Genomic DNA, 66,196 nt, shown 5'->3' with positions numbered 1-66,196 from the left:
ATCGCAAACTTTTTCAAGTATGATACTCAAAATGTAAAAAGGGTTCGAAAATTCCTTCATGGTGGCTCTATATCTAGTATACATTTGTTGAAAAAAATGACTAACAATTAGGGTAAATTCAACAATACTTCAAATATTGGGTTGTCGGAAAACTCATGACATTTTTTTCTTCAAATATTGGGTTATCAGAAAAGTCATGACGTATTTTTTCTATGTTTTTTGTTGCAAAAATGCGTCATGACTTTTCCGACAACCCAATACATTGTTTAGTCATGCCATCCATATATGTATAACAATCACATCATCCATATGTGTATAAAATACCAATATGCATACTTGTAAACCACATATAATCTATTTAGCCTTTAAAAAAACTCCAATTTTTTTATGGATTCTTAGACTCTGCAAAAACTTGGAGTTCCCCAATTTCATTCCCCCTCAATAATGCCATGACTAAAACCAAGAGGTTGAAAAATATTGGCTTAGAGAGATGATCAGCCCTTTAGGATTTTACAGCATATTTGGACAATACGATATAGATATGAGAAAGCTATCAGCAGTAAATTAAAGTATAGTAGCTTAGGCAGCAAATAAGTGGTATAAATAATAAGAGCAGTAGGATTTACAAGTAGACCATCATGGGCTGGCATGTGTGAGAGATTTTACAGAAAAGATTGGGACAGGACCTGAGGCTTGAAGTATAAACAAGCATTGGCTAGTCAGAAAGGAGACATGAGGGTCTTCCTAGTAGGAAGCCCAAACCTTGGGATAGTAATGAGCATCATACCAGTGGGAACTATGAGGAGATGAGTATAGCTGGAAAGAAAGGATGCTGCTAAGATTGCTTTGGGTTATTGGTAAGCATTATTGAAAAGGTAATTTGAAATCAGAGTATTGTTAGTAATTGACCAAAAGTGAGTTTCTTGTGCAAAATCACCAGGAGGAAAGCAGTGGCATTAAAATGGAAGACTATTAATCTGGAATTTCCCTGAGATGTGACATTCAAAAGCATGGGAACTCTTCATGTCTTCTTGGTCATGACCACTGCTGCACCGTAATGGAAAATCTAGTGTCTGCATCCTGAGGGGTGGAGAGATGAGGAGAAATCTCAGGAACTCTCTAAAGTAATGCTAGATATTCTTATACTTAATTCTAATTTTATTATTTGTGAGTTTTCCATGAAGGCAGTAAGTTCAACTTTGAAAGAAAAATGGTTTCTATTAAACTTCGAAGGACAACCAGTTTAGAGAGCTCTGAAGAGATGACAACGTATGTCCCAGTAATATGTGATGGGTGACGGAATGGGATGCAGGGACATGAACAAGTAGTAGAAGGTGTGACCTGCAGTGGAAAATAGGCTGAGTTTGAAACACTGGGAGCTGGTCTAGGTCAGAGAAATGTGCCTCTTGTTTAATTGGCAGGAAAGTTCCTGCACTGTCTAATTGTGCCTGTAAATGAAGATTGAATTAAGGTTTGAAGAGCAATGAAAGCTTTTGAGCAAGCAAGTATGGTGACAAAAGCAGGAATTTAAGATGACAATTCAGGTGGAAGGGTGCAGGCATAAGAAAAATGCCAGGAGCAGGTAGAACACATATGCAATTTTTGCCAAGGGTCTGGATGTCTGGAGATGAGCAGGATTTTGGAAATGATAGGAATGAAGGAAACGAAGGGATGAACTCCAGAGATAAGTCACTGGGAGACTGGTAGGACTCGGTCACTCTCTTTCCGGTGATACAAAGGTGATGGAGGAATAAAGGATTATTTGGAAGTCTGGAGCTTGGAGTGCAGAGGCTATGACGACATCACTAACATCAGAGAAGAGGGTAAGATGAGCAGATCAGGATATGGGGGAGAAAGATAAGCTTGCGTTCAGATGTTTCCCATTTAAGGAAAACAGCAGAAATACAATAGGGAATTCCTGCAGGATAGTCAGACATTAAACAGTGGGCCAGGAAGGGAGGAGCGGGTGGATTTTTAAGACTTTCTTTTTCACTCTGGAGATAAATTTTTTTCCAGGGTAGAGTAGATTATAAAGGAGAAATTAGACAGGAGATGGGAACACTGAGGTGCTTCATTCAAAATTATGAAACATGATTTTCTATTTGATACTATTCTCTTTCATTTATTCGTTCAACAGATGACAAAGTTCAATGACAATTGTTGTTGATTTTTATTTTTGTTTTTTTTGAAGTTCATCCATCCTAACTGGAACCAGGTCAAAAGACTCCCTGAAGAAAGAGACCCACTTGGGGGGAATCAATGGCATCTACAGAAAGAACAAAGATATAGAAAATATGAAAAGCAATGGTCAAAAAGCAAGAAAGACACGAGAGCATAAAAATTTAAGGAAAAAAAAGAGGCATGGGAAACTAAAAGAATAGACACTGAGTTTCTCTATTGGCTCCAACAGGAAAACAAAAATGCTACATTTGCTTTTTGCTTTTAAATAAGTAAACATTTATTTATTATGCCAAGAAGACTCACAATGCACATTTTATGTATCTTGTATTTTTCCTACAAAGACAACACAGTGGAGCTAATAAGACTAGCCAAGTCTTACAGGGAATTGTGGGATGCCTATAGCATTTCTAGTACAAATGTTAATGAAAGCCAGTTATTTAATTATGGCATGATATAATGAAAAGCTTTCATAATCACTTGTTAAAACAGACCAAAAAACGTTTTCCCAAATATAGCTTGGGAGCAGTAGAATCATTTCTTGTAAGTGGATGCTTTTGCCAGGGTATAGAAACAGCTTTTCCTGTCACTAAAGGGACAAACTATAATCCATCTGCCATGTATAATTTGACAATCTGCAATGCTTCAACAGTAGGAGGGAAAAACTTGTCTCCCAAAATTCCCTCTGAAGGAGGAGGCTTTCAGCAGTTCCCAATTACTATCCAGGCTGAATGTCTTACTTTAAGCCATCTGCTCAGCAGTTAGACACGAGAACCTGACACCCAGGAGGCCAGAGGTGTGCCTCCCAATTATTGTTGGCTTTAGAGTGGCCAATTTTTAGAATAGGAGCCAATCACTAAGCTCCAGGTATGCAGCTGGGCAACCCTTGGTGGTGTGCCAGTATGTGTCCCCAGACCTAACTTTTGTGCACTTAAAACTTCTGAGATGATAATCTTGCTAAAGTTCAAGGTGAAAAAATACCCACTGTGAAGTGAGTCTGTGTTGAGTAATGAGCCAAAGATCTTAACACATTTCTACTGATAATAGAAGAATGAAAATCATATAATGCCATAGATCCATGTTTCCTGCAGATAAGGGCTGCTTTTTCAGGACCCACTTCAGTTCATTACACTTAGGAAACCTACTAAAAAATCTTTCCTGGCGCTAGTTCAGAATAACACAAAGACCTACTTCAGTTACCACGTGGATGACTTCCCAGGTAGGGATGATGCGAAGGGGCAAAGAAGAAAATGAAAAATTCCATTTTGCAGATTCAGGTTCACCTTCTGAAATCTTGAGAAAATTGGATGAGATCCAAGGTGGATGGACCCTTTATGAGGCGACAAAGAGCTAAGAGAGAAACATAACCGCATTGTTCATGGGCAAAGAGCCAGAGGAGGGCGTTCTCCACATGCAGCAATGGAATCATTTCAGATCTAGCACAGTCCACAAGTATCTATTTCAAACAGCCGAAAGACCTAATTAGGGAGAAGATGAAGGAAAACTTACAACCAAATGGAACGTGGAATCCTAGCTTGAATCCCCGAACAGAAAAAGGGCACTAGTGGTAAAACAGGTGAAAGGTGAACCAAGTCTGTAGTTCAGTCAATGGTACTGTACCAGGGTTCATGTCTTGATTTGGATAATTCTACTGTGGTCATACATGATGTTAATGCTAGAGGAAGCTGGATGCGGAGTATGTGGGAACTTTCTGTATTATCTTTGTAACGTGTGTAAGCCTAAAATTATTTCAAAATAAAGAGTATAAATGAAACAAAAACAACCAGTCTGGTTCAATAGAAAAGTCACCATGTTAAGCACTTTGTTAGCGTAAAGCCTCATCCATGTGTTAATAGTCCTTATTTTGAACCATTACAGAATTATAGGATTGTTATGGAGTGATAGAATTTCAACTATTATGGAAGAAATATTAATGTTGATTTAGCTTTTTAAAAAAAGTTTTATAAGTAAGGAAACCAAGGCAAGAGCTGTGAAGTCCCTACCCCAGGAGCCAATATTTAATTATATGCAGAGCTGGGAAAGGAGCCCAGGTTCTATGCCAATGTCGCAGACTCAGGCTCAGTGGCCTGATGCTTCTGGGCAATCAACAGCCAGTCCTTAGATGGGAAGCAGGCAGCTGATGTGTTCAAAGCACTTTGCTGGCTCTGGGAAGACACGGCTCGTTCTCCCTGTCCACGTCCATGTCGATGTTTGTAGCTACATCCTTTCAAAAGTACCAAAATATAGTTGAGGAGACATATGAATTGATAACTAAATGGTTAAGACCATTAGGCAGTAAATATTTTATGCTACATGAGCGATATTGACAATCGTAGGAGAATGTAGTTTATATATCAATTATTATATTACTAAGTTCTCCTCCTAAAAAATTAACCTTGTGGTGTCTCTCATGTGTCAGGTCTGGAACAGTGCAGAACCCTGACAAGTCAGGAAGGCAGAGAAAATATCGAGTCAGTTTGTGACCATCGGGTCCTGCTCGCTCAGTGCACTTAATGTAGAAGACTGTGCTGGTAATGAGAAGAGGGGCGTTCCGTCCTGCCGTTGGACAAGATCCATTTAACCCTTTTCTGTCTTTTTCCCGCCTAGACAATGCCACGTTAAGGGAAATCGAAGGACGTTGTTCACGACACAAAGTACAACACAAAAGCACAAGGCAAGTAGAAGACACTGTCTGCAAATGGAGCAAAAGGAATGGTGAAGAGCCCACACAGACGGAGAGATGGGCATGTTTCATATGTTTCTATGTTTTCCATTGTGGAAAATGTGAAAGGCACGAATTGAAGCAGCCTCATCGGCAGCTTTGCTCTTAGCAATTTGTATTCCTAAAAACAATCCTTCCTAAACAAGCTAGACCTGACAGCAGAATTGTAGAGCACATGCTTTCAAGTGCATAAACACGCTGATTTTCCAACTTTTGCCAACAGCAAATGCTTCTAATTTCTGCTTTTTTTCTTGACATTAAATCAAATGTGATAAGAAGGCCTTAATAGACAAACCCCAGCTCACCATCAAGTCTTTACTTTCTTCAGGCTCATCTTATGTTCATCCCAGGGTAGCAATTTAATAATACGCAGTATGAGTTGCTTGACAATCCTGGATTTTTTTTATTTGCTCACGTTTCCTTGACAGCTATAGAACGGTAGCCAGCCTGGTATTAGCTTCTGTAGTGATATGTCGATTTTTTCCCAAAAAGCAAATGTCAGTCTTATTATACCCCATGGAAAATCAAGTGGTCTTTGAGGGCAACGACTGTGTCTTCAATTGTTCTGCCCCACACAGTCCTTGACAAAATGTTTTCTCAACAGGTTTTTAATAAATCTTAGCTGACTGACACACACTGATGAAATGATTAGATGAATAAATGAGTGATCTGTTGAATGAGTTAAATAAACAGTTCCATATAAATCATTGTGCACAATGTCTAATACTTCTTTCCCAAGAGACAGACATCATGACTTAGAATCGTCCTATTCAATGAAAGTGACACATATTCATTCAGAGTTAGAAGGGGAAATGAAACCAGCTTCTGGCCAATTCAAGCTGCCCATTAACTTCAGCTAAATATATTTTCGGCTTGAAATGTACAAATAATACTCTCAATGTTCCAGACACTTAGTCTGAGCAAATAAACTAGACCAAATAATACCTGGTCTCAGGTTTCATGCTGGCATTCTTGTCTCACCTCCTGCTCTCCTCTCCCTACTTCCTCTGGGCTTTTGCTTCCTGGAATGTCTTTTCTCTACATGGTCAACCAGAAACTCCAGCCCACATTCCAAAGCCTAGAGCACACCCAACCTCTGCTCCCCCAATTATTCTTCGCCATATTGTTCTCCTTTGCCTTAGCCATGTACGAGTCTCTCAAGAGAAGAGTCAAACACATGTGGAAAATTGATATATTTTCGGTAGGTTGGTGTTTCTTCTCCTTACCTATGTTCGAATCCAGAAATTCCTGGCTATTCCCAAAGCATGCCCTATGTGCTCCTGCCTCAGTCTCTTGCTATTAGCTCTACTCTGAAAGCCCTTCTCTCACATAACCTCTGCTCAGGTATGACATTACTGGTGATGGCTTACCTGTCGACCCTACCTAAAAGCTCCATCTGAGGTATAGCCTTGTTTTTCTTACTGTGAATTCCCAGTGCCTGACATATACTGGGCACCCAATAAACAGTTTTTGAATAGATGGATTCATACAATATCACATTTTCTTACATTCATAAGGCATATTAACATATTAAGTAATCAAAGCAGTTTTTTTGAACTTACTTGACCATGCTAGAACACGCTTTGAGAAATACAGCTCTGAGTTATGTAGACTGTTCCCTCTACTGAATTCCTGGAGACTTTATCAGAGGTCACGTATAGTTTACCATAATGTCCTTTAATTAATTCAGTGGGTATTACATCCCTCTCCCCAAATCAGCTTTAAATTTCCTTGAGTTCAGAGACCATATAAATATTCTTTCTTATCACTCTGGTGCTTAACACAGTACAACATACACAATGAGCACTCAGGCGATTGCTGATGATAGCTCTTTCTCAGATGTGATAAAGCAGGATTTGAACAGGTAGATGAAAAAGCATATTCTCTTATTATAAGTAAGCATTGAACTTTAAAACTAAAATTGATACCGAATTAGCATTAATAAGAAATTTCTGAATGGAAATATTTACTTTCATTTGCAACCAAGTATGTGCTGTCTTATATCTAATTTGACTGAAGACACAGTTTCCTTGAAATTTAATTTTGTCAGTTTAATGGTGAGAAGAGAGATGTACCCTTAAAATAGCAAAAAAAAAATTTTTTTTTCATTATGTGGGCCGGCCGAGTGGTGTGTTGGTTAAGAGCTGGCTTGGGACGCCAGAGGGCCCCAGTTTGGATCCCACATATGAGGGCCAGTGACACTGCCCTACACAGCTAAGATGCTGAACAGCAGCTCAACCTGGAGCTGGGCTGCCCTGAGTTGCCAGTGATGGTGTAGGCTGCAGTCCCTGTGGCAGTGGGTTGCCATGGGCTACCGTGTGTAGCCAGCAGCCAGCGTGAGCGGCCAGCAGCCGCCGTGAGCAGCCGTCCAGAAGCCGGTGACTGATCTGCCTCGGCCGGGAAGAGCGCAATGATGGTGCCAACTTGGGCCAGTGAAGCAATGTCCTCCACAACTAGACTGAAGAACAAAAGGACAGCAACTTGTCTGTTCCCCTTCCCCCAATTCCCCAGTGCTGTTCCCATCCCCCAATTCCCCAATAAAAATCTTAAAAAAAAAAAAAAAGAAATTCATTAGGTGATTCTTACAATTGCTTTTTTGGAAAATGACCTTACTGATTGTTTTGGGTATGAAGACTGAACAAAATATCTACAATTGTACCTTGGAAAATAGAAAAAAAATCAAAGAATTATAATAAAACCTTATATTTCAAAACAGATATTACATCACTATGGTTTTAAGCAGGCATTTTTTTTTTCATATTTGAAGATACTAAAATGTTCTAGTTTCTATCAATTAGAAATGGGTGAGACAAGTATAAGAGTTCCTCTTTTTCTTAAGAAAAGCACTCATGAGAATGGCCTGGCCATAAACATTTAGTGAGCCAACCCTAGACTTTTAAGAGAATTCTGGTCTTCTCTTTCTTAGGGCAGTGACTCAACTAATTGCCCAAGGGACGCACAAAGTACAATATTTTTATGACAGAGTTTTTTTATTCTTTCGCAGTGGTCACTAAAGAGAAAATTGTTTCTTGGAAACAGACTCATAGAGTTATGTTTAAAAGACAAACTATGACTGATTTTTGTTTTTATTCTCATTTTAAAGTTTAAAAATAAAAATATCTTTCTGTCTTTGAAAATCATCAATATACTTTAAAAATATTTTTCAAGTTAGAATTATTATCATTCTTGAACTTGGCAATAGTGTCACTGTCACAAATGCAGACCAAATCCAAAGTTAAAAAAATATATATTTTTCAAGAAAGGGAGGGCATGAACAAATATGTATTAAGAATATTATAATAAAATTTTCTGTTTTTATTATTTTTAAATATGCTTGTGAAAACACTTAGGTAAGAGACATCTTAGCTATTAATAATCTGGGAAAAGTAAATTATAGAGCAAACATATTTGTAAGGCTTTTATCTTTCATGTCTCATTTTATTTTTCTACCACACGTTCCCCAAAATAGTAATGATCAAACTACTTCTGTAAGACTTTTAATAACAACTCCATCTGTATCTAAATACTCTATCCAAACAAGGAGATGCAACGTAGAGAAAAAGCTTCGTATTTTAAAGAACAGACAAATAGGAATTTTAATCTGTTTCAAGTGCTAGAGTGTTGCTTAATCTAGTATGGCCCGTATCGTGCTCTGGCTTGGAGGAGGGATGGGAGTGATGGCATTGGTCTGGGGTGACATGCACGAGTCAGGATGGGAACATCCTTACTCAAGAACATAGGTGAGGGGAGGCACACCCAAGTCCACGGGCATGGAGGCTCAGGTTGAAGTCATGGAGGTAAAAATCTAGAAATGATGAGAGAACGAGAGACACAGGGAAGGGTAGAGCAAGGGCTGGGGTGGTGCTCTCTACTTTTACGAGTTTGTCGTGGGGTGGGTAATGGATGGGTGAATTTCTGTGACTAGGGGGGATGCCGAAAGATGTGACTGTGGGCAGTTGCTGAACTCACTAGCCCCGTCACAAGGAATGAGTTCTGTGGCCCTCGGGGGATGTGAGAGCAGAATCACCTGGAATATTCTTAGGCTCTTCTCTCGTCTAATCTGCCCATATCCCCCACACACTATTCTCAGATTTCATCTATATCCTTGTCTTCTCTGGCACTTTATCTTTCTCTCTTTCACTCCCATCTGCTTTCCTCAGACTCACTAAAAACACTGGTAAGTAATGATCTCGTTAATACAGTTTACCTCATTCAGTCTTTATAATAATTCATTGAAATACTTCTTTCCCTGTTTTGCAGATGGGAAAGTGTGTGGTGTCTCCCTCCCCCAAAATCATAATCCACAAAGTAATTGGTGCTAGTTATGTTGTTAACTGTGTTGCAAAATTTAAAAAAAAGAATAAAAATTAAAATAACACATCTACCATGAACTTGCTACTTAGAAATGACCAGTGTTGCCATTTGGTGTGCAAATACATGTGTAATCCCAAATTGGGGTCACATTCTTGGACTCCCCCTGCCCAAGAATAACATATTATATGTCTTTTCTCATGTCAATTATTAGAGTTCTTTATTGTCATTTTGTACTGTGCTCATATTTTTCTTCCTTTCTTCACCCCACATGCCCCCTAAATTACCAAGTTAAGACTAACACCAACCGCTTGATTCTTCCTTACTTTTTACATGACAATCTTCACTCTTATCAAATGTGGCCTAAAAATAAAAAAAGCTCCCATGAACATATTCTAAGATAATAAATACTTTCCCCTGTTTAATTTTCTCTCTCATCTGTGTGAGCTCACAGATATTCATGGTTTGCAGTCTAAAGGGAAGAAGAATATTGGAAATTCATGTGGGTTATCAACACACAAAATACCATTGGAGAAAAGCAGAGAGTATGCTTCAGGCAAAAGTATGCTTCAGGCATTCTAATCGAAGGCCAACTTTGATCGTCTCCATGGACCTATGCCATGTGGTTTGTCTATATCTCCGCTAGCTTTACCCCTTGATTTGGTAAATCTAATTGGAGACGTATCAATCCAGCTCCATTTCTCAGTGCTGTCTTGAACAGTTGGCTCTGGCACACAAAATGACATTTGGAAAGAAAGTCTTCCTTTAACAACCCTGTTGACTTTTCAGCTTCTCTGTTGCCATAATCATCAGAGTCTAATTTACTCTTCGAGGGCCCTAATCATTCTATAGCCTCAGCTGGACAGAAAGAAAATAATTTGTTCACTTAAGAGAAAGAAAGTCTATACTCCTAAAACAAAACGAGTCCGACAGAGAACTTAGAATTAACAGGCCTTGTTGACGGACCCTTTTTTCTACTTTTCATCAGTCCGGTGACAGTGGACTCTAGACAGAGATAAATGAGAGGTCAAGCTGCCCTTCATTTTTCCAGAGGATTATTTCACCCACAGATAAGGCACAAAGAAGGAAGTAATAGTCAAGACCAGCCTGTAAGAAAACAAAACAAAACAAAAGGCTAACTAATAAAAGCTCATTCTCCTAGCAGTGCCCCTGCCCCCACTCCAGCTTGGTGGGTGCACCTACCAGCATGCATAGTTTGTTATTTTTTTCAGTGGGGGGAGGAAAAAAAAGCACAAAGCTAATATGTGGCAAAGATAATTGTGCCTCACATAACAGATGCTTGTGTTGCTTTCCTTAACTTTATAGCCCATATTGGAAAAAAAAAAAAAGAAAAGAAAAGAAAAGAAAAGAAAAACTCTGCACTCATTCTGTTTTATCATACAGAAAGCCAGGACCATACACCAAATGACGTATGCTAAACATATGCTGATTGATTGATTTTTAATGAAGAGAATACTGATAAGCCTGACAGGCTCTCATTGTGATTTGGGGAAGAAGAAAACTTTCTAAACGCTGTTATTATTCACATGGTATATTAAGAAAAGGGGAAGGGTTACCACTATAACAAGTCGAGAAAAACCAAAACAAAACACAAAGATATGCATGAGTGTTTCAGGGCTTTCTCTTTGTTGATGAAATTTGATTTGTGTAATTACTTCCTTTCTGAGTCTCTGTCGGACTTATTCTTCTATGGAAGGTAATTTTAGACTCTTTTTCCTCAGGCAAAATTTAATCCATAATAATATATAAAGGACTTTGAAAAGTTCTCCTTTTTACTTATTCAGTTATTTTAAACATGTGATTCAAAATAACAATGAGTCTCAGAATGACTTCCTAGAGACTTAACACTCCTTAATACATCAAATTAAACCCAACAATTAGGATTATTACTGACAAAATGACTTTTAAGGGCTGGCCGAGTGGCTCAGTTGGTTAAGAGTGCAAGCTCTGAGCAACAGGGTTGCCGGTTCGATTCCCACATGGGCCAGTGAGCTGCGCCTGAGCTGAGCTGCCAGTTGGTGGCAGGATGGCTCAGATGATGAGAGCATGTGCTCCTAACAACAAGGTTTCCGGTTTGACTCCCACATGGGATGATGGGCTATGCCCACCTGCAACTAAGATTGAACATGGCACTTTGAGCTGAGCTGCTGAGAGCTGCTGATGGGCAGTGGGATGGTGACTGGACTTGTTGCTGAACTAGCTGTGCCCTCCACAACTAAGACTGAAGGACAACAACTTGGCTGTTCCCTTCCCCAATTCCCCAACACTGTTCCCCTTCCCTAATCCCCCAATAATATCTTAAATAAACAAAATTGAACTGCTTTAAAAAAAATGACTTTTCAGTAGATGCATCAATTTATGTATTTTCTTTAAGATGTAGTTGTGAAAACAGAATGCACAAATGGCTTAAGTAAAATATGGAAGGATAAAACAGGTACAAGAAAATGAAGAGATTCAGAAGCTGATGACTTGTCTTTTATGTACATATTATAAACATCGTATATAAACGGGTCTCTGTTTTCCAAGGTGCCTTTATGATATTTCAAAAGTTTTTCTAACTAGGCTTTATGCCCATCTCTTATTTAGAGGTTCAAATAAAATAAAGGAAATGGGTTCCCTTTGTAGACTGCGAAGCACTATGAAAATGGTGGCCGAGCAGCTCTGGAAACAATGCTAACCATAACGTTGAGGCGAACTGATGCGCACTCGTGTCTGTCTGGTCAGGGACACTGATGGTTCTGATCATGCAGCTATGGCCTTTCCCCTAGCCAAGTCGTCTCCCTCCACAACCTCTCTCCGTCGTTCCCCGGATCTTTTCCCCACGGTTAACCCAACCTCTCCCACCTTCCAGCGCTTCCCTCCATGCTTTTTCCTGTAACTGCGTCTTGGCTGACTCCTGAAGGAAGCACTTCACCTCTCTCCACTGAAGGCTGCTCCTCCTACCTGCTGCCGGGTGAAGGGGGTGTCAGGTGCTCCTCACCACTCTATCCTAAGGCCGATCACGCAACCCTGTGAAAGCACTGCTCTCTCAGGGTCTTGCCATCCAGGCAGGGAATGAGTTTCCCTTTCTTATCACCGCCATCGACGGACCTTCGGGTCACTTCCGCTGTTGACTGCTCATGGACCCGGCTTGCTGCCTTCTTCCCTGCCCTGCATCTTTCTATCATGTTGGGTCACTGCGACCTTCCCTTCCCTCCTTCTCATTTCCGTGGCCTGATCATCTTTACTCACCTTTACTTCCACTCCATTTTCATACTTTGGAATGCGCCATTGCCTAGAACGGCACACCATGAAAATCAAATTCTAACATCCCACTGTTAGACCATTCCAGCTATTCCACTCAGCTATACCCAGTCACTGTGCCTATTCATGGGCTAAAAGACCTCCTGTACCTTACTGTCTCCATGCCCATCACTCATGCCTTCATTTTCTATCTAGGGTAGATTTTCATAGTCTATAATGTCAACCACCTTTTAGCCACTATCCTCCAATCCCTTACTCCATTGTTTACTGTAGCATTTTGCTGTCAAAACCCCCGCCCAAGATTAGCCTATCTGTTAACGTTCTTGTAATTCATCAGCAAAGATACCACACTTATTTAGGTTTTTACCACTGTAATATTATGGTCTCCTACTTCTTCGATTGGTACCTCAATATTGCCCTGAGAAAATTCTAGGTTTCCCTAATAATTTTTCTTAGGTATTCTATTGTGGCTAGTCTCACTTTTCTTAATTTTTCTGAAATTTCTGAAACTACAAGCTCACGACGTAACTAGCACATACACCATAAATATTTTTTTAATACATAAAGGTCAAATAAATACAGGTTTCCTTGGTTTCAGTCAAAGTAGCCTAAAATGTTCTTTATGATTGTAAAGACGTCTGCTCTCTCCAAATTTATTTATAAATTCAATGCATTCCCAATCAAAATCTTGGTACGTTTGTGTGTGTGTGTGTGTGTGTGTGTGTGTGTGTGTGTGTGTGTGTGTAAATGGAAAAGTAGATTTTATTTTGTGTTGAGTCAATTGGATATTCACATGCAAAAATTATTATCTGGAGCTGTACCTCACATCACACATACAAAATCAATACCAGGCGGATTAAAGGTATAAAGGTGGAGAGTACACAATCAAGCTTTTCAGAGGAAAACACCATTACCGTATGTCCCTAAAATAGAAAAAGACTTCCTAAATGTGAGAACCACTAAGACACCATTAAGAGCGTGAAAGGCAAACCATAGCATGGAGGGAATCTTCACAATGCATATGTCCAACACAGGACTCATATCTAAGATGTAAAAAGAATGTCTTCAAATAAGTAAGAAAAAAAGACAGTCAAATTAGAAAATGGTTACATCGTGAACTGAAATTTCACAAAAGAAGATTTCCAAATGTTTGATAAACATATGGAAAGAAGCTGAACTTCATTAGCAACCAGTGAAATGTAGATTAAACCCACAATGAGATATCACTACACACCAACCAGGATGGATACAATTAAAAAGATGGAAGATGCCAAATATAGGCCAGGATCTGGAACTTATATATCGCTAGCGAGTGGGTAAATGGGAAAAGCCAATTTGGAAAACCACTGCGATAGTATCTGCTAAAGCTGAACACTTGCATACCCTCTGACACTAATTCCACTCCATAATATCCCCCCAAAAGCCATGTGCTAGAATGTTCATAGATGCGATATTTGTAATAATTCAAAATGGGAACTCCTGAAATAGTGCAGCATGTTCACACCATAGAATACAATAAGGAAGGGCTGGTAGACTTTTTCGGTAAAGAGCCAGATGGCAAATACTTCAGGTTTAAAGGCCATTTAATCTATTGCAGCTGCTGAATTCTACCATGGTAGCATGGAAGCTTTATTGTGTTCCAATAAAGCTTTATTTATACAAATAGGCAGCTGGCTAGTGGATCACAATTTGCTGGTCCCCGCTATACATCAGTGCACAAATAAAATTTTGATATATTTACACACTGCAGCGATAAGAATAAATGACATACAACTATAGGTAGCAAAATGGGTGAATCTCACAAACTATAGAGTGAAAGAAGCCATGTGAAGTAGTACATATTCTTTGATTCCATTCATATATAGTGTAAAGGTGGGTAAAACTAACTTACGATGTTAGAAGCGCAGAAGGTCATTTGCCCTGGAGGGGAGGTGAGGAGAGGAACATGAGGAGAGCTTGGCTGTACGGTAACGCTCTACTTCTTGAGATTGGTACTGTTACCCAGGGGTGTTCAGTTTAGATAACTTCAGTACCTGGATGGATGAGAGATGTACACTTTTATGTATGTATATTATACTTCAGTTAAAGAATCCTCTGCTGTGTACTGTGGGGAATACTGGATTTTGTTTTGTTTTGTTTTGTTTTTTAAAGTGCTTTGAATGTTTGCCCTTGAATTGCTGCCTTGTTTGGTTTACTGAAAGCATATAATTGTCCAACATGGGGAAGCTCCTGTTTGCTGAACACTTTTGACACCAGCGAAAGTCCAGTACTTGGAGAGAATTAAATTCTACCTCTTTCAGTAAATAGTCTAGACGTTATGTCATTACACTTTGGACAAAGGGCACATTTCTATGAGGGTTGCACGTTGAGATATTTGACAGGATTGCCATAGTCTACCTTGAGGTGTTTGACTCTAGACTCCACACTGGTACCACTGTTAGATGGGGCCATTTGTAGAAAGATAGGGCCTCGTTTTCAAAAACAATAGGCCATGCACTGTAGACTAATTTTATTTCCTGGTTGCTAATTTCACTCAATAAACCATAGAGTTATGGCACCAAACTTATGAAACTTACTAGGAAAATGATGAATTTTGCTGCTGTTTGGAGCATGGGTTGGAAGGAGCTAAAGAGGAGACAGTTTAGGAGGCCATTGTGGGAACCCAGATGAGAGGTGATGGTTACCGGAACTCAGGTGATACGGAGGGAACTGAAAGAAGGCCATGCAAGCTATGTTTTGGGGATGGAGTTCACCGAATTTGCTGAAAGATTAGATGTGGGGGTAATGGTAACAGAGGCATCAGTGACAGCTTCTAGGTTCCTGACTTAAGGACTTGGGTGGGTGACAGCTTCATTTTCTGTGACGGGAACGATTTACGGGTAAGACAAATCTTGGGGAAAATTAAAAACTCCATTTGGACACATTAATTTTGAAAGTTTTGCGAGAGAGTCAAGCACAGATGTGAAATAGATGACTGAATATGCCTGCTCAGAACTAAGATAATTGATATAAATGCTGGAGACATAAATTTGGGAATCACAAGCATTACAATGCCATTTAAATCCATGGTTACTGTTGCTATCTGGGGAATGAGAAAGAGGGGGTGGGAGGCAGATGCCTGAGTTTCGGTAGCAGCTGGAATTCTAGAAAAGGAGAAGAAAGCAGCAAAAACTATTGAAAAACAGGTACAGGGTGGTCCGAGCACAAATGGGACCATGTTGCTAAATTGCTGCCATTCTTACCTTCGGCGTCTGGGGTCTTCCCTCTTTTCTCATTGCCAGCTTCGAAGAGTGTAAATTCTCCTTGGCATCTGTGCTTGTGCCTGTCAAAGAACAGATGGAAATTTAATGGGAAGCATTCCAGGACGGCAAGCAGTTCAGCCTTAGAGTGCAAGCCACTTCTTTCCAAAGTTTGTATCTCTAATAAGGTGAGATATAGACACACCTTGGTCACATTACCCCCCAAAGGGCCACAGAATAATAATAATCATAATAACTGCTATCATGTATAAAGTGCTCAATGTGTGCCAGGCACCAGTCTAAGTGCTTTCAATGTAGTAGCTTATTTGATGCTCACGACACTTGTGAGTGTGACACTATTACCCCCATTTACAGAGAAGGAAACTGAGTCAGGTCCACAGTGTCAGGGGAATCCCTAAATGGATCCCTGACAAATATTAGTAAATTGTATGTGTGCGTGCGCACTCGTGTGCACCATTAAAAAGAGAATAACTCCACAGGAAGTTTGTACATGCAACAGTATTTACTAATCACATTCTAAATCTGGGAGACAAGTTTTAGGGGTGGATATCCTGTGTTCACATTATATACACTGGCTTAATGCATTTCCTTCTTTTCACCTGAGTGAAAGCAGCCCAACTGAAGTACAGAAGGTTCCATGAGTGAGAGGGGCAAGGACGGTAATGGGGAGAGGCCTGGACAGAGCATCACGTAGGGCTCTCGTGTAATGCATGTGGAGCAGATAATTGTAGGAGGTATTCAGTGGTTTCAGTTAGAAATGTGTGAGTCAGATTGTTGACTTTTGCAATTACTGCTGTAAGGTACAAATATATGCTAATGTCTCACCTAGTTTTATTAATATACCTGCACAATGGCATGTCCATAAAAGATCTTCAACACAAAAAGAATAAGAGGAAAAGAGGAAAAAGAAAATTGATCTAAATTACTTTAATCACAACTTGTTAAACTTCTCCCAGAAAGGTAAAATATGGTAGTTCTGTTGAGAAAATGAAGTAATTGCTTCAAACCACTAACCAATCATTTAGTGACCATTTCAGTGTACGGGTATTACATTCATACTTTATCCCTGGAAGAAGTTTTGGTCACGAAGAGACTCCATTTAGTACAAAGTATACTCATTAGTATAATAGAGATGGAATTCCAAAGAATTACAATGCAAAGTGGAAATTAATTTGGCAACCTATATTACGGCATTAAGTATTATAATAAGAAATTTACTTACTCACGGTTAGAGAATATTCAATTAACCTTTTAAGTTTATATATTCATTGTAGGTGGCAGAGTAAAAACTTCACAGACAGAGAATCCATTTGATCTAAAGTATATATTATGCATAAACTCTGATGAATACCAGATTTTGCCTTTTGATGTAAACAGCCAGATGTTACCCTTATGGAGTTATCAAAAATTATTAAAATATGTCTATGGCCCATTTCATCAAATACATATATTCCTGATTTTAAAAAGACATGAGTTGAGACAAGAAAAAGGGGCAAGACATGAAGTTAAAACAAATTGAAAAAAAAAAAAAGATGCTATGCATCCCAAATGTTTCAAATGCTCCAATACATCAGAAATTCTTTACAGGTAAAACTAAGGAATGAGCATAGAAACAATGGGTAGCCAATAGTAGAGTGCTATTGGAATACTGGCAGTTTTATTTAACCCAGACTTCTAGAAGCAAATGTGATTTAACTATTTTATGGAAATGATGGTACAATTACCGATGATGATAGTGTTTAATGGTTTCTATGTGCTGAAAATGCACATCATTAAAAGGCCTCTGCCTTCCAGAAAAGAAAGCTTTCAGAAATGAACACCTAGGGCTATGTTCTTTCTTAACGGGCACCCTGAAGTGCCATCAGCGTAATGGGAATCTTGCAGAAGCATTAAGGAAAACATGCCCCCTTTGGGAGTCATTTCCAGTTTGGATCCATGGTAATATAGCATCTGGTATCTTCATGCAGAGGCTGGTGATAAATGACATGTTAAACAGTCATCCTCGTGAGATGAGGACTGAGTCCTTCGAGTTTTTGACGAGGTTAAAATCGAAAGCAAGCAACTATATAAACCAATAAACAGAGAGCTTAAGGCTAAGATAGTCATTGTATTTAAATCTCAGATTTTCAGTGGTACATGACAATGTAATGCAGAGAATGACCATAGGGACAAAAAAAAAAAAGTTTTGCATTCTTTTTCTGTAACAGCAAAGCATACATCTTTGACAATCACATAAATACTATTCATCTTCTCCTTTGGCCAACCAATATTAAAGTTGTATAATCAAGGTGCTAATTATTTCTTGCACTGCAGAAGTCAGTCAATGAACTGAAGAGTGTCTGCAGGAAATAGGGAAAAACATCTGAGTTCAGTTATCTGGGTTTCTGGATTTAGCTGCTTCTAAACTGTGCGTGTGTGTGTGCGTGTGCGTGCGTGTGTGTGTGTGTGTGTGTGTGTGTGTGTGTGTGTGTGATGGTTACATCTGTTCATCAGAATGACAGCTATGATGAATTTATGAATAAATGGTAAATTTTTTTTCTCTTGGCATATTTCCATGAGAACTGTCCTTGGAGTCAGTTTATGGAGCCATTAATTTGCATTGTGAAGCACATATTCACATAGTCCCCAAGTCAGATCAGTGATATCTAAACGCTCTTAGTCTGTCTCTTTTATCTTGATATATTTTATACATTACTGCATACCCATTAATCTCCAGGGTCTCAGTTCCTCTGCTATTAGGTTCTCTGGTGGTTTTTAGCAAAAGTTCTCCATGGATACGTGGCCACCATCTAACGTGTCAGGATATGACAGCAGTGATATGACAAAGGCAATTATTTTATGAATAACAGGGCTGTAAGGCTCACAGGTGGTGTACTTTTTAAAGAATTTCCTACTATCCTTATAATACCATCTACTGTCTCAAGGGCACAGTGATTTGCCTTGTTAGATGGAACAGAGGGTTTGAAGTTATACGGATGTCCTTGTGGAAGTAAGCATTCTTCTCAATATATCCTTGAGGGCGTGGTAGACACCGTTCCTTCTCATTGTGCTTCTGAGAAATAAGACTGAGAAATCTGGCTTCAAAAATGTCACAGTAACAAGATGAAGTGGTTTGACATTTAATCAGCAATCTATTACATTCTGTATAATCATCAGCAATAAAATGGTGATGGATTCTTTGAAAATGATGGTTCAGGTGCTCTAAGAATACCTCCAGAAGCTTCAAGTGCTTAATGCATCTGTCTGCTCCAATTGTCTCAGAAATAAGCCCGGAACCATGACAGAGAGAACAGAAGTGCACTTGCCTTCACTTGTGCAGTGGAAAATGATTTAAAAAAAAATAACAACTTTCCTTTATTGAGCACATCTCATTCTGGAGACTTTATACTATACGGCCTTTCAAATATTTCCAACATATATTTATGTTAGAATTATTATCTCTGTTTTCCAAATGAAATAACTGAGCTTTAGCTATAAATGGGTAAGCAGAGACGTCTTCTGTCTGGCTCTAAAGTCAAAGTGCTTTCTACTACACGATGCTGTTTTTCAAATCTCACTGAAGACTGAACCTCAACGGATGGACTAGATTCAATTACAGTGAACTGGGCTCGAGAACAGACAGTTGCTATGGGTGTCTTCCAATGGAGTGAGTCAGTCACATGGGCCTAATAAAAGGATGATGGTGATTCAAAATCCCTCTGGTAGCAATGAGGTAGCTAGGACATGTAAAGAAGCCACTGGTAATTTGAATGCTGAATTTGAATGTTATGCATTTCATAAAAGTGAAAAGTTTTACTAACTCCAATTCTTATTTAATACTAAATATGGAAACTACAACCAAAAAGAAGTTGGTATCCACAAAATACCTGCCAGGCAGTTGAGTTAGTCGTCTGTTACCACATCGGGGATAAAAATTAAGAATAAAAATCTCAATTAAAACTGAATGAGCCTATCTGCCTGGGCCTAAATGGATAAGTCTGCTGAACCATTCGACCCTAGTAAGCATTAAACTTATGATTACTAGTTTTAGGAATAAATTAAATTTCTTTAATGTTTTCAATATATTAAGGCTGCAGTGGTTTAGAAATATTTATTCATGCTTTTCTCACAGCAGATGAGAAAAACCTCAAGTGCATATAGATGATATTTACAGTCTTTCCCGAGTCCTTTATGAAATGCGCCTAACTTCAGTGCTTTCGTTACTACAAGCAAACTGCTCATTGATACCACTTGTCCTACAAATGGTATCTCAGTTAATCTCTGGTAAATGCAAAACAATGAAAATCTATTACCTTCTATCCCTTCTTGCTTTTCTTATATTTTTAATCTGGGATATTAATGTCTCATTCTCATTAACAACTCTACCACACATAGCCCTTGCTGATTTGACATCGAGCAAAACATTTATTTTTTACTCTAACGCTAAATAACATTGAAACTAAGTCTCTAATAGTTACACATGGGAAAAGAGGTCCTCAACTTCACAATGCTCCATTCATTATTTTAACCACGACTAGTGAGGGGCATTATTGTTTTCTAACTAAAGGGACATCCCATTGAGTCTTAATCCATATCAAAACCAGAAAAAGTCACCCAGACATTCATTTATCAACACACACATACTGACCGTCTACTCTGTGCCGAGTACTGCTTTTCTTATTAGGGATGAGACGGCTTGAACACAAAAGCCCCACTCTCATGGAGCTTGGGTTCTAGGGAAGAGATCGATAACAAACAAATGTATAGTGCCCGTTGGTGACAAGTGTCAGAAAGGGAAACAAAGCTGTGTCAGAGATCGAGAGTGACAATGGGATAGGGGCTTTCAGATCAGATGACCAGGAAAGCTTTATTTTGAGGAGGTGGCACAAGACAAGAACCTGAATTGTGAGGCAACGATATAGGTGAGTATCAGGACAGAGCGTTTCCCAGGCTCGGGGACGGACAAGTTTAGAAGTCCTAGGGCAAGAATGAGTTTGGCCTCTTCACGTGCAGCTGGAGTTGGGTAAGTGAAGAGGAGAATGGTAGGAGACTTTATCAGAGCGGTGAGCACCAGTTAGTCATGTTGGGCCTTCTTGGTTGTGGAAAGAATTTCGGATTTCTTTTGCAGTCTGATAGGAACCACTGGGAAAAAGAGAGATGTAAAAAGAGGACTTCCTGGGGCAGCAGGTTAGCTCAGTTGGTTAGAGCGCAGCACATAGAGTACAGGGCTCATAAGGTTGTCGGTTCGATCCCCACATGGGCCACTGAGCTGCGCCCTCCACAACTAGATTGAAACAACTACTTGACTTGGAGCTGATGGGTCCTGGAAAAACACACTGTTCCCCAATAAAGTTAAAAAAGAAAAAAGAGTACAGTAATACCTTGATTTGCAAGCATAATTCATTTCGGAAACCCCTCCCTCCCTCCTCCCTTCCTCCCTCCCTTCTTTCCTTCCTTCCACATTTGAGTGTTTTAAAGCATGTCTGCTTGCTGATAGAATTATGCAGTTGTGAGGAAAATTTAAGTGCTATAGAAGCAGATGAACATAATGGCGAGAGCAAAGTCCTGGAGTAGATGAGAGTGAGGCTGAGGACACAGGTGGGAGGTGAGGTAGGCTGGCCTCAGGCTGGAGCAGAGACAGGGCATTCCCTGGAAATAGAAGAAAGGCACCAAGGTAGCTCAGTAGGTTGGCGGTGAGGAGGGGTCATGTGGATAACTTTTATGATTACTTTTGCTTTCCACTGAAGTGCATCGTGGTGAGAAGTTGAAGGGATGATGGATGTATGAAGAGTGAAGGGAAGTGTATTAGATTCCTAGGGCTGCTGTAACCAAGTACCACAAACTGAGTGGCTTAAAACAGCAGAAATTTATTGCCTCCGAGTTCTGGAGGCTGAGGGGTCTGAGATTGAGGTGTCAGCAAGGCCATGCTCCCTCTGAAAATGGCGAGGGAGGTCTTCCTTTCCTCTTCCTAGCTTCTGGTGGTTTGCTAGCAATCCTTGGGGTTCCTTGGCTTATCCACTTTCACTCCATCCTCTGTCATCACATGGCGTCTTTCCTCTATGTGTCTCTCTCCCCTTTGTATAAGGACATCAGTCACATCATGGTGGCTAGGGGCTCACCCTACTCCAGTATGATCTCATCTTAACTAATCAGATTTGCAACATTTCCAAACAAGGTCATATTCTGAGGTACTGAGGGTCAGGACTTCAACATATCTTTCTGAGGGTGGATACAATTCAACCCATAGCAGAACAAATATTAAATAGTTAGGTTGGAGAGGAGAGTGATTCATAAGGTAAGGTTGCCTGATGCTCCAAGTGTGCACTTAAGGTTTGCATTCACAAAGTTTAAAAGTTCTTTTTCAGCTTGGTCGCCTCAGACCATGTTATGACAGATGCAGGTATGTTTTTGTCTTTTGCTTCTGTTTTTTTATTGGTTGATTTAGTTTTTATTTTAAAATAATCTTGATAACTCTGCTTTCCTGCCATAAGACAAAGAAGATCACCTTTCCAAGGGGAAGCAGTGCCTAGCCAAAGAGCATATATTTCTTTCTAAATGTTTTTTGCTACTAGTGCAAAAGAATAAAACACAAAGAAGCTATATAACATTTCAAATTTTCATATTCTTACAAACATGAAGAGAAGCTTTGATTGCGTAATACAAATAACACCTTTGCTGCTATTAAATCAGCTGTAGAGTAAATCCTTTTTAAACCAGATAGGTGGTTTCTATTTCACAACTATTCCAGCTTCTAAACAAAAAGAAAGATCCCCATATTAACCTCACTAAAATAGCTTTCCTTTATGGTGAGATGTTTAAAGGCAACACCTGTAAAAACATCCTTCTTTGACCTGTTTCTGAGGGTGCAGGGAGAGAATAGTCCTGTGCTTATTTTCTTGAGAACCAGCCTGCTCATTTCTAATTCAGGAGAGCTACGATGGTCCGGGTCGGGAGAGAGAAGAATACTAATCCAACAGTAACCTTCTTTACAGGTAGAGGGGTTGGGAATAGCTTGCCCTTGGTTACCGAGTTACCCAGCCACGGATGCAGGATTTGAACCCAGTTCTAGGTCATCCCAACTTCTGTGTCCTTCCTGCTTCACCCGCTGACAGTACATGCGCTTCCCTGGGCCACACGGTTCCTCTCTGTGCTTTTATGAATTATAATAATCTATGTATAGGTCTATCGTCTCTACCAACTAGGGTCTAATTAAGGGCAAGGCCTCTATGATGCTTACTTCTGAAACATTCATACTGTGTGTAGCAGGGTTAGGCTCAGACTAACAGGTGACAGAATTCGACTTCTCTTCCTCTCTCCCAGTTGATGTACCTCGGCTTAAGGAACCTTATGTATACATCTACTCCTTCGATCCACAGATATTTACCGCGTGCCTACGACATGTCAGATAGTGTACTGAATGCTTCACAATGATCTCTTCGCTTTGCCACAACTGCCAAGACCCTTCCTCTCGTGAAAAGAGTTTAGGCAAGGTCAGTGATTGAAATTCAGATATATACAAACATGGGAGGTGTGGTGGTTACTTTTATGTGTCAACTTGACTGGGCCATGGGATATGGGCCTATCTGGTTAACTGTTATTTCCTGGGTGCGTCTGGGAGGGTGTTTCTGGAAGAGATGAGCATTTAAATCAATGGACTGAGTGAAGCAGATGGGTCTCCTCAGTGTGGGTGGGTATCATCTGGTCCTTTGAGGGTCTAAATAGAATAAAAAGGAAGAGGAGGGGAGAATTTCTTCTTTCTCTGCCTGAGTCTAGAGCTGGAGTATCAGTCAGTCTTCTGCCCGCAGACTGGAACTTACCTCGTAGGCTTTCCTGGGTTTTCAGCTTCCCCAGGGCAGATCGTGAGACCTCTGAGCCTCCGTAATTGTGAGCCAAGTCCTTACAATAAATCTCTTGAGATAGATATACTATTAGTCCTGCTTCTTCTCTGTAGAGTAGCAAATAATACAGGAGAGTAGAGGTGAAAAAAAACAAACAAAGGAAGTTTGTGGGGCTTTAAGGAGAGAACCCAGCGAGGGAGAGCGTATGGGCTGGTGCGCTGTCTCAGCCAAGCTCCTGAGCAGTAGCTGGCAGACATGGCTCCTGGTGCCATCGGCAGCTGCCATACAAACCTGTCATCACCTAACTGCCCTGAGTTTGTGTGAGTCTTAAAGAACAGTTTGGGATAAGCAAAATGCTCCTCTCTGTCACAAAACCGTCTCATCTGACTTTTCCACCAATTCTGGGGACCTGAGGGCCAGAAGACAGCAGAGAAGGAAGACTGTGGGAGGGAACGGCGGGGCATTCAGAAGTCTCACATGCCATCTCGGGACCGTGGGACCCACACTATAGTCCCCTGTTCTAACAGGTGCCTGTGTGCCTCTGCCGTGTCAGGGGGTCTCCCAACCTTGGCTGTCCTCCCGAGGCTCCCCAAAGGGCCCGGGTTCAGATGCCATGATGCTGCTTTTTGAGAACTCCACACGTCCTGAGTGGGCTCCGGCCTGAGGACCAACCAGGCCGTTCTGCGAGGGGACCTGAAGACAGTCACCTGCCCTACACACCTTTGTGTCCCAGTACCTGGCCTTCGACCTGATATGTTATAGACACTCAGAATATACCCACTTGAGGACAGAATGAATGTTTAACATCAATGAAGGATGAATGTAGTGAAAATAAATTAAAATAAATTTTAAAAAAAGAAAAAAACGCAGTGGGGACCCTCTAAGGCAGCCTAACACCGAGAGAAAGGAGTCCTTATCCCCATCTCCATCCCCCAGTGGGACCAGGGTTACGAGGGATCATCAAGTCTGAGCGGCCGCTCGGGAGAGGGATGGGAAGTGGCCAGATCACTAAACATCAGATGACAGGTGAGGACAACAGTGACAGCAGCTGGGGTGAACGCTCAGAGCTACAAGGCGAATGCAAAGAGGAAGGGTCAGACGAGGCGGGAGCCTCGAGGTGACACAGGAGGACACTCCAGAGCAAATCTTAAACAGCCAGAGGGTGTAGGCTCGGTGGAGCTCACGTAACTAACACACTGACCTTCCAAGGCCAGGCCCTGTTCTAAGTACCACAGAAATGTTAACTTGTTTAATCCTCACCAAAGCCGGGGAAGGAGGTGCTGTTACTTCCTCATCAACAGATGAGGAGACAGAGGCATAGCAGGATTAAGTGAGTTGCACAAGGTCCCATGGCTAGTAGGTAGTAAGGTCAAATTCAAAGCCGAGCTTCTGGTTCTTGCGCTGTTAGCTTTGGAGTCATGTTGCCTGAGAAGTATGAATCTCTGGTCAGCAGATTCATGGAGCCATTTGATAAATATCTATTAAACTCTGGGCTAACCACTCTTCTTAATGATGGGAATAAAGCATTGAACAGATCCATGAGATTCTTGCTTACATAAAAGTGAGGACAAAAATTGGCGGAAAACAGTAACAAATAAGCAACAAAATATTAGAGCTGTGCCATCTAATAGGAGAGCCACTAGCAACACATGGCCAATGTGACTGGAAAACTGATTTTAACATTAAATTAAAATTAATTTATATTTACATTTTAAAACTGATACTCAATTCAGTTATTGGGGAAAATTTAAGTATCTTGGAACAACTTGGGTATGTCAATCTATTTTTTAAACTGTAGTTTTATAAGATCTGTATATAGATCAACCATTTCAGATGAGAAGTTAGTGTTTATATTGTGATATATTCTCAGTGTAAAATACACTCCAGATTTCAAAGACTTAGTAAGAAATAAAGTATGTAAATATCTCATTAATAATTTTTATATGGCTTATGTGTCAAAATGATAATTTTTGGATATACTGGGTTAAATAACAGATTATTAAAATTAATTTCACCTGTTTCTTTTGACTTTTTTTAAAGATGACTACTAGAAACTTTAAAATTACGTTCATGATTTGTATTGTATTTTTCTTAGAGAGTAGTAAGTGGCATGAAGAAAATAAAAGACAGTGATGGGTGATATAATGGAGGGTGCTGAATAGCTAATTTATTTTTTAATTTTAATTTTATGGTATTGTGGCAGGCACACTTAACATGAGATCTGCCTCCTCCTGTTTTTTAAGCGCACAGATTTTTAAGCACACAATACAGTATTGTCAACTGTGTTGTACAGCAGAGCTCCAGGATTTATTCATCTTGCATAACTGAAACTTTATACTCATCGATTAGCAAAGAAAGGCGTTCCCTGACCAGGAATTGAACCCAGGCCACAGCAGTGAGAGTGCTGAAACCTAACCACTAGACCACCAGGTTGCTAATTTAGATTGCGATATTGGGCTGAGATTAAAGGGATTTATTCAGATGAAGGAATTCCTGGGGAAAGATGTACTATAGGAGGGAATGATGAATGCAGGGAGCCTGAGGCAGTAATCAGGACCACCTGTGAGGGAAAGCCAGCAGGCCAGCCTTGGAGGGAAGCAGGCAAAGGGGCTGTGACAGGAGACAACAGATGGGAAGGCAGGGGCCAGATTACATAGGGCCTTGTAGGCTAGAACAAAGAGCTGTGAATCCTCTTTTAAATGTGATGGGAAGTCACTGGCAGGTCTCTGAATGGAGTAGTGTCATGATGTGACACATAGAGAAGGGACATTGCAATGCAGTAGGAGTTGCAGCAGTGCCAGCACAGGCTGGACAGCAATGAGGGTGCAGCCTAGTTCTGGAGGTTCTCTTGCAGAGTAAAGGGGCTGGGGGGGGGCCAGTAAAGGGGGACTGACATCTTGAAGTCGCCTGGGAGACCACTGTCTGAGTTACCTCAGTAGCACATCCTCCGTTGTGGCCACAGGTTAGTGGGGTGCTAGCATATTTGGGTTTCATGAAAATCTGGCATGTATTATTTATTCAATGGATGGTTACTGCATTAAAAATACTGATGGTAACACTGTGTCTTCCGAGAAGACCAGGCAGATTCTCATGTCCACGTTATCCCACTTTTCTTTCATCCTCTTCGGGGACATTTTAGCAGTGTCTTCCTCAATGTCATCAACCTTAAACCTTGGTGTGGGAATCCTGTGAATGGTCACAGTGGACCGAGGAGGTTGACGGGCAGGGACTGAATTCTCCCAGCTCTGGGCTTGTGGTGGATTTTCCTGAGAGCATGTGTGGTTACAGTAGGGCGTGAGAGCAAGTCATATGCTGTGAATCAGGGTACAGGGGATGATGCGGATGCGAGCTGACTGGGAACCACCGTAGGCTTTCCATTGCATGGGGACTAGCACATCTGCTTTGCCTCAGTAGGAGGCAGCGTGGTGCTCCCGGGAAAGAAAGCTGCCCTAGAGACCACACGAGCTGGCCTTGGTCAGTCTCCACAGTGTGATGTTGGGCAAACCACTAGCTTTCCTGGGTCTCAGGTGCTGTTGTGGATTGACTAGTTTTCTGTCTCCTCAAAACTATTTGATGCATTTTGCCCGCGTTGGTTGAGTGTGTGAATCCAAGACTCAGTGAGTATTACAGTGTCTAATTTTCTTCATCACTTTCTCCTTTGGACTATTGGCTTGCCACATAAACCGTGTCTGTCCGAAGTCTATTAGTTCTGGATGATTTACATCTTATTTGAACAAGATCTTTCCAATCCAACAGCAGAAATTAATCGCCAAAATTTCATAATTGCTGAAAAGTGGATTTAATGTTATGTCCTCACAGTAGGTACCAGGCTACGAGCACTGTAAACAGTCTTTGGTATGCAACCAAAATATTTACTTAGGATCAAGAAGGGTAAACGGATATTCCAGAGTCTAATTACCAGTAAGCTGGGAAGGGGTCACCCAATCAAACCACAACTTTATAAATCATACAGGCTAGTTAACTGTTGCAATTAAAGGTAGAAGGACAATGAATTTATTGGTGTGTTTGGTATACATTTATTTTTTTCTCACTGGTACTGCCTTCAAGTCAGATGACGATTTGAGAAATCAGATATTTTTTAAGCTTGTTAAAGTTTTAGAATCTAGTGTAGAGAAAGCGCCCCAAGGCTGTGTCAACTCTGATTTGGTATTGTACCCTGTCTAGGCTCTCACGAAGGGCTGTAAAAAATTTATGTGTAAAAATGGAATGTTATGTGTTTCATAGCCAAGGCTTGTCAGCTGAATTCTACAAAGAAGTGGCTTTAGCTACTTTCAACAGAAAATTAAAGAAGACTATATAAAGTGAAACTCCACCTAGGATCATTATGCTCTTTAGTTCAGAGTGCTATTTAGGGCAACCGCCAAAAGAATCATGTCCAAATCCTACCATGAAATTAAATCAGAATTGAGAACCCCCAGAACCTCAAAATTCTGGCTCTAATAGGTAAAAATGTAGAAAGAACTCTCTTTTAGAGAAATCTTTAGGATCTGTCTAGACCAGGGGTCTGCAAACTGCGGCTCGCAAGCCACATGCACCTCTTTGGGTACGTACATGTGGCTCTGAAGTAAAACTGAAAATGAAAATAAAACTGTCATAGTTTCACTTATAAAATTTTTAAAGGATATTATTCACATAATGGTTATTTCATTTGCTTTACAGCTCTCGAATAATTTTTAAATTGTTGTGAGGAACAGGATTGGCTCTTCCATCTCAAAAGCAGGCCGACCCCTGATCTAGAAAGATTAAAGTGACTAGAAAAAGGAAAATAAGATTTTCCATGTTCAAAATCCATCTTTTTTAAAAATAAAAATATTTGAAAAACTATATATTATTCCTTTTTTCCAACAAATATGTACTGAGCACTTATCACATGCCTGGAATTTTGCAAGATATTGGGCCCAGTTCTACGTGTTAGATATGCTGCAAGGCGTATAGCAGCCAATATACTGGGTTGTCGGAAAAGTCATGACGCATTTTTGCAACAAAAAACATAGAAAAAAATATGTCATGACTTTTCCGACAACCCCATAAATGGACCACATACATCTATGAGATTATATTAACTAATTGAGTGTCTATAACAGTGCCTACGGAATGCCCAGCATTTTCAAACAACTGTAGTAGGCTCAAGAATATATAAAATGTAGTGTGCTTTCATGCAGGCGACCTCTTGTCTAGCTGGGGAAGCAGGCTACATTTATATGAAAAATGATAGACTAATCCAAGAGAACAAACATATAAGCAAACGTGATAATACGGTACATTTCATAGTTCTCATATTTGGATGGCATTCAAAACTATTTTGTGATGGTGCTTGGTAGAAAGAGCTTCAGGAAATAAATAAATGGTGAGCTCTTGCTTGAAAGAAGTGGAGAGTGCAGGTGATAGGTAGAATATGGAAGGACATTCGTGGGTTTACTTTTTGGTAGGTGGCAAAGAGATGGATGGCTTTGAGGGACCCGGAGGAGGATGAATTCCTAGAACACAGCCATTCTATGGAAATTTACTAACAATCAACTTCTGCAGAGGAGGATCAAGTTTCTTTCTGTGTTTAAATGAGGACGTGGTGGCATAAAAACTTCAAACATATTTGCCAATTTTGCAAAGGTGATGGAGCCCTTGGGCACTGTCATGGTGGACCAAGGGCTATTCTCATGTGGCGGATTCTAAAAAAAAAGACTAAAAAATTATTTTTTGCTCTCTTTTTATGCTGATAAAGCATTCAGTATTTGCTTTCAGGTAAATAATTGCTATATTTATTCTTTTACTCTCAAAATATTTTCTCCAGTTATTTCCTTGTTCCTTCTTGTTAGCTATCTTCAAATTTATTACAGCAGCACGATCTGACTTTGAAGACCCTTAAAGCCATGATGAAAAATGATAGTGGATTTTATCCTTCCTGAGGGGAACATTCTGGTGGCTCTTCCTGCTGTCATAATAAAGGCAGCATTTCTCATATTATATAGGGTTGTTACTTAAAAACATCAGTAAGGGACCTAAGTCACACACATTACAATGCTAAGCATCCCAGAGTGAGTGCAACAAATTCTGTCTTCCAGGAGTGTACAACTTAGAACCAGCACTGAAACCGTTCAGATGACCATTAGCTCATCTCGATATTATTGTATAATTTCAACTGTTATACATTAGCAGCAAAAAAAATCAGTATTTTACAAGATGGTGTCCAGAACTATACACTGTGTCCTAGTCTCAACACACTTCATTGAAAGCTGACATCAGAACCACTCAACACATTTCGTCAAGTGATTACATTTAAAGCCCATTTTGAATTTTTCTTTCATGAAATATCTATATCTACAACTTTTCTTTGCCAGATGCATCAGCTTACATTTTTCTATCCTGATCTCACTTTATCTTCATCTGTAATCCTATCTTTTTTAAGTATATTTTTATAATGTTTTGATCCTTGTTGAAATACAACCTCTAATCAAGAATCATGAAAAGGCCTTATTAGTAGATTACCCAAGAATGTGTGCATTACATGGAAAGCGCACTTAAATTTTTTTTTTGAAGAAAAAAAATGTAGCCCTCACTTTAAGAATCTGCTTTACTGCTCTTTGAACCAAGATGCTAGCACTCTCAAATATTCACTGAAGTTAAAAAAACTGGTGATAGTTTCTAAAACTGCAGTCCAATGTCTCTGAGGAAACCTTCTATAGTTATTCAGCAATATTATTACAAAGCTGAAAATGACAAGATCGGGAATGATAGTCAGAGCTGTGTTTCGCATTTGCTGTATACACGAGAATAAGGGCGATATGTATAGAAGTGTATACACATATATGTTAATGTATGTGTAAATATCCATATGTTATATACATACATATACATCATCAGCCTTCTTACAAGAAAAGTGAGAAAAGCAAGAAGAGAGTGAGGAGAAAGAAAGGAAAAAAAGAATAAAAAAATAGGAGGGTTGAAGGTGCAGCAGTGACAGCTTTTAGAAACGGCAATAGGAGACTGAGACGTTGTAGTATTTGCAGGGTAGATAGCCAGTGACAAAGAGAAGACAGAAGGGCTCTCAGCATTTGGAAATGGAGATGGGTATGAAAGAACTGTCTGCACTTCCCCTGTTCTTGAAGTCACCATCCTAGGAAGAGGAAGCAGACCCACAAGAAGACAAACAAACCAAAAACACAGCCCACTAGGACCACAGCAGTCTTGAGACCCAGCTCTCAGCCATCTTAAACCTCAGGGGAGATATGATCCATGACCTGTTTCTTATCAATGTGCTTGCCTGCTGAAGGCACAAGCAGAAATACAAGATTGGAAGAAAAAAAAAAAAGCAAAGCAAGGAGGAATTGAAAAAGTGTTGAAGGAAGAACTGTAAATAGAAGAATGCTAGTGTGTACTATTTCCACGTGGGCATCCTTTAGCAGAGCACGTGACATATGCTAGACCCTCCTGCCTTATGGAAGCATCTGGGCAATTAGCAGAATGGCTGCATATCAATACCTATTACCAAGCCATGCTGAAATGAAAAGTAAAAGTGAACTTCGATTTATCTACTTTGGAGATTGCTTATTACGTATTCATCAATAAAATATGATAATTTTGTTTACTTGCAATACTTTACTCTCCCTGCATCATTTTGCTCCTTCTTTGGTAACCTTGTAATGGATAAAACTTAAACCTCTGCTTTGAGTTCCATCAATTTTCTTCAGCCTCCTTTCACTTCTACTTGGTAAATATGGTTTATTATTGCATCACCATCTCTTTTCTCACTCCCACTCCTATTTCTCAGATTCTGCCAGTTGCACTTTCACTGCGGAGCTGTCAGGACTGTTACATTCAGTTTTGTCACCATAAGCAAGTCTCCTAGGTGTTTTATGTATAGGTTGATTCTGAAAACTGAATATCCACAGTGTTTACATTATCATGAATATGTATATATTTTTCATTGCTTACTGAAGTAGTGTTATAAACCTTAAAAGAGAAAAATAAAAAGATTTATAGACGGAAAAGAAAAGGAAAATCTTGACTGATGATCAGTGTGATATTAGTTCAATTACCTTGTGTAAATATTAAAACTCAGAAAGAGCAGTCATTAAAATTCTTCACAGACCCCATGTCATTCAGCTAAAACTTTTGAAAAGATCTATACCCGTCACTCATCCACATTACAGCACCACAGTTTTATAGCGATGACTTTCAGAAATCTCAGGAAGAAGGGAATTTTGAAATGGCCATTTTACTTATTTTAAAAAGCAGAATATTTTGGTACCTAACTGCATTTATTTTCTGGAAAATAGATTTAGTGCTTCTAATTGAGATAAAAGACGCCGTAGGTTCTGAAAACTGCACAGAATAACCTGCAGTACATCAATGTGGCTTTTCCAGACAATGGATTTCTGAACACTGCTTCAGGCTGGAAGCTCTGGTTAGTCACTGAGCCTGCCTCCAGACAGTCATCAATGAAGAGGAGGAAGAGTTGCTGAGGGTAAGCAGAAGAGAGGCGGGCTTTCCTCCCGCGCCCTGGGCTCCAGGCTCCACTAAGACAAAGCCTTTGGTAACTGAATAGATTCATTATCTTTGCAAAATTATTGCGCCTTTGCTTTTTGTTTACAGGAAGTAAACTAGTGCATGCAGAAAGACTTCTCTTTCTCCCTTATTTTTTATCTTTTAATTGGTTGGAATTAAGGTACCCTAAAATGCTCAGGTTACCTGCGGTCACTCGTATAGCCATGTCTGAGGAAAGCCAATCACAAGGCCCTGCCAACCTGGCCACAGCTAATTGGATCATGGGTGGGGACCAACACCCACACAAGTGGAATCTTGGGTACAAGCAAGATAAATTGCTAACTTATCAAAAAAAGTGTGTTTGTTTTTTTGAGGTGGGGATAGATATTGGGAAGCTCATAGAATTTATAGGAAATTGAAGAAACTGTTCCTTGAAAACAGGAGTGTAGGGGCAGAAGGGAACACTGCCAGGAGGACATCTCAGGCACAGGCTACTTAAGATACCACTGTGCAGGCTACTGGGCTCTTGGCCACACGGTTACCATTGAAAATCACCTCCAACTGGCCCTGGAAATTTATGTCACTTCCTCCTGATATGAATATCAGGTGGAAGCACCCGGTTTTCTGAGCCTAGGTCATGGGCCCCTAATTTAAATCAAGGAACTAGGGGAAGAAATTTCTGGCTTGCTGTGGCTGCTTCTAAAGACACACACAATGGAAACGCTAAACAAACAGGAAGGAGGTTGGATTCAGGCAGCCAAAATTGGCAAAATCCCCTTACAATACTTGCCCTAAGGGCTGCCCATAAAGTGGTCTGGAAGGAACTCTCTGCCCAACAGGAATAACAATTACAATGGAAAACAATTAGACCTTCTCTCTTAAAAGGTTGAAATATGACTCACGCAGAGAGAGTCAGTAGTTTATTTGGGGTTCTTCCAGCTGTAAAGCACAAAATGAGGAGGCAATCAGCAAAAAAAAACACAAGACAGGAGAAGGTGTGCCTAAGCAGGGGTCAAGAAATAGGGCTGTAGAGAGAAGTTAGTGCCAGCAGAGACAGGATTCACTTTTATCAACATGAGTACAAAACTAAGAAAAGGGAGTATTGGAAGTCTTACACTGAGGAAAACCAAGATAATCTAGTTTCTAGAGCTATTTGTCTCATGAATGACCTTCCCATTCATGATCATTCATAACACATGGATATTCCTATATCCCTTCTTTTCTGTGTCTTCTTAACATAATCTCATTTTAATTAGGTAAAAAGCTGAACTTTTCTAACAAATGGATTGAAAAATAGAGTAGCTTACTAAAGATGGACATTTATACCTTGCTTTTGTACCAGTCCTGGGCAGGCAGGTGGGCTTTACTCTACAGAGTGGAGACATCTCTGCTAACTTTCACATGAGACTTCCAGGCTTGTTCTAGAAATTTCAATTTCAGTCAGGAATAAGGAAAGGGAAGAATGACTTTCATAAAAGCATTTTTTTTTTAAGGATCTAGAAGTTCCCTAATTAATTCTACTCACAACCCAGTGGTGAGAACATTTTAATTATATTAATTCTTCCTATCCATGAGCATGGTAGGTGTTTCCATTTATTTGCATCTTCTTTTATTTCTTTCTTCAAGAAAGAAATAAAAAGTGTCTTATAATTTTCTGAGTACAGGTCTTTTACTTCTTTGGTTAAATTTATTCCTAAGTATTTTATAGTTCTTGAAGCAATTGTTAATGGAACTGTTTTCTTAATTTCTACTTCTGATAGTTTATTATTGGTATATACAAATACCACTGATTTCTGAATATTGATTTTGTATCCTGCTACTTTACTGAATTTGTCTATCAGTTCCAATAGATTTTTGATGGAGTCTTTGGGGTTCTCTCTATATAGTATCATGTCATCTGCATATAATGACAATTTTACTTCCTCCTTACCGATTTGGATGCCTTTTATTTCTTTTTCTTGTCTGATTGCTGTAGCTAGAACTTCCAGAACTATGCTGAATAGAAGTGGTGAAAGTGGGCAGCCTTGTCTTGTTCCTAATCTTAAGGGGAATGGTTTTAACGTTTCCCCATTGAGTATGATGTTAGCTGTGGGTTTATCGTATATGGCCTTCATTACATTGAGATATGATCCCTCTATTCCCACTTTGCTAAGAGTTTTTATCATAAATGCCTGCTGGATTTTGTCAAATGCTTTTTCTGCATCTATTGATATGATCATATGATTTTTATTTTTCATTTTGTTGATGTGGTTTATCACATTAATTGATTTGCGGATGTTGAACCAACCTTGCGTACTAGAGATGAAACTCACTTGATCTTGGTGTATAATCTTCTTAATATAGTGCTGAATTCTGTTTGCTAATATTTTGTTGAGGATTTTTGCATCTATGTTCATCAGGGATGTCAGCCTGTAGTTTTCCTTTTTTGTACTGTCTTTGTCTGATTTTGGAATCAGTGTGATAGTGGCTTCATAGAAAGAGTTTGGGAGCCTTCCCTCCTTCTGGGTTTTTTGGAATAGTTTGAGAAGAATAGGTGATAATTCTTTTTTGAATGTTTGGTAAAATTCACTTGTGAAACCATCTGGTTCAGGGCTTTTGTTTGCTGGGAACTTGTTGATTACTGATTCAGTTTCCTTGGTAATAATCCGTCTACTCAGATTTTTCGTTTCTTCTTGAGTTAGCTTTGGAAGGTTGTATGCTTCTAGAAAATTATCCATTTCTTCGAGATTGTCAAATTTGTTGGCATATAGTTGCTTATAGTAATTTCTTAAAATTTTTTGTATTTCTGTGGTGTCTGTTGTCACTTCACCTCTTTCATTCCAGATTTTACTAATTTGAGTCCTCTCTCTCTCTCTTTTTTTTTTTTTTATGAGTCTGGCTTTTTCAATTTTGTTTATCTTCTCAAAAAACCATGAGCATGCCTACTTTTATTGCAAAGCTATATCTGATGCATGAACACCTTTAAGGAGAAAGCCAAAAGAGTTATTTTATAGATAGACAAATGTAGATATCATCCTGATGTAAAAAGATGAATACACGATAGTATTCTTATGATCATGCTATCCCATTTTCCAGGTCCTGCCTGAATGGTTCAATCTATAGAACGTATTTTTAATAAAAAATTATTTGGTGCCTGGCCCTGATATCCTTTTCAGGGCCTATGCGCCCATTCTCCACTTACAAGAATATCAACTGTTGAAGGCTCACAGCTCTACCTCACTGGGGATCACTCTGACTTGTAAGGAACTGTCTTGCTCAAGTTCATGTTCCATTCTCTTCTCCCCACCACAAGCCTGCCTATACAGCCAACGACATGGGACAACTCAGAGCTCAGCTGATGGGTGGAGGCGTCACTGCAACCACATTGTGAGTCAGCTTTTCCCTTTTGTCAGCCTGTATTTCTCACTTACTAACAAATATCTCTCCTGAGAATACTCTCCCAGTAAAACTTTTGCATGCAAATCTCTGTATCAGGGTCAATTTTCAAGGAACTCAAACTGAGACATGAAGTGATATGGAAGAGATTTTATGAATATTTGATTACTAACGAGTGAACTATATGATATTTTCAATTTGACAGAATAATTTGGTTATACCTTTTAGATATAATTTAAATCTTGCTTTAGGCTAGAATTCCCTTCAAAGTCAAATATTAAGAAGAGACTGTGAGAGGTCATCTGATTTCATTGTTACAAATTTCAAAAGCTTTGTCATCATAAATAGAAGCGTGTTACTCCAGGTATACTAGCAGGGATTCTTGGAAAAAATGTAGAATTCTTCATCCAACACTATGAAAAATAGTATTGCAAATGGGAGATATGCTAGGTATAAATCAACAAAGAGAAGTGTCTGTGTTTCATTAAGTATGCAGGAAAAAACCCAGAAAATGTTCCGAATGCTGCTGAATTGTCAAACAATAATAAAGGATCAAAAAATGGAGGGGGGGAAGAATCACTTGGGAGAAACATTCTTTGGTCATTTATTCCACAATGTATTTATGAAAATCAGCATTATTACACTAACCTTCTGAAATCTTTCCTTTACACTATCTTTATGAAAAGGAATAAGTAATAAAGATTTTTATGGAAGACCACATATATTCAAAATAAAGGTCTCTTATGTTTGAAATCTACATGGATTTATTTTTAAATATATATGAAATGGTAATTTTAATCTGAATAATATTCTATATTACACAATGTTAAATATTTCTATATCATATCTATTATGATAAATGAAATTCAGATTGCTTCTTTACTGTTCCTCAAGCTACCATGAGAAACTATCAATCTCCCAGCATTTAAAAAAGTATCTATCTGTTAATCAGATGTTCAATATTACTCTCAACCCATTAAACACATGTTTATTATATTTAGCAACCACATGTGCCATTCCAGTAGAAAATATTTCAAATAAAGAATATAAAATGCAACTAAAAATTTGGTAGCTAGTAATTAATACTAAAATCTAACAGTTTATGAATGATGTGAAATTGAAGGACATTACAAATCATTCTTACTCTCCAATGAGTTTTAATTTCCAATTGCCATTTCTGGACAATTTCCTTTAATCATTCACCATAGATTTTTGTTTTTTTGCTTTTTGTTTTGGAATACGAGGAATAACCCCCCCAAACTAGAAACAACAAAAATGAAAATCAGTCCAAGTGGTTTCTAAAATATAGTCATCTGGTTGCAAGTTCTCAAAGATTTCACTATTAAAAGTCACACTTTGTTCTGACTAAAATTTAGAGGGTTTATGTGATTTCTGGTCATTTTATCCGATAGATGCTTCTCTTATTTTAATGATCTGTGGTTACAAATTCCTTGCCTTCTCACACCTGCATATGCTTTTTTTTTTCCTTTGTAAGCAACTTTTAACTATTGCTTCCAGCCATTGCAATTTTCATCCTTTCACTCCTTTCAGATCTTAAATTTCCTTTCCTTAAACTAGAGAATTCCCAAGACAGGCCACAATGGCCCCATGCATCTTTGAATCTGACCCTGATAAGCATGCATTAAAAACATGTGGGTGTAATAATATTGTTGATGTTATTTTGCATGTATAAACGTATTGGTTTTGAGAAACAGGAGGAAAGGATTATGATGGACAGTGTTCCTTTTAATGTTAGCAAAAAGTAGCTATACAATCAAGGCAACTGATTCTTTGTGACCCAATTTTGAGCCATTCCCTGGGCCCTGCAGGAGGCTGCAAATTGTCACAGAAGAGGGATTCTGTAGTGAAGTGTAGGCCTGCTTTTCTTCATCTTTATCTATTCCTTAACAGACACATGGCTCTGACCTTGAAAGTAGGTGTCCTGTGTTTGTAGGCTTCCTGTCTTACTTTTCAATACGTCTTAGAGCTCACTGCTTTTAAATTTAATTCTGGCTTCATCTTGGGCCATTATTCTTCCCTTAGGACAGCTCTAATGAGTTTAGCCTGGGATGCCCAAGCACCATCATACCCTTGACACAGCTCAGTCAAGTGTCAACATTATCAAAAGACTCTCTAATCTCAGGGTCAGTGATTGGGGAAATCATAATAAAGATATCTCAGGGATGCAAACATTCCTGCCTTTTGTCAATGTAGCATCTCTTAGGAAAGCAACTGACCTAAAGGTGGCAACGCCTTCCTTTGCCACTAGATGGAAAGTTGGCTGAGGATGAATATATCAGAAGCTACCTGCGGTATAGGTATCTACATCCAGAGAGCTCTGGTTTCTTCATAGACTATGGTTTTCAGCAGTCTGCATCCAGACCTAAGCTGCTGTATACTCAGAACTGTTAGTAAACTTATCTGCAAAGCACAAGTCTGAAATTTGCCCTGGTTCATTGGCTATTTACTCTTGATAGCTGCCCTCTGATGGATAAAGACTAACGTCCCAGCTTCTGCTTCTAGAAATCAGGTAGGAGAGTGTGTGTTCACTGCCCATGCTCTGTGCTGGCATTTGATCTGGTGCAAGAATCACCTACTTCCATAGGATGATGTTTCTTCCCCCTGTGTTAAGGGGATGTCATCATAGTCTGAAATATAGTTCTAACTTTTCCTGTGGTATAACTCAACAGGGACAAGAGGAACAGCTAAAGCTTTCGATCCTAAAAATAAACAGGAAGTATTGTTTTTATGGAAGGATTAGAAATTGAGTAAATTAATCTAAGTCCCATCAGGGACTTACTGAAAGGGCTGAGAACAGATTTCATGTTTTATGACATCTGGTCTGGGTCTTAGACTCCTTGTCTACTGTCTTACTGTGTGTTCTTGGAAAAATCACTTCCCATACACTCATTTTATGGGAAAATTACATTGAATCGTCTTATAAATGTACTAAGGGAAATCTCAATCCCCTGAGGGCTGGGCTGGCGTCTGTTTTCACTTGCTTACACATGCATTGCTGCCTGTCATAATTGAGGGGGACATTCCTGATGACTTATTATCTGCGCACATTTCAAAAGACCAACCCAAGGCAAAGTCTTTTTCTCTTGGCATGCACAGAACTTTTCCAGGTCCTCCTTCATGGGGTCGGTTCTAGGGATCCTGGTGAAGGAATTCTGACAGTTACTTCCGCACATAACATGCTTCAGACTTCGCTTCTCTGTCTCTTCAAAAATGTTCACTTCCCCTTCAATTCTGACTTTTGATGCAAGAAAGACTCCATTACTTGTTAAGAGTCTTTCACACTTGCCAATCTGTTTATGTGACGGATTAGATTCCATAGGTCACTGCAAGCAATGCCTGTGGAGAGCAGGGGGGGGGACAGGTGGAGAGGGTGGAAGGGGCAGATGTGACTTTCCTGGGTCAGAGCATCTGGTGGCGTTACTTCCTGCCCTTGCTTCTCTGCTTTGACATGATGGCTTCCAAGTACTAAGTGCTAGTCCAGTCCAGGGAAAGAAATGAAGATTCCCATTTTGATACGATCATATAAGTGCTTCAGTGTGATAAGGGCCAGAAAGCTGTTGGGGTCATCAACTCAAACTCATGATAATCACTTGAGAGGAGTACAGGAGACACTTCTGAGTCTCCTGCCAGGCCCCGGGAGGGAGAGATGGTGATTCAAATCAATTTCCCTCACGGTTCTACCTGATGTTCTCAAATGGACCTACTCACAGAAATATTGCTAAGTCAGCCTTTGTCTCTATTTCACTGAGTTCTAGAGTTGAGGTGAGGTGGTGACAGAGAGGCTGAGGAAGTTGGGTTCCAGAGTCCCCGTTACCATTCAAACCATAAAAACCCCGACTTGACCAGGACTCATTGGGAAAAATAAGCATTCACACTAAGTTTTTCATTCAGGTTCTTATACACAGGGCAGAGTCACTGCATGTTTAAGTAGAATTTTCAACATAGCTGAAACAACTGGGAAACACACATGCACGTTCTACTTTTATACTTTCCTGTCTCAGTAGAATCACTGATGAGAATATGGTGCCAGGAGCAGGGCTATAGCCCCCTTGATGCTGTCATCAGGGACAGAAAGAGATGTTCCAATGAAGTACCACCAAAACCTGGACCACATCAAAAATGTGAGTCACTGAGTCCCGATACCTAATCAGACTGCTGAAACTAATGGTACCGATTACAGCATGCCTATAGTTTCTTTCAAATTCTTCCAAAAATGATATAGTGAGTGAAATATATAAGCTCTTAAAAATGAAGAGCAAGCAGGCAACTGCAAACTAAAATGCTAACATGCCACTCTAAGTGGGAACACATGGTTAACTGGAATACGGCCATGGAAAATAAATAGTAAGACAAGGGTTATGAGTATGAATGACATTACAGACGATTGGCTTTAGAGCCCTAATGAGAGTTGTTCTGCCCCTTGCCCAGTCTGTCCCATCACTCCATCACTTTTGGGCTATTTCCAGGTTCAGTGGGCTCCAGCAGAAGCAATATCACTGATAAAAAAATCATCGATATTGACAACATTTCTCAAATGATACTTACAGATTGACACATGGGGCTATGTCAAAGGCCAAAACTAGTTGGTATTATATTTCACTGATGGAGCACGAACTAGACTGATTTCTATCTCTGTTTTGGAGGTGGAGTTTTTCATGACCGATTAACTGATTTGATTTCTTGTATCCTGCAACAAAATGTGTACTCTGTTTCATTTTAAAATAAATGATGGGCCTTGAGAAATCTAGTTTTTCTTAATAACAATACTCAAAATATACAGTGTCCCAATAGGCAATAAGAGAAGATAGTGCTGAGGATATAATAAGTAATTCCACTGATATCTAAGGTTATTTTCACTCACATAAGAAGTGATCAAGTTTATTTACTCAGAATATATTTTTGAACTCCTTGGAATTCCTAGGCTCATTCTCATTTCCCGTTCTGATAGATTTGTCTTTTACCACTCTTTCCCTTCATGAGTACATACCAACTTTCCTGTCCTTCCTGGTCTTTGGGAAGGAAAGCTTATTTATGTCTTACATACCACCTTTGGCTTTTCTGCTGCCTGGGCAACATTTACCCTGATTTCTTTGGTTTGGTCTATTCTTTCATATCATGTCCTTAGACTTTTCCTGAACATTCCAGCAACAGTAGCCTCCCTGGCTCTCCAACTACTGGTATTGCCCTATTTTATTGTCTTCATAGCCCGTATCATTAACACACATTAATTTCGGATTGATTCTCTGCCTTGCTCCACTGAAGTGTATGCTCCATGAGACCATTTCTGCATGTCCAGCATCTAAAATAGTGTGTAACATATAGTAGATATTAAAAAAATGCGTTGAATACATGAATGAATTTACTGAGCCTTTACTATGTGCTAGATACTATAGGGTGTAAGAATACGGTGGTCGGGGGTGGCCAGTTAGCTCAGTTGATTAGAGCGAAGTGCTCATAACACCAAGGTTGCTGGTTTGATCCCAGCATGGGTCACTGAGCTGCACCCTCCACAACTAAATTGAAACAGCCACTTGACTTGGAGCTGATGGGTCCTCAAAAAACACACTGTTCCCCAATAAAAAAAAAAAGAATATGGTGGTCAGAAATATAGACATCTCCCACGTATTCATGGAACTTAGAGTTTAGTGGAACACATATAGAACAGAGAGACAAATACATATATCATTATAAACTTCAGGTGGACTTGACTTATTCAGCAGGTGGGGAAAGCATCCCTGAGGATTTATATTTGAGCTATTTAAGACCTGAGTTATGAAGGATGACTAAGAGTCAACTCGGCGATGGGGTGGGGACGGGGAAGAGGAGTTCCGGATTACAGGATGTGCTGGCCTGGAAGTGAGCAGCGTAAGGAAGCCTCAGAGGGACCACGGCTTGGCCCACAGGATGCCTGGCCTTCTTCTAGTTCCTCTGGGAATGAATTCAGGGAAGAGGCTCTAGTGACTGAAATCTTATGGAAAGTCAAAGAGTGGGAATTCTGGGATAGCTGCTTTTAAATTTTTCTTTTTTTCGTTTTCTCAGAAAGGTTGATTGCTTCTTTAGCTAAGAGAGGGAAGCAATAAAAAGGAAAGCCCTGTATGAGGACTTTCCATGTGTTTTCACGTTTATTTCTACACTGTTATAAATAAGGGAGGAAATAGAATCTCCCCTTCCTCCACTTTTTGAAGAAGAACACTGACCGAGGATTGTGTTTGGTACATTAAAACTGATAGAAAAAGAGAGAAAAGCCTAAATACTTCTTGTGGATGTGAATATTACATAACCATATACATATAAAGAATGCAAGAATAGAAATTTATTAATAATAATCTGAGTTTAAAATCTACCTAGATCTTAAAAACAAGACTGAAAAGTGGAATAGACATGAGTGGGAGTAAGGAAAAGTATATAACATCCTCAGCTCATATGGGACTGCCTGAAGGTATTATTTGTATAAAACTTGGACAATTAGAGAACTATACCTGAAGAATGTCTTTGAAAGATGTTAATCAGTAGTACTAATACAAATAGACTGAGTACTTTTAAATACACTAGAGAAGACCAAAGCTAAGAAAACATATTCCACAATACTTCACAGAGCAGAAAATAGAAAACAAAGACAGAAGTATAAAATAAATTGATAAAATGAGGCTGAAATAATCAGTTACGGATGTAAACATAAATTACTTTAAAACTCAATTTAAAAACAAAGGCTTTCAGATTGCGTAGCTAAACAAAATCCAGCTAAAAATAATGCATAGGTTATAAATCCAACAGAAAGTGATGCTAAATATTTAAAACAAATGGGCAGCAATAGCAGGAAAAAATACAAAGAAACAAAGAAAGCGAGGGAAGCATCAGTGCAATATTAATTGTAGGCAAAGAAAAAACATTAAATGAGAGGAGGGTCATTTGTAATAATAATAATAATAATAATAATAATAATAATAATAATAATAATGATGTTTGGGAAAAGCTTATCTTTACAACTGAAGATATAATTGCCATGAAACCACATTTGCTGACCAAACTAACATCAAACTATGTAAAACAAAAACTATATAAGTCCAAAGAAATCAATAGAAACAGAACTATGAAAAATTTAACTACCTCACTCAACCTTCAGATTTAAAGAATTAAAGCAGGCCAGAAAAATAAGAGAGTGAACCATTTATTATAAGGCATTTCTTTGAAATTAAATAATAGGTAATAATTTAAATTCAAGTGTTGTTTTTCTTATCTACTAGCTATGTGACTTCGTTTCTCCCTCTGTAAACTAATAATTATAACAATATCTACTCACAATATTATTATGAAGATTAAATGAGATGACATCTATAATTGCATAGCACAGTGACAGGTAAACTCTTAAAAATGCTATTATCATTATTGTTATTAGTAAGAAAAATCTTGTCTACTACAAATGGAAACTGCTCATTTATTCCCCATTTGAGTGGAATGTTTCTAAATATAGCTCCCATACTCTGTGACAAAGAAAGTCTGTAAAGAAAAATTGAGCCAACCAATTTCCAATAAAGTAAATAAATAAATAATAAAATTGATTTAAAGATAATGCAAACAGATGGAAATTTAAATCTATCATATCTAATACTTAGAAACTATCTAGGCATGATTATTAAAACCTCAGGATACAACCAAAGCAGTACATAAAATCTTTTGTCAGACTGTGAAAATAAGTTAAATATTTTACTAAAACTTTTAAAGTGGCAATAAAATTACATCAAGGAAGCAGGGAGAAACAAAAAATAAATGCAGAAAAATGACTGTAAAACATCAATAGTTTAATGGGTATTTTGGTATTATAGAATAACATGTTTCCCTGCCCCTCACAGATGTCCACAACTTAATTCCCAGGACTTGTAACTATGTTAATTCACCAGGCAAAGAGAAATTAAAATAGCAGATAGAATTAAGATTGTTAACTAGCTGGCTTTAAAATAGGAAGATTATCCTGGATGATTGGAGGGGCTTGGTGTAATCACAAGGGTCCTTAAGGTGGAAGGAGGGGACCGGATCAGTGGTAGATGTGACTGTAGGTCAGAAGGATGCAATGTAAGAAGAACTGGACCCATTGTTGCTGGCTTTGTAGGTGCAGAAATAGAACTACAAGACAGGGCATAGGGGTGGCCTCTAGAAGGCAGGCAAGGTAAGAAAATGGACTCACCCCTAGAACCTTCAGAAAGGAGCACAGTCCCACTGACACCTTCATTTTAGTCCATGGAGATCTGTGTCAGATCTGACCTACAGAACTGTGAAATTATAAATTTGTATTGTTTTAAGCCACCAAGTTTGTTGTAATTTGTTACAGCAGCAACAGGTAACTGCTACAGATATATTCAGGAACTTGTCATTTATTAAAATAACCAGACAAGTGAAACTTCTGGAAATACTTTCAAAGAGGACAAAAACTCAATAAAAAAATAAGAAATGTTTTAATGAGATTGGTAAAAGGGACAAAACGCGATTATGGTGCATATAATTCTATGATAATATATTTGAAAATCTTGGAGAAATGGCACATTTTATAGAGAAATATAAATTAGCAAAGCTGACTCACGAATAATTAGAGGCCCAAATTAACTGATAATCACAGAAGAAGTAGAGAAAATGTGCATAAAATAATATCATTCATAGAAGCTTCTTATTAGAGTGGGAATGAACTGTTTGTTTTTAAGTGACAAGATTTTTCTACTGTGTAAACTGTTCCAAGATTTAGAAGAATAAAGAAATCTCTCTGATTCATTTTGTGAAGTTGGCAGAACCCCAACACCAAAACTGTGGAAAGATAACTCAGCATGGTAAAGCAGGCAACTTTATTTATAAGCATAAAAATAAAAATTATTGAAATAGCGCGAGTTTGAGACATGACAAAGGTGGTATCACTAACAGTATGACAGAGGTACATAACAGAAGGGGGAATAATTACCTGCTACCATACACCAAAATATATTCCAGATAATTAAAGAGTTAAATATTACTGCCATTTAAAAAAAATCTAGAGTACATAGTATTATGATGAAGGGAACATCAAAAACCAATAATACGGATGGGATACATTACTTTTAAATGGCACAGAAAAATCTGGCTATTAGCATTTCAGTGGTAATCTTTTATACTTATTGCACTTTCCCATTGAAGTAAAGGCCAGGTAAATTAAAGTTAAATGATGGAGTGTTTTGCAAATGAAAAGGGTTGCTGTGTGACAGATAGGTCGCTCAGGGTCTGGACTTGTTCTTGCAGATGCTGAAGCACTCTGTTCTTCGAGATGCTGTGAAAATGCCACTGGAGAGGTCTTCCCTGATCATTTGAGCAAAAATATCCTCCTCTGGTCACCCTTGACCGCCACCTCTTATTTCATTCATTGCACTCCTTGCAGTCTATGAGTATCTTATTTATTTCTTGCTTTGCTTATGACCTGATAACCTTCTAGAATGCACGCTGCATGGGGTTAGGGACTTTATCTCATCTTTGTTGAATCTCCAGCCTCTAAACTGGTACATAGCAATCTCTCAGATAATATTTTTTCAGATGAATGAATGAATGAATGAATGAATGAATTCATTTTCTTGATACGTCTTAGATGCTATTTACATGAAATTCAGGGTATATTCTATTTTTATTGTTTATTCATAAATCATGTAATCCATTATACTTGGGATGGGAAGTAAATTTGCCCGGAATCAAGTAGACCAGGATAAATACCAATATCTCCCTCACCCATTGCTAAGAACGTAAGAAACCATTCTAGCATCCTATAATACATCCATCTGCAAACTTAAACCTGAACTAGAGCATACAGACAACAGAGGGAAAAGCTTTCACTGCTGCATGACGCTAAGAGAGAGTCTTACATCATACCACATCTTGATCATATAAAGTTAATTGCAATGTATTAGTTAACCAACCAACCAGTTGGTAGAGTTGAATACCAGTTACAATTTAATACAGTCCCTGTTTATCTTTTAAGGAAAATTCTCTCTGTATCTTCAGAAGTTGCTTCATAGGCATAGTTAAACTTTACAACACCAAGAGACCAGGGCGCTTCATCACCTGAGGCCTACCTCACCAGGAAAACAGAACTCACATGATGTGAGATGTCTGACAGAGGCTCAACTCAGCCATTGTGAAGAGACCCCTGTTTTTTATTTGCCTCCTTTCCAAATTTACTTCTACATAAACGGTACTTTCTCTACAACTTAATTCTCATTCCTTCCAACTTATCATTCCCAATATCTGGCTTATATAATAATTTTATTTGAGTTCTTAAATAAACCTTATGAAACCATAACCGACGTCTTGGCTATGGAGAAAAGTGATGTACACTACTTGATGTTTCAGGGTTGTTTAACGGCGCACATAGGAAATGTGAGGCTGTTAGTGTTTCTGGGAAGTGGGGCATCTATTTTCATCATACACTCTGGGCTGGAAATGATTTTCTTCCCCTCCTGAAAGTGCCTCCCATCAATAGAGCATGTGAAAAATACTGATCTTTCAGGGAACATTGATCCTATAGAGACTATACAGTGTTGCTAGGAAGAATGGTGCAGAGCACTCAGAGGAAGAGGAGAGGAGGGGAGAGGGGGGAGGGGAGGGCAGCGGAGAAGACGAGAGAGAGAGGCACAGAACATTGCTGGGCACATAACAGACTCTCAATAAATATTACATGATATACACCATATATATGTCATCCACTGTTATGTGCTATGGATAAAATTGCAGCAAGGTAGGGGGATAGAGAATGCTGTCAGTATGAAACTTATGTCTTATAGGATAATCAGGAAGTACTTCATGATTTATGGCATTAGAATGGATGCCTGAAGATAATAAAGGAGTGAAACATATCAATACCTAAGAAAAGCAGCAGCAGCAGCAGCAGCAAACGCAAAGGTGTGGAGCCAGGAGCAAACTGCTCAAGCTTCAGAAATATGTCTGGAGCACAGTGAGTGGGAGATGGTCAGCGGTCGAGAAAAATGAAGCTGGGGTCAGGGGTCATACCATTAAGTCCCTTGCCTGGCATTGTAAAGACATTGACTTTTTTTTTTTTGAGTGAGAAGGGAAATCATTGGACATTCAAGAGTTCCGAGCAGAGGAAACACACCATCGACCGTAAATAATAAGACTGCAAGGGACAATGGTGAAAAAGTGAGGGCAGAATGGAGGGTACTGCAAGAACCCAGGCAATAGCTTCTAGTGGTTTGGGTCAAAACGTTCATGGTAGAAGTGGTGCTACGGCCTAAGCCTGGATGTATTTTGAAGGTCGAGTCAGGAACATTGATGATGAATTGGGTGTATGATGTGAAGAAAATAAGTGGAGTCAAGATTACTCTAAAGATTTACTTAAGCAACTAGACCAATGAAATACTACTAGATGTCGCAATGAGATGTTGAGTGAACATTAGAAATGTGAATCTAGTGTTCATGGAAGATGGTAAGGGCTGAAGATACAAATTTGAGTATACAGATAGTATTTAAAGGCATTCACCTTTGTTAGATCGCCTATAATAAGAAGGGACAATTTTTGATCCCTGACACTAATGTTATTTAAGATTTAGAGGTGGAGGGAAAAAAAACAAATTAGCAAACAAGACTGAAAAGAAGCAAGTAGTGAGAAAAACTGAAAGAAACTGTTATTCCAGAAGCCAAGCTATAATAGTAAAGAGTTTTTATAAAAGGATGGTCTCATTGACTATGTCAAGTGTTTCTGGAAGGGCTGCGTAAGATAAAGGCTGAAAGTTGACTTGTTTTAGTGGGCCTGAGAATCCTCTTCCATACTGAGAAACACTCAGTGTTCTGGCCTGTTGAAGCCACTTCTACCCTCTTTGGCAGTGTCAGCACCAATGGGAACCACAGTTTCACCAGTTAAACCCAGCAGATAAAAGTTAGCAAAGCAAAGGGTCTGAAATTGAACTGCCCTTGAAACCACAAAAGGAGGCCAGGACCTGGTGCGAAATGTAAACAGGGTAACTGCTTGTTAAAAATAAAAGATGTAAATAAGTAAATATTTTATAGGGTGTCAGATGGTCACATATCTGGTTAGGGAGACCACTTCATGAATGGTGTAAAGGCCTGACCACTGCACTGTACATCTGAAGCTGACGTTGAATAATATTGTATGTCAACTATAATTTAATATATATATAGTAATGGGATGTATAGTGTGGGGAGTGAAATCAATGGAATTGTAATAGATATGTATGATATGATATCGGGGGGGAGTGGGGTGGTGGATTGGGGGAGGAGAGTTGTCACTTGGTGAGGGGTAAGAAGTATAACTGTTGCATTGTTTTGTACACCTGAAGCTAATAAAAAAAATGAATAGCAAGCAACTGACTTGGAGAAAATATTCACATTATGTATATATGATGATGACTTTTACCCAGATATTGAGAACTCTTACAACTCAATAAGAAGAAAACATCTGTTTTTTAAAAAATGGGAAAAGGAATTGAATAGACATTCAAAGAAGACAATGAATGATAAGCACATGAAAAGATGCTCATCATCACTAACATCATTGGTGTATCAGAAAATAAACGATCAACTAATTAAAACCATAATGAGACACCTCTAAAATGCATAATAATGGCTAAAATCAAAAGGATGATAACAAATGTTGGCAAGTATCTGAAGTCATCAGAATGCTCATAGATTGCTCGTGGAAATGCAAAAGTGAAACTAACCCATATCATATCACCAACAGTGACACCCAAGATAAATGAAAGCATATGACCATACAAATACTTGTACTTGGAAGTTCACAATCCTATTCTTAACTGCCCCAAACTAAAAACAATCTAAAATGATGTGATATGTGACATTGTGATTTGAAATACTATTCAGAAAAACAACAACAACAACAATACTGATACACAACAACATAGTATCAAAAATGTGCTGAGGGAAAAACCGAGACACAAAAGAGAACCCGCTATTTAAGTTCATTTAAATGAAACTATAGAAAAAAAAAAACCAGACCTAATCTATAGTGATCGAGAATAGATCTGTGGTTGTCTGGTGCCAGGTGGGTGGAGGCTGAGGGGACAAGGGGACTTTTTGTTATGGAAATGCTGATATCTTGATTGTGGTGGTGCATACATGGTTACATACATTTGTCAAAATTCTGCAAACCATACACAAAATGAGTGCACATTTATTGTATGTAAATTATACCTAAGTAATGTTTTAAAATGTACTTAGGGGAAAGCAAACTCTTCCAGAAAACAGAATACTCCTTAACTCATTTTATAAGATTAACATTATTTTGATACCAAAACTAGACATAGGCATTAAAGTTCTAAATACCTTGGGGAAAAAAAAAGATTTAAATAAGATTTAAGGTCTGCTAATAGAACAGACAAAATACAATCAAAGAATCTGTCATACCAGGAACCAAGATAATCAACCTGAATGAGACAAGATAACCAACAGCAAAGGTTAAGGTCCATACTGAGATAAATCAGATATTGGAATTACCTGGCAAAGAGATACCAAACCTAGCAGAATGGCTAAAATAAAAAATTGTGACAACACTAAATGTTGGCAATCATGAGCAGATACTCATACATTGCTAATGGGAAGGTAAGATGGAAGATTATTCTGAAAAAGTTGGAAAGATTTGTATACAATGAAATATTCCATTAGATTATCTATTGGGTTGTCAGAAAAGTCATGATGCATTTTTGCAATGGAAAACAGAAAAAATACGTCATGACTTTTCCATCAACTCAATATTATCCAGCAATCACACTGCTTGGCATTCATCCCCGAGAAACAAAAACATGTTCCCATAAACACCCGTGCACGGCTGTTCACACCAGTGTTATTCATAATAGCCCCAAACTGGAAATAGCCCAGTTGGTCTTCAGCAGGTGAACCGTTAAAGAAACTATGATACGCCCATAATGTCAAAAGGAACAAACTATTAACATGTGCAACAACTTGCTTGAAACTTCTGGGTGAAAAATAGCCAATCTCTAAAGTTTACATACTACAGGACTCCATTAATATAACATTTTAAAATGACAAAATTATCAACATGGAGAACAGATTTGTGGTGGTCAGGGATTAGGGACAGGGGTCAGGGAGAAGCGAGGGGTGGGGCAGGAGAGAGGTGGGTTTGGTTATAAAAAGGCAACACGAAGGTCCTTTCTGCTGATGGACTGTTTAACATCTTTGCCTGTGATGGAAGATACGCGAACCTACACATGTGACAGATTGCATATAACTACTTATACACACATGCACACTCACAAGTTTTAGTAAAACTGGACAAATGTGAATAAGATCAATGGATTGTATCAATGTTGACATACTGGTTGCAATGCAGCATTATACAATATTACTATCGGGGAACACTGGGTAAAGAATATACTTGCAGGGGGTGACCAGTTAGCTCAGTTGGTTACAACTTGATGCTGATAACACCAAGGTTGCTGGTTCAATCCCTGCATGGGCCACTTGTGAGCTGTGCCATCCCCAAAAAAGAATATACTCGTAGATGATTTTTCTATTATTTTTTACAATTGCATGTGAATCTAAAATTACCTTAACAAAAAAATACATGAGTGCTAATATCTAGATTTTATGAGCATCTTAGTCAAGGATGTTTTACAATTCAGTCAGGGAGTCATACAGCTCATGAGACAGTTCTTCATCTTTAAATAAATATTGGAGACCCTTCACCCATATATGAAGACTGTGTGAACTTTAAATGTTTATCAGTGTCAAAAATTTATCTCTCCCTCTCTTTGAATGTTAGCAGAAATAAATAGAAAAGAGGGAAACACTAGCTTCCAAAGGTTACTTTGACTGGTGAGAACCAGCATCCTACTTATTGATGGCTGGACTACAAAAACAACATAGGGCAGACGAGCGCTGTTACTTAATGAGCACCAGCCTGAAAGACTTGAACAAACACCCTCCATTTATTTCAAATGATCACCAAAACCAAGAAAGGAATAATGAGAGGATAAGCACACGGTATTAACTGAGTCACTGTCTCCCTTTCTTCCTGGGAAAGTGCAAAAATGTAAAACACACACACACTAGAAAGATATCCTGAAACCCCTTTAGAGATGCCTTTCATTTCATGGGGAGACAGGACATGACTTAAATAGATTTTATGGCATTCTTAAGAAATAAATTACCTGGAGTGATGAAATGATGTAAATCTTTAAATAGCGTGTGCTGTGAAAATGTCATGGTGAAGAGTTCTGTGGAGGCAGATCTTTTATCTAAAAATAAGCAAAGGAATAGCAGTTACTCACTGCCCTGCATACAGCACTGAGCAATTACAGTTGCATAGTTTTTTTTTTTTTTGAAATTCTGAAGTATTTAATACTTGGTTTGCACACCTTTCCCAGAGTGAACTCACTCCTTTCTACATGAATACAGCCATTCGTGCTTTCTTTAAGCCAGGCTTAAAGATAGACAAACTCTCACAATAGTCAGTCTCAATCACAAAGTCGTATGTCTATGAATCAGTCTTTTCTTTCTTTATATCCATTTAGCATCTTTGTCCTGTGAGAAATGAATTACTCACATTTATCTCTATTTCACTTTTATGGAGAGACCTGGCCTGTATCAATTATCTCTTTGTTTATCTTTTCTATGCAGATAGTTTGGTCAGATTTGGTATAATTTATCGTGTTCCTTTAAAAGATATTCTGCACTTCTCTAATCTGTTTTCTATGAATGCTTATAATCCATGTTCTTGAAATCTCAACTACTTTTCCAAGAAACATTTTCCTACGTCATCATGAAATATTCTTTTAATGCTGTATTAGTTTTGGGGCTGCTGGAGCAAAATACCACAACTGGACAGTTTAAAATGGCAGACATTTATTCTCTCACTGTTCTGCAGGCTAGAAGTCCAATACCGAGGTGTCGGCAGGGCCATGCTCCCACCCTGCAATAGTCCTTCTCTTTATTACTCAGCCTGTCTCATCTGGATTGAAATAGTCTTTGCCTCTTATCAATCCGTCTTCATTTACTGCACTAGGGAAATACCCCGTCCTTCCGTTACAGTGTTCACGAATGAGATGCAGGCAGCATCATCCCCACGGCTTTTCCCCTTGTCGTCCTTCACACCAAAGTAGATTCGTCATTTACTCATTTACTAGTAAGGATACTTGATTTCCATAACAAAAGGTGACTCTTATTTCTATTCTGTGTATTATTAAAATTTATCAATTTGCCAACAGTGAGCAACGTGGAATATTTATAAATCAGGTTCCATGCTGGAGAGCAATCCCACCTCGCTGCTGTTCTTGTAAACCCTCATGTTTCCTGTTTTGCTTTCTTCACTTAGAGACCTTTGAACCTCATGAGCAACTGGTGAAGACCTTCAGCTTGTAATAATATAACTGTAACTGTATTAAAAACCATAACCTCTTTTAACTTTGGATGTCTAAGCTGCTTCAAAATCTTTTAGAAAGCAATGGCATATAAAAATGCATTTTTTTTGGTATAGCACCCAGCAAAATATCTGGCACATATATTCAAAAAATGAGATGCTGATGATAAAAAATAAACTCTCTATTACTTTTCTCAAGGTAGGAGAGTCTTACCTAAATATAGAATATTGTTGAAATGATAAAATATAGCATAATTCCCCCCCCCAAAATAATAAATTCATTAAATAGCTACAGTACATACCTACTTTCTAGCTATAACATAAATGGATAATGTATTTATTTACAGTTAAAAGTGTTAGTATATGAAGCTCAAAGTAGATTTAATTATGGATTCACTATTCAAAATACAGCACAGGTTTTCTTTCCCTATCTTGTCCTTATAATAAGAAATGATGATTTATTTACCCTGTGGATTTATAAGAAAATATGGAGCTCCTCTACACAGAATATACTTGATGAGAATTAGAAGCATAGATGATTGTGGTCTTACAGGAGTTCAAATCTAGGGCACATGTTTCAACTTCCTGAGAACTGGAAGGGAAGGCTCACAAACCTTGCCTTTGATATGAAATTTCTGGTAGAGTGAGATTGGAGGCAAAGTTTTATGGGACCCTTTGTATTAAATTAGAAAGTTTTAAAATTCAACTGCCTTTGATTACATCAGACAAAGAAGAAAACTCTTTTAAACCCAGTATATTGGAGCAAACAACTAATATACATAATTTTATATAACAATTACATAGGATTGATGTAATAAAAGTCATGATTGGGTTTTGCTGAAATTTGGGAAAGCTTGGCATGATTTCATTAAAAGTAGAGAAGCAAATTTCAAGTTAATTAAAAATGGAAAACATCACTCAGTCTACCCCAGTGCTATTCTTAGTCTTGAAATAATTTAATTCATTATGAGTGACTATGTAGTATGCCAAGATTGTTCGGGCACTAGAATGAGTAATAAAGTGTGTTAATGTTCCAATATTCTAACTAGTTCCTTGGACTAAACCTTTTAGGTTGACTTAAAACACTTATTTTGCTATAGAAAATTTCTGCCCACACATCTAAAAGGTTCTTTTATATCCATTCTAGCCATCTAATTCTCTCCCCTACCCCACTCCTGAAAGATTGAGGTCAATTCCTAACCTTTCTTCACAGCTTTTTCTAACTTCCTCGGCCCACAAGACATTGCACCAAAGTATTCATTGTCTCATCAATAAATACTTGTTAGTTTCATATCAGTGACACAGCCAGCTTTCTTTTATGAGACTAAACATGTGAATCTCGTACTATGTGATAAATGGAAGTCAAGTAGAGGGGGAAATATAAATTCCTTCACTAAAAAGTTTCTATAATTCAATAACTATAGATCACTAAATAAAACATTAAGGGAAACTATTTCAACTTAGAAAGATGACATAATTATAAGTCAAACCTATCCAGTAGAGTTGACAGATTTAGCAAATAAAAATAGAAGTCACTCAGTTCAATTTGAGTTTCAGATAAATGCTGCATAATTTTTTCCTATACATAGGTTGTTGTTGATCGAAAATTCAAATTTCACCAGACTTCCTGTGCTTTATTTGGCGACCCTAATCTTGAGGTGTAGCTCTGCCCAGGTTCATTCTGAAGGCCAAGGTTGGGTGTGCTCATGGAGAAGTTAGTGGGCACACTGCCACTTTGTGGCAGCCAAAAGCAATGACATTACTGCTCTTGAGAGAGAAAGGTGCTAGTCCAGAGATCAGACATCCATTTTCATTGCACAGCACATATCAGATACCAAGATAAGCTAAAGTGCCCTTTAAAGAACGAGGTATGGAAATTGCCATGCTTATCTCACGTATTAGTTTTGGTTGACATGATGGCAAGATTTATCTACTTTCTGAAGGACTGATATTCCAACTTTTCTAGATAAGATTTTGAAAACTGGGAAGATGACTTTTTTACCAGTGAGTATTGCCAGGAACAATATATAAATGATTCTCATGTGACCGACAGTGATTATAAAGAATTGCTTACGAGAACATGTTTTGAACTGCCAACTTGATTTTGCTTTTATTTAGCAATATCAAACCAATGTTTACTTTTACAATACCTTCAAAGAAGGTGGTTTTTAACAGGAAAGAGAGGAAAGGATAAAATAATTTCCTAAAGTCTGCGTATCAGGTTAACAATAGAACTGGGAGAAGAGTGATAATTTCCTAACTTCTGACCCTGAAGTTTTTCATTAATCCAGAATCATTATTATTTTCTGAAATGAGCCTCTCAAAATATTGTTTCAGAAATACTAGCCATGCATGTGGAAGTGATAATCTTATGATAATTTAAGGCATCCTTGTGTAAACTAAAGAAGTGTCAAGTTAAATTTCTCAGCTATCTTCAGAATCTCCAAAGCAAACAGAACTTTCAAAAATTTATTTTCTCTTTTCCTTTTGTCTTCTAATTTACTTTCATAATTATATTTTCCTTTTCTTTGGGAAAAAAAATGAGTATTCTTGAGGGATAATGACTTTTTTCAATCCACACAAGAATATATTGAAAGTTAAGTGATAGTAAAGTACCAAACACTCATTTACTAACACTAGAAAGCCTAAACTTTGTGTGGCTACACTTAAATATTCAGAGAATAAAGAAAGATAGAAAGCAGAGGTTTGAATACATATCATTATTTGTATTCGTATTAGAAACTATTTCTAGGTATAATCTATATTGAAATATTTGAAGCTGTTTTTACTCATGAAGAGATTAAGCCCCGAGGCTATTAAAATAAAAAAAAATTAATCTTAAAAAAAAATCATAGTTTTACTAATTGTCAAGCAGAGGCAAACGCTGGTGGACTTTCTAGAACCACAGTTGGCTATAATACTTTATTAAGAGTGTTTCAGCTTAATCTTGATGGAAGACTACCCAATAAATCAAATCTTCAGTACTTTGTCTACAGACAGCCGACAATTAGAAAAATATGCATATGTCACATTATTTAGCTTAGCAAGCTGCCAAACATGCAGTGTAATCCTATGATTGAGGAAAAAGGGCAAGGTCACCATGGCCTTAACCACTTAATGGCAGAGCTGTTGACCTTATGCAACACTTAACAATGAATTGGGTGTTTCAGAAAATAAGTGGTTAGCACAGAGGAGAGAGAGAACATGAGACTGGGTGGGAAATGGCTGTGAAAAGAATCCATTACAGGAGCACAAGTTAATGTGACTTCGGTATAAGAAAAAATGACCTCTGCATTCAGACAAAAATCAGTACTCTGCCTGAGTACTTGATTAAAATATAGAGTTGTGTCACAAAATAAGTTGATAAGTTGGTGGTGGTATTGGAAAACGTTTCTAATTTAGAAGTAGCCGATCATGTTCTCTGGACTTCTTTTGCTGTCTTTCTCCAGAAAAACATACCAACTTTTAAAGCTCAGTCTTTATGTTTTTGTATACAAATACAAATGTGTTCCCATTTTTCTGTTATTCGTTTTGCCTACTGTTATTTCTCTTTTGTCATCTTTTTGAAATGTTCCCTCCACCTTTTCAGTGTCTCTGAACAGCCTCCAGTTTCATGCTGACCACTTTCTTCCCATTCTTAATGTGAATGATGTCATAAAAATAATATGTACATGAAGAGCAACTCCTGGAACTCATGCAACAAGCCACAGTAATTATCCCAACTTTGACAATGAAAAAAATCTTGACGTATGTGAACAATCTTAATAATTAGCAGACACCCAAGTCACTTTTTGAACTAGACATTATTTTGTAAAGATGCAGTCCTAAGAGATAGTACATGCACGCAAATGAAATTATTTAAATTTAGTTCTAGACAAAATGTAATCTAATAGAAGAAATTGAAGGCAAGACCATTCACTTAAAACGTATATACAGATTTCTGGGTTTAAAAGAAATAATAAAAATTCAAATTAGAGTGTTATTTTGATTACTAGTTCAATTTTGATAGATATGAACGATTATTTCCTTGGGAAGTGCTGGCACTTGAAAACAATACCATCATCTGAAAATCTGCCTCTTTTGACCAACTAATATCAATTACTAGTCAATAAGATGAACAGTCTGCCGAAAGTTCATTTCAGAAGTGAAATAATTAAACAACCATGGTGAAGAGGTTCATAGTTTTATGCTCTGAAAAACTGGCAATATTCCTGGACCTCTGCAAGGCCTTTAGAATTATTAATAATGTTTCAAAAGTGGTCCGAGAACAAAATAATTCAAATTCTCCACAGAAATACCAAACAGATCTTTTTGCTAATTCATCTTGCTTTTCATACCGTTTCATCTGATTCCAACTTTTATAGCATAAAGTCCATTTTTGAACGTTCCAGTCTTTCTCACCTGTTTGTGTATGCTTCAGGCCAAAAATTTAAATCCAACTAGGGGCACTGAAGCCATCTTTTAATGTTCTAAGTGTCTCCATTTTCAAATGCAGATGTGAGAAAGGTGAGAAATTGACAACTGGGAAAGGCACTGGGGGAAATTTTCCACTCATTTATTCTTTGTGACATAGCTCAAATGTGACCTCCTAGGTAAAGTCTTTCTCGGGTTCCCCATCCTTCCACTATACTAGCTGGTTCTGCTCTGAGTTCCCATAATCCTCCATGGGTGTTGTTCCCTTACTACACTCTGTGCTCCTAGAATGGGCTGTTCTTCTGTTTCTTATTTGCAACGATAGTGCCTGGAACATTGGTCATGACGCAGTAAAACGGTCAATCAAGGTTTATTGATAAGTGAAAGGATGAATGAAGGAAAAGATCTGAAAATACTTGGAACCTCTCTGTACACTTACTGAAAGTGGTGACCTAAATTAGTTTTAGGCGAAATACAGAGTGGCCTGGCTAAATATCCAAGTCTGAGTGAATTAGAGAGAATTTTTAAAAACCCAACAACTTGTGAACCTGGTAACTATAGTCTTCCAGTTAATATGTAGGCATACTTTTGTTAGGTTCACATAAAGACTGTGCTCTGGAGTCTTCTATTTGGTGGTTTTCTGTTACTTTGGGGAGTACATGCTTATTTGTCAATATTTTTAGTCACAAGTGACAGAAATCATCACAAATACACGGAAGTTAAAAGGAGGAATTTCTTGGCTCACAAAATGGTGGTAGAAGAGCTGGCCTTGGGCCTCAAACAAAATCAGAATTCTCTTTCTCTGCATTTTCTATTTGGCTTCATACTCTTTTTCTATACAGGAGTTTTCTTCCTTTTTTTCACCATATTGAATGGAGATCATGACTTACTGCACCCCTGGTTTCACATCCCAAGATTTCCATTACCAGTGATAAAAAAGGGTTCCCAGCGATAAAAAGGTTCTTTCTCACAAACTGTAGATACAAAATTCCAGGAAGCATTTGTGTAATCTAGCTTGGATGCTGTGTTTTTTCCTGAAACAATCACTGAGTCCTCAAAGATGGTTTATCCTTCCTGGGTTACATGTCTGCCTTTGAAATTAGGGGGAAGATCTAATGAGAGAAAGAAAAGGAACACATTTTGGGCAAAACATTGGTTAATACAAGGAGAGGTGTCACATTTTACTTTATTTGTTTGTAAAGAATTTCTCAATAACTCCAACCAAGCAGAGGAGAGTTTGTTCAATTCCCAACCAAGATGGTAGTTAGATCAACATACCAGCTGAGGCCTTCCATGCTGGTAGAGACGGTCCCACATGAAGATTGGTAAAGAGAAAGTCCATACATAGAACAGGGGAGATAGAAAAGTAAAAATTTGAGTTTCAAAGAGATAGGAAGCAGGGGTTCCTTCCAGGCAGAAGTTCTTATTCATAAAGCATAATGACAGTTGCATAATGATGGACTGCTCAGCGTCATCTCAGATACTGAGGTTGTATTATAAGGAATAGAGGCTGCCCTAAATAGTGCTGTTTAGAGGGCATCAAATAAATGATTTAGGCACCTTGCATTCTGAACTTAACCTAGTTTGAGACATAATGAAATTTTGCGATATTCATAGGGGTAAAAAAAGTAAATCAGCAGCAAAAATGTTCTCAAGACTTTTCCAAACTGATTACTGTCATATTGACATAAGCTTTAAGACTAAGCTTTGAGGCTAGATATAGACATAGCTCAACATTTAAGTATTTTGAGCTAAATTTTGCTAAATTTCTAATTTCTACTTTTAGATACTTTCCCCAAGTTTATATTCTTTAAGAATAATCCAGTTCTTTTCTTTTTTTTTAGACTGCAAGTCAGTGTACTATTTTGCAGAGCTGGCAGAATGGAGTGTGCTAAGACTTTTCCGCTTATTTTTAATCATCTCCTGGAATAGTTTATTCACATTTAAAAAGCCAACTTAACTGTAACTGTTGTACTGCAAAATATTTTACTAAACCTTTCTACTTAACAGATTTCCTTAATATTCCATTAGGAAGAGTGGTAAGACCAGGGCATAATAACATTCATTTTGAATTCTTTGCACACAAGTCCTGACCGGTATATGAATAAACATTTAAAACTACTCATTTTCTATGAAGATAAAATGTTTATTTTAGGAGAAACAAGTACTCAGTGTAATTATACCTGCATGATATTCAGAAATTCACTTGGACATACAATCAGTCTAGGTTATCAAAATCCAGGCATCAGGATGACTGATCCCTTGCAATATTTCATTTAGATTTTCTTTTTTGCAATATTAAAAATGGTAAGCATACGTCAGGAATAAACTAAGTACATTATCTTGAATATTTTGATGGGACCTTAAGGAGATAATACTTTAAATTATAGAAAGCTCTCTAATAATGGAAACTCGAGGCCCTTTTAAATGACATTTTGTGTGAAAAAGGCAATGAATGACATGTTGGTAAGTAACTTTCCTGAAACTCTGGCATCTATCGAGTTGGATTTATTTCTGCAGACAAGACTTGTTCATTCCTTACTTCATTCAGCAAATATTTCTAATACAATTATTAGTTCCACAGAGCACATTATTTAAATCTCAAGGGCAAACCAATCCATAGTCTAATTTTCTTTTAAGAATTCAAAGCCATTGATTCAGTCATGATATTGACATGGTAACAATGAGTTTTTCATTTGTAAGTGTTAAAAATGACCAGAGATCACTGCGTGGCCATGTTTAACCAATTTGGAGAGCTAGGATGGTTTTAATTTAGTTCACTTTTATGTTATGAAAAGAAAACAATATATTTTCCTTGTATAATGATTTACTTTATATAAAGCAGATTCATACGATTAGTTCATCATGGTCTCATGACAAGCATGTGAAGTAAACAGACAGCGTGTCATAGGCCTCCTTTTGTTGATGAGCTCAGAGAGGTGAAAGGACTCGTAAGGTCATGAGCAGGTAGATGGGGACACCTGACCTGAGTTAGGCTGTCTAAATCCAAGGTCACTCTCCCTGGAAAGCCATTGTGTCACATCACTCAGAGAAAAGAGAAAACTCCCAGGTCCAGTCTCACCTTAGGTTATGTTTCTCTAGTGCATGAATGCCAAAGGACTCAGCTAAATGAGAACAATTAAAACGACAATTTCTTCATTAGCTCTAATTCCAAATAGCGCTAGTCCCAAAACAGCACTATTTCAAGGACAGACTTTTATGAATTCCAATGAAACTCCTGAAGACCACTTTCTTTGGGTCATTTGCTTTTCTTGCTTACTTGAATTCAAACATGTACAGACAATCCTGGCAAAATCGGCTATTTTCTCCTGAATTCTTAACTATGTCACTGATGAACTATAAAGATAGAATTTCCTCTGAGGTTAATACAAACCCTTGGGCTTTGGTGGTTCACTGCATCTTCTTCCTCTAAAATTCTAGTAGTTGATGTTTGTGAAATTTCCTTCAGTTCACCGAAGTTACTTGATATGGAAAATAAAGTACACTCATCAAAATCAGCCAGCATTCCACTATTTTCATCCTCGGGCAACCTGGAAATCATGTCAGTTCGCTTCTTTAGGACTTCAGTATTGTGATGGGCGGAAGACCTCAAGAATGAAAACAATGGCAAATATAAACCAAAAAAGCTGTCGCGCATAAAGAGAAACATAAAAACACTGGACATTCTGAAGCCTCCCTGCACTGAGGGCACTTTCTATTCAAGCTTGTATTATGTTTTTCTACACTATTAAATATTGCGTTTGAAGGTGTTCCTTTTTCTTCACGCGCTTGTTGTAAAGCAACCCCATTCAGTTCTTGTGAGCCGCAGAATTTCAGAACTGGTGTCAGTCATCCTATCCCCTGCTAGTGGTGCCCATTTCTCCTTTTTGGGGGGAGAGTGATATTAGCAAGTCACTTAATAAAGCACATGTAATTGCCATGCTTAATACAAGCTTGGTGACTGTGAAAAACCAAAACAGTAGTCTACCTACTATAACTAAATGGCTCCTTAACGCATAAAAGGAACACGGGGTATTTTTCCTTTACATCACAAATGAAATCTAATCTAACTCCAAATACTTCCATGTGCTTCATAAAGGTTTTTCTTCAACAAATCTTACCCTGTATTGTATTTGAAATGAATTGAAATCCTGTTAAACGTTTACTATCCATCAAATCAACCCCTTGCCAGGCCAGCTATGTCTAAAAGGCTATGGTTTCATCATTTTCTTTTTTTGTGAACATTTTATAAAACATATTATATATCCGAACCATCATAAAATACCATTGTTGCAACTTTGCCAATTTCAAAATTTTCCTTTGAAACGTTTCTCATTGGTATTCTCCATTTCCTTTCTTGATCCTCTTTGAGAACCAGCCAAACAAATACTAGCTAAATTTATTTGCATTTATTAAATGTCTTAGCCTGAACATTTCTTATTGAGGGGAAATCACAGGACCAGAAAGAATAAAATTCAATTCTTGGCTGAGGCATGGGTAATTTTAGATGAAACATAGAGACTGCGGGAATGTAAATCCTAGTTTACTCAGTTCAACTGATTTTCTTCCTATTAAGGTACATTCTGTCAGATAGTTTTCCCCCACTTACTAGATAACTAAGGTCTGACATCATAAAGAAAACTGCAATTCGCATCACTAAGGCAAATGTCACCCAAAGATAGCTTGCTATTTTAAAAAATATGGAAACTGCCTTGGGATGACAGATAAGTAAAACAATTCTCTTTATTTTTAACTGCTTTTGATGTGTTCCAGACTTCAAATATTCAGACAGAGGAATAATGGAAAAGTTATTTTTCCCTTAAATCACACCTCCACACCCCAACCACTGTTCCTCCACCCTCACCCCTGACCTTTTGAACAAAATCAAAGATTCTGACTCTTTTTCTTCTTCTCCTTCCTTCTTTCTTCCTCTCTCTCCTCATCCAAATTTTTTTTTTTTTTTTTTTTTGTCCAGGAGGCTAGTCCAGGCTTAGATTCAGAAGGTCTCAGATCACTGGCATTCTTTCTATAGAAGTTATAAAGTTATATGCTCCAGGTATATTTCTAAGCATTGTCCTTACTGTTGTTGGGGGAAGTTGGATTTCCCTGATACAGAATTCTCAGTTGCCAGTGATTCCTTTTAACCCTTGAAAAAGGTTGTGCCACTTCCTTTCAGCCTCCATGGTTTCAGATGAGAAACCTGTTATATTCAAATTGTTGTTCCCCTACAGGAAATGTGTGTTTCTCTCTGCTTGCTTTCAAGATTGTTTTCTGTCTTCAGTTTTTGCAAATTTAATTTCTATATGTCTTGGCATGGATTTCTTTGAGTTGATCCTGTTTGAGGTTTGCTCAGCTTCCCGAATGTGTAGGTTTATGTCTTCCACCAAGTTTGGGGACATTTCGGTCATTATTTCTTTGAACAGTTTTTCAGTCCCATTCTTGTTTACTTTTTCTTCTGGGACTCTGATGGTATGAATGTTAGATCTTTTATCATCTTATAGGTTCTCGATATTCTGTACGTTTCTTTTCAGCTTACTTTCTCTCTGTTGTTCAAATTGGGTCAATTCTATAGATCTGTCTTCAAGTTCACTGAATCTGTCTTCTGTCATCTCCATTCTATAAAGAAGCCCAATGAACAAGCTTTTTTATTATCAGTTATTATATTTTTCAGTTCTAAAAATTCAATTTGGCTCTTTTGTTTTCCCAGCTTTATTTAAGTATAATTGACAAATAAAATTGTAAGATATTTAAAGTGTACAATATGATGATTTGACATGTGTACATTGTAAAAGGATTTCCTCATATCAAATTAATGAACACATCCATCACCTCACATATATACTTTTTTTTTTTTTTGGTGAGAAAATTAAATTCTGCTTTTTTAGCAAATTTCAATTATACAATATAGTGCTATCAACTATAGTTATTCATTTGGTTTTTTATATAACTTATTTCTCTACTAAGATGTTCTTTCTTTGTAATTGTGTTAAGAGAATTTATAATTGCTTAGTGAAGTACTTTTATGATGACTGCCTTAAAAATTTTGTTACTTAATTCCAACATGTGATTCATCAGGGTGTTGGTGTTTGTTGATTGTCTTTTCTCATTCAAGTTAAGATTTCTCTGATTTTTTTTTAATCGTCTGATGGAAATTTTGGAGATTATGAGTCTCTGGATTCCATTTAGTCTTTTTTTCTGAGGAAGTCACCCTGTTAATGTAGTCAAGTAGCTGTTGACATTCAGTGTTGGCACATTGCTGCTGCAGTATTGAGTCAGAAGTTCAAACCCCCACTGCACCCTGAGGACACCGGGGGTGTGGAGAAGTAGTGGTGTGCCAACTAGCTCCGCCTCCCATCATCTTTTTCGGTGTCATTTATACCATATACAGAGGGAGACTCAGCTCCCCACTGTGCCCTGCTGACACCAGGGTGGAGGAAGATGGAGTACTGCCTAGATTAACCCAGCTTTGTGCCTCCTCCATCAGTCTCATGGCTGCTGGGTGGGTACAGGTATCCAGCTGCCTCCTGGGCCTGCCGACACCAGCAGTGTTGACTAGTTCTGCCCTGTACCCCCTTTTCTAGTCTTGTTGACACTGGGTGGAGGGGGAGGCTCAGCTCCCTGCTTGGAAACACTGACGCCACCCAGTGAGGAGGCACAGGGTGGAGGGGTAGAAAGGAAGAACATTTCCTTGCTTGGCCCCACTGAAACCACAGGGAGATGGTGTGGTTTTTCCATTAGTGTTTGGCTGCAGTAGGAAAAACGTTTTCTGTTGACAGGCTACCCTTTCTCCATCCTTTGGCTGAGGGGAATAGGATATTCTTGAAGTTTTAGTTTTTTCTCTGCCTTTTGGCAATTGAGGGTTGAAGGCTTCTGGTGTGCTCTGTTTGGGATATGTAGGAAACAATTAAGTAAGCCCGGATGACTCACTTCTGTGTTGTTCAAGTCCTGAGGTCCTTAGTCAGCCTGTCTTCTTCCCACCTTTCAGAGCCTTCTTAGGCTTGTTTTTGTGTGTGTGTTATGTCCAGCAGTTTTATAATTTAGAAATAGATGTACATATAAGAGTGTGTGTGTGTGTGTGTGTGTGTGTGTTTCCTAGTTATAGCCTTTGAGAGGGCCCAGAAATCAATGACACCCAGCAGCAGTGAGCATACTGAGAATTCATATCTTGTTTTCTAGATATAAATTCCCACTTAAAGGAACCAGGGGTCCCTAGAAAAATAACTGATTCCAAGACTACTGCAGGGAAAGTACAGATGAGTCTTAAACAGTGTGTGTGTGTGTGTGTGTGTGTGTGTGTGTGTGTGTGTGTGTGTGTGTGAAAATAGGAATTTCTTAAAGAATGATGGGTAAATGTCAAGATAACATAGAAGCCAGATTAACAGTGCTCCCAACGGTCAATTCTAGGATAATTGGACCACTGAGAAAAGTTTAAGAGTAATAGATTATGACCTACTGGATAAAATAGGAATTTAAGAGTGCATGTTGATCTAAGTAAATGAATGAATGAAGAAACAAATAAATAAGGGAGAAGAGAAATCTCTATCTCAGAATAGTATGTCAACTAATAAGAAATGATGGACTTTATAAAAATATCCATTTTGGGGAGGTGGGGGCTGGGTAAAAGTTGAAGGAATTAAGAATTACAAATTGGCAGTTACAAAATATTCATGGGGATGTGAAATACAGCATAGGGAATATAGTCAATAATATTGTAATAACTGTGTAGTGTCAGGTGGGTACTGTTGGGATTATTACTTTGTAAATTATATAAATGTTAACCACTGTGCTGTATACCTGAAGTTAATATAATATTGAATGTCAACAGTAACTGAAGAATAAAAATTTAAAAAATATCCATCTGGCAACCTCATGTTGACAATTGATTCAGACAAAAATTATTGATAGATCTAAAACTAGAGGGTGAGTGATAAAGAGCATGATAGTTAAAACATTATGAAATGTCTCCCCATTAAGCACTTATTAAAAATATTTAAAATACAAAAAAAACCCTTATTAAGTATTCTCATAATGGAGAAATCTGACAGACATTTTGGTTAAGCAAATGGTAAATCAATATCATGTGCCTGTTGATCTGATTCATTGTGAAAATATAGCACCTCCTATGGTACGCATGCCAAAGAATGCATAGCCTAATCCAGGAAATATCAAGCAAATCCATAATGAGGCTTAGTTTACAAAATAACTGGTCTGTATACCTAAAAAAAAAAAAAATCAAGATCATGAAATACAAGGAAAAAGTAAAGCCCTGAGGAACTGTTCTAATTTAGGAAGCTTAAAGAGACATGAAAACTAAATGATTGGATCTTGAACCACAAAGGAAAGAGCCCATACATAACAAATGTTATTAGGGCAACTGACAAATTCTGAATGGCTCCTGTGGATTGGATGATATTATTTTATCGACGTTAATTTCATTTTTATGATTGTACTGAAACTACAAATGCTCCTCGATTTGCAATATGGTTACGTCCTGATAAACTCATAGTGAGTTGAAAATATCTAAGTCAAAATGCATTTAATAACTACACGGTAGATTATCAGTTGTTTACCTTCCTGATGGCGTGACTGGTGGAGCTGTGGCCCGTTGCCTCTGTCCAGCATCACCAGAGAGTATCGTACTACTGCGTATTGAAGCCCCGGAAGAGATCAGAATTCAAAATTTGAAACACGGTTTCTACTAAATGTATATCGCTTTCACACCATTGTAAAGTTGTATATAGGAGCATGCTTTTTGTTGGAAAATGCACACAAAGATACTTAGAGATGATAAAGCATCATGTCTGCAACTTTCTCTCAAATGGCTTAAAGTGTGTGTGTGTGTGTGTGTGTGTGTGTGTGTGTGTGTGTGTGTACAGAGAGAGAAGGGGAAAGAGGGAGAGAACAAAAGTGAGAGGGAGACATGACATGTGGGGGAGACCACTTCATAGTCGGTGTAGAGGCCTGACCACTGCACTGTATTTCTGAAGCTGATGTTGAATAATATTGCATGTCAACTATAATGATATATACACATAGTCACAGGACAAGGAGTAGAGAGTGGGAATGGAGTCAATGGAATTGTAATAGATAAGCATGATATCGGGGGTGGGAGGGCAGTAGATGGGGAGAGGGGGGTTGTTACTTTGTAGGGTGAAAAGGATAACTATTGCATTGTTCTGTACAACTGAAACTAACAATAAAAAATAAATTTAAAAAAAAGTGAGAGGGAGAGAAAGGGAGGGGGAGGAAGAGAGAAACGGAGACAGAGTAGGCAAGGGCAGACCATGATGAGGCAGACACAGGGAAATACAGCTGGGCTACTGGGACATCTGCATGAAGAGCATGTAAAAGAAACAACATTTTCAGTTTACTGCGGTGTCTCACTTGGTTTCCAGGGCTGATGTTCCTCAGTTCAAATCCTTTGGTAGTTGAACTTGGAAATGAATAAATTTGAATACTGAGGGATGCTTGTATTGGCTAATTTAATAAAATTTCAGTAATAATGATTTGACTAAATACTGTTTGATAAAGAGGGTCCGTGATTGACATCTAAGCGAATGACAAGTTAATTTTGTTGCATAAAGCCTCTGATATTTTAGTGGTTGTTTGTTAAGGTAACATAATCTACCTAGTACCATCACTTACCCTAATTGAGCATCGCTATATGCCAGGCACTGTGCTAAGTGTCTACATGGATTGCCTCACTTAATATAATAACCTATAAAGTTGGTTTTATTGTCCCCATTTTACATGTGAAGAAAGTGAGTTTCAGAGAGGTTGAGTAATTTACCTAAAGTCACACAGCAAAGCTGTAGCAAAACTGGGAAAGATGTCTTCATCCCAGATATAGTGAATTGTGAAACATACTTTTTTAAGTACTTCAAAATCATTCTCTTGAATACAAACCATTGGAATAAATGTGAGAAATGAATATCATCTAGTCATTAATTAATTCTCAATG

At 38.3% G+C, this 66,196-nt stretch overlaps 1 long non-coding RNA gene across 1 annotated transcript; it reads right to left on the bottom strand.

Annotated features, from left to right (window-relative positions):
- Window positions 1-14,425: 14,425 nt before the first annotated feature.
- On the bottom strand, window positions 14,426-50,685 carry LOC109373275 (uncharacterized). Its single transcript, XR_002122194.1, has 3 exons — window positions 50,615-50,685; window positions 15,718-15,797; window positions 14,426-14,508 (listed from the first exon to the last, which is right to left on the bottom strand). It is a non-coding gene; the product is annotated as an uncharacterized LOC109373275 (long non-coding RNA).
- Window positions 50,686-66,196: the final 15,511 nt, after the last annotated feature.

The sequence above is a fragment of the Hipposideros armiger genome, unplaced genomic scaffold (assembly GCF_001890085.2).
Source record: "Hipposideros armiger isolate ML-2016 unplaced genomic scaffold, ASM189008v1 scaffold_698, whole genome shotgun sequence".
Classification (NCBI taxonomy): Eukaryota; Metazoa; Chordata; class Mammalia; order Chiroptera; family Hipposideridae; genus Hipposideros; species Hipposideros armiger.
Note: the sequence above shows the minus strand (reverse complement) of the source record. Positions and strands in the feature narration are given on the sequence as shown.